Genomic DNA, 72,089 nt, shown 5'->3' on the forward strand with positions numbered 1-72,089 from the left:
CATCTGGCAGCGGGTCTGTGGGCACAACATCCCGGCCCAGGGAGAGTTAAGTTTGATATGCTTGTTGTGTTTATGCAGACCTGACCTATGTCCCTAGAACAGACAAAATGTTGCGATTTCCTACCCCATGCAGGTATTTTAAATACATCTTGGGAAAGGACACGGACTGTTGGCTAATTATTATATAATCCAAGGCTGTCACTCAAATGTTGCAACCCTAGAAGCCAGGGGAAAAGCGAAACTGATAGAAGCCCACACCCTAGAGTTTCTAGGGCCTTTGTCTCTCCTCACTTGGCCTGCTCCTCCCTTGGAGTGTCCTTTTAATAACACGTTGCTCAGCTGTACTTTCCTTTCCCTGTCCTGGAATTCTTTACTGTGGCAGCGAAAAGGACCAGGGCTTCGTTCCTTTTCCATCTAACTTTCGGTAACACTTTGAGGAATCTAAATATTTCATTCACCTCAATATTGGAAGATATTGTGAGAGGCTTACTAAGTGTCGATCTCCAAAACCAGAACTCCATGAAAGAGACATGACATCCCAGGGCTGTGAGACGAAGTGGTAAAGCAAGAAAAAGGCCAGTGAGGGTGCCAGGTCTGGGTGGGTGGCTTAGTGGCTTAGACATCCGACCCACTCTTGGTGTCGGCTCAAGTCGTGATCTCACAGTTTGTGGGTTTGAGCCCCGCATCAGGCTTTGTGCTGACTGTGCAGAGCCTGCTTGGGATTTTCTCTCACCCTCTCTCTCTACCCCTCCTCTGCTGACTTTCTCTGTCTCTCTTTCAAAATAAATAAACTTAAAAATAAATAAATAAAATTAAGAAAACCTTTGAATTCTTAAATAATGCAAAAAGTTCAGGGCCTTTTTCTTTTTGTTCTGGAGCCTGCAATACTAACCATAAGATTAATAAACACAAAATGAAAATCATGGGAGGATAATCATGCCTAACATAAGACACCTGATGAGCACATAATCTATGTGGAGAATGGTTTTGTCTTCCTCATGGCTGAGAGACGTGCACTTTTTACTTGTTAACTTCAAAAGTAAAACAGCCAAGGGTGCCTGGGTGGCTCAGTAGGTTAAGAATCCGACTTCAGCTCAGGTCACAATCTTACGGTTCACAAGTTCGAGCCCCAAATCAGGCTCTGTGCTGACAGCTCAGAGCCTGGAGCCTGCTTCGGATTCTGTGTCTCCCTCTCTCTCTGCCCCTCCCCTGCTCACGCTCGCTCTCCCTCTCTCTTTCTCTCTCAAAATTAAATAAACATTAGAAAAAAAAAAATAAAACAGCCAATTATTCAGAAAAACGGGTTTATTCAGGATTAGCAGAGAATTACAATTCAAGACATGGAAGCCACAGCAAAACCACAGGCAAGTCCAACCAACAAAGAAGAATGTTCGTTTATGGAGAAGAAGGAGGAAGTTGGGAGGGGTTGTTTTGAATAAAAGTCCATTGGAAAAAAGCAAGAGTTCAGGGTGGTGACTTGCTCATTGACTGAATTGCAGGGGTAGTTGATTTCTTATAAAAGATGCAATGTGTATCTTTTTCTGTTGGGACCTGTAATTGAAGATTCTTTCTTGTTGACCATTCTTCTGTTGGAGTCTACAATTGACAGTTCTTCCTGTAACTGACATTGAGTGGTAGGGCTCTACCTTCCAGCCTCCTGACTGGACTTTAGTGAGGCTTCCCTTCATACTTATTGGGATTTTTATGCATTTCTCATAAATAAACTTTTAAAAACTTTCAGGTGGCTTTACCTATTTACAAAATGTGTTTATTCTTAATATACGGACATTATCTTGATGACATATTTGCTCTGGAACATTCGCTTCTGGTAACATTAGTTAGTAGCTGTCGGTAGCTTTGTGTGGACAGGACAGTCCTCAGAAGATGATGCTAATGAAACGGAGCCCCGAGATCAGGATCTCCTGAAGCCAGAGAATTACAATTGACCTTTGAACAACGAGCACGTCAGGGGCACCAACATCTTGTAGAGTCAAAAACCCAAGTATACCTTTTGACCCCCCCCCCAAACTTAACTAATAGCCTACTGCTGACCAGTTGCTTTGCCAAGAACAGAAACAATTGATCAACACATATTTTATGTATCATATGTAGTATATACTGTAGTCTTACAATAAATTAAGCTAAAGGAAAGAAAATGTTATTAAGAGAATCAGAAGGAAGAGAAAATACATTTCTTAAACTGTACTACACTGTACAAAAATCTGAGTATAACCCGTGCAAGTTTCAACATGTATTATTTAAGGATCAGCTGTATTTCTTTAGACTCACTACTGCCAAAAGTGAAGCTGGTTTAAGTCCAGACAGTGCTTTAAAAAAAGAAAACACATTGTGGGATAGCATGTGACTGTCAAGCTAGGCGACCAAAGTTGCTTTTTGCAGAAAAGTCTTCTTGTTTCCAGTAGTGGAAGCTACTCCCATGTATCTTCTTGGCTACTATAACAGCTGACCTTGGAAAGTTCTATGGTCTCCCACTTCAGACTCTCAGATCCTAACATGCCCTGTAGACTTCTTGGCCTCCGTCTTGGCCCCTGTCCTGCAGCTAGTATACCTTCAAGCTTGTGCCAACAATAGGTTGTTTTCCTTGAAATACAACTTCTTGACTTCTTGCTTAAGTGCATCGTGATCTAGACTACCAATTCTGGGATTCAGAATTCTTAACCCTCAATATTCATTCATATTTCTTTAAGGAGGTTTCCTTTCACCTGCATGTTACCTACTAAAAGGAATTTATATTTTAAAATATTTTATTAAACTCTTTGTGTGCTTAATGAGGCAAAAAAAAAAACAACAACAAACAAACAACCCTACAATCACCCAATGTGATTTAATTTAATATCTGAAAAGGATGTCTCAGAAATAAGGCTTTTTTTAAAAAAAAAAAAAAAACTTCTTTCCAAGAAGAGACAATTTCCCAAGGCAGGTAAGAGGAGACAGGGGGGGCAGAGAGAATTTAGGCATACATTCCATCCAGCTCTGTTGCTTAGTAAAGCTAAGAAGTTGGACAAATTATTCAGGCTATCGGAATCTCAATGTTCCCGTCTGGAATCACGAGGTAATAGTTGAGTTTTCTCTAGGATTAAGAGAGATCATCTATATAAAGCACTTAGCACAGCGCTTGGCTGTTAGATGTTAGCTGCTGTTACAAAATGAATCCCAGGTATTATGGCCCTTATCTTGGATCCAGTAAAACCAGTCTCTAGAGGAGTAATTAAGAGCCTGTCTCCATCGCTGTGTGAGTGCGATTCCAGATTCTTCCACTTACTAGCTGTATGCTCTTAGTCAAGATACTTAACCTCTCTTGTCAGTTGGACACACACATATGCATGCACGCACACATATACACACGCAGAGGACACTCAAGAAGCTTCAGAGAATGCTTAAGAGAAAAATAATCCAACTCATAAGAGTGGTAGCGATTTGGGGCGCCTGGGTGGCTTAGTCAGTTAAGCATCGGAATCTTGATTTCTGCTCAGGTCATGATCTCACAGTTCCTGGGATCGAGCCCCGTGTGGGGCTCTGTACTGATAGCTCAGAGCCTGCTTGGGATTCTCTCTCTCTCTCTGCCCCTCCTCCCTCTTTCTCAAAATTAAATAAACATTTTTTTTTTTTAAAGAGATTAGCAAATCTGTCATTTGGTCAACTGGCCCATGAATGCTCTACAAGTTTGTTTCCCCCTTGTGGTGCCCCCCAAGATGGCCTCCTCCATGCCCTCAGAAAGCATTCATCTGAGGTCTTCCCCTTACTCTTACCCTCTGTGCCCAGTGCTTTAAATTACTTCTCTCCAGTGCATTCTCTCCTTCTTCCTTGCTAAGAGACCCTCATTTTTTTGTGTGTGGGAAAGAACAGATGAATGCCTAGCCTCATGTAATGGTTCGTTGTGATAATTGTGAGAATATTGCTCTTTATTGTCTTCAGCGTCCTTAAAGCCAGAGTGTGGCCCTATATCCCAGGTCCAGCCAAGGACACTGAAGAAGAGAGGCTCCAGGCCAAAATAAAAGCCAACACCTTAAGCCTGGTGGAAAGAAAGGAGCCTGGATGCTTTCTTACTACTAACAGTGGGAATAATGAACACAGTTTAGGATTTCTTTGCAGTTTTATTTTCGTTGTTGTTCTTAGAATATGTCCCGCTACAACTGTATTAGTCAAATACTGTGTTTTAAAGTCACATTATGTAATTTTTCCCTGTGTCCTTAAGCCACTAATTTGATATACAATTAAGATCATTTATTTTTGTTTTCAATTTTTAGGGATTTTCCCCCCCTCATTTCGATTTAAGTTTTTAATTTACATTTACATTGTTCCAAAGTCAAAAACACCAAACGAGGGACGGCGTAGGAAGCCTAAGTTGCACCTTTGATTCAATAACTCCTTTCTATCCTTCCAAACGAGGAACAATTTTTATTAGCTTTTAAAAATTGATTTTTCAAAAACACAAGCCAGACGGGCTCCTGGGTGGCTCAGTCGGGTAAGCATCCAACTCTTGATTTTAGCGCAGGTCATGATCTCACAGTCCTGAGATCCAGCCCGAGACTCTCCGCTGACATGGCGGGATTCTTGGGATTCTCTCTCTCCGTCTCTCGTCTCTCTCTGCCTCTTCTCTGCTCTCTATCCCTCTCTCAAAATAAGTAAATAAACTCGGGGCACCTGGGTGGCTCAGTCGGTTAAGCTTCCAACTTTGGCTCAGGTCATGATCTTGCGGTTCGTGAGTTCGAGGCCCGCGTCCGGCTCCGTGCTGACAGCTCGGAGCCTGGAGCCTGCTTCCGATTCTGTGTCTCCCTCTCTCTCTGCCCCCTCCCCTGCTCACGCTCTGTCTCTCTCTCTCAAACATAAATAATAAACATTAAAAAATTTTTTAAAAATAAATGAATAAACTTAAAAAATATAAAAGAAAGCCCAGTTCAGAAGGTATTCCATTTCTTAGATATAAAGAAACACACCCTCCACACTGCAGTGCAACTTGCCTTTCCATTCAGCAGTGCATGTTGGAGACTAGTCCATAGCAGTCTTCCTCGTACCCTTGACGAATACTTCATCCTGTGACTATTTGATGGCGCTCTATTGGGTTAACATACCATGTCTTTGCGCAGTTCTCTCAGGATGGATATTGGGATTGTTCCCGGTATTTCACACATAGTCTTCTAACCATAACAACAAAAAATGTAGTACCTGTATCTTCTCATATTTTGGTACAAGTATCTTTCGTTCGTGGCAAGAGTTCATTAAATGCCATTTAGTTAACATATACTGCAGTATTCGTTTCAGGAATAGAATTTAGCGATTCATCACTTGCCTACAACACTCAGTGCTCATCACAACAGGTGCCCTCCTTCATGCCCATCACCCATCTAGCCCATCCCCCCACCCATCTCCCCTCCAGCACCCCTCAGTTTGTTCTCTATTGTTAAGACACATCATTGCAAATGGCAAGATTTCATCTTTTTAATGGCTGAGTAATATTCTGTTGTATACCATTCATCACTTCTTGATCCATTCATCAGCGAACGGACATTTGGGCTCTTTCCGTAATTTGGCTGTCGTTGATAATGCTGGGGTGCATGTGTCCCTTTGAATCTATTTTTGTACCTTTTGGATAAATACTAACAGTGCAATTGCTGGATCCTAGGACAGGTCTATTTTTAACTTTTTGAGGAACCTCCATACTGTTCTCCTGAGTGGCTGCACCAGTTTGCATTCCCACCAACAGTGTAAGAGGGTTCCCCTTTCTCCACATCCTTGCCAACATTTATTGTTTCCTGTGTTGTTAATTTTAGCCATTCTGTCAGGTGTGAGGTGGTATCTCATCAGGGTTTTGATTTGTATTTCCCCGATGATGAGTGGTGTTGAGTATCTCTTCATTTGTCTGTTAGCCATCTGGATGTCTTCTCTGGAAAAAATGCGTATTCATGTCTTCTGTCCCATTTCTTAACTGGATTATTTGTTTTTTGGGTGTTGAGTTTGACAAGTTCTTTATAGATTTTGGATACTAATCCTTTATCCGATATGTCATTTGCAAACATCTTCTGCCATTCTGAAGGTAGCCTTTTGGTTATGTTGATCGGTTCCTTTGCCATGCAGAAGCTTTCTATCTTGATGAAGTCCAAATGGTTCATGTTTGCTTTTGTTTCCCTTGCCTCCGGAGACATGTCTAGTAAGAAGTTGCTGCCACCAAGATCAAAGAGGTTGCCACCTATGTTCTCCTCCAGGATTTTGATGGTTTCCTGCCTCACATTTAGGCTTTTACCCATCTTGAATTTACTTTTACACGTGGTGTAGGAAAGTGGTCTAGTTTGATTTTCTGCATGTTGCTGTCTGGTTTTCCCACACAGTGTGTTGAAGAGACTGTCTTTTTTACCGCTGGATATTCTTTCCTGCTTTGTCAAAGATTAGTTGACCATATAGTTGTTGGTCCCTTTCTGGGTTTTCTATTCTGTTCCATTGATCTATGTGCCTGTTTTTGTGATACTATCTTGATAACCACAGCTTTGTAATATAACTTGGAGTCCAGAATCGTGATGCCTCCAGCTTTTTCTTTTTCCAGATTGCTTTGGTTATTTGAGGTCTTTTGCGATTCCAGACAAATTTTAGGATTGTTTGTTCTAGCTCTGTGAAAAATGCGGGTGGTATTTTGATAGGGATTGCATTAAATGTGCAGATTGCTTTGGGTAGTATCGACATTTTAACAAGATTTGTTCTTCTGATTCATGAGCATGGAATGTTTTTCCATTTCTTTGTGTCACCTTCAATTTCTTTCATTAGTGTTCTATAGTTTTCAGAGTACAGATCTTTTACCTTTCTGGTTAGGCTTATTCAAGGGTATCTTATGGTTTTTGGTGCAGTTGTAAATGGGATCGATTCCTTAATTTCTCTTTCTGCTGCTTCATTATGGATGTGTAGAAATACAACAGATTTCTGTATAGTGATTTTATATCCTGTATATCTTACTTAATTCATGTATCAGTTCTAGCAATTTTTTGGTGAAGTCTTTCAGGTTTTCTACAGAGTATCATGTCATCTGCAAATAGTGAAAGTTTGACTTTTTCCTTGCTGATTTGGATGCCATTTATTTCTTTTTATTGTCTGATGGCTGAGACTAGGATTTCCTGTATTATGTTAAATAACAATGGTGAGACTGGACATCCCTGTCTTGCTCCTGACCGTAGAGGAAAGCTCTCAGTTTTTCCCCATTGAGGATGATATTAGCTCTGAGTCCTTTGTATATGGCCTTTATGATGCTGAGGTATGTTCCCTCTCTCCCTACTTTCTTGGGGGTTCTTATCAAGAAAGGATGCTGTACTTTGTCAAATGCATTTTCTGCATCTATTGAGAGGATCGTATGGTTCCTATCCTTTCTTTTAGTAACGTGGGGTATCACATTGGTTGATTTGTGAATACTGAACCAGCCCTGCAACCCAGGTATAAATCCCACTTGACCATGCTGAAATATTCTTTTAATGTACTGTTGGCTTCAATTTGCTAGAATTTTGTTGAGAAATTTTGCATCCATGTTCATCAGGGATATTGGCCTGTGATTCTCTGTTTTAGTGAGGTTTTTGTGTGTTTTTTGGAATGAAGGTAATGCTGGTGTTGTGGAATGAGTTTGGAAGTTTTCTTTCCATTTCTATTTTTTGGTACAGTTTGAGAAGTATAGGTATTATCTCTCCTTTAAGTGTTTGGTAAATTCCCCTGGGGAGCCATCTGGCCCTGAACTTTTGTTTGTTGGGAGATTTTTGATTCCATTTTTTTGCTGGTTATTGATTTGTTCAAGTTTTCTATTTCTTCCTGTTTCAGTTTTGGTGGTTTATATGTTCTTAGGAATTTATCCATTTCTTCCAGATTGCCCAATTTGCTGGTAACTAATTTTTCATAATATTCTCTTGTAATTATTTGTATTCCTGTGGTGTTAGCTGTCTTCTCTCCTCTTTCATTCATAATTTTATTTATTTGGGTCCTTTCTCTTTTCTTTTTGATAAGTCTGGCTAGGGGGTTATCAATTTTATTAATTCATTCAAAGAACCAGCTCCTGGTTTCATTGATCTGTTATAGTGTTATTTCCATGTCATTTTTAATTTCTTCTTTAATTTCCTGGATGACCCATTCATTCTTTAGTAGGATGTTCTTTAACTTCCATGTCTTTCCACATTTTTTCTTACGGTTGACTTCAAGTTTCATAGCGTTGTGGTGGGAAAATATGCATGATATGATCTCAGTCTTTCTGTACTTGTCAAAGTCTGATTTGTGACCTCGTATGTGATCTTCTCACATGGAGAATGGAGAATGTCCCATGTGCACTTGAAAAGAATGTATATTCTACAGCTTTAGGATGAAATATTCTGAATATACCTGTTAAGTCCATCTGGTCCAGTGTGTCATTCAAAGACATTGTTTCCTTGTCGATTTTCTGCTTAGATGATCTGTCCATTGATCTAAGTGGGGTGTTAGAGTCCCCTACTATTAACGTATTCATGAGTTCCTTTCTGTTTGTTATTAATTGTTTTATGTATTTGGGTGCTTTCATGTTGGGCACATAAATATTTATAATTATTAGATCTTCTTGTTGGATAGACCCCTTTATGATGATATAGTGCCCTTCATCATCTCTTGTTACAGTCTGGTTTAAAATCTAGTTTGTCTTTAGAAGTATGGCTGCTCCAGCTTTCTTTTGATGTCCATTATCATGATAGATGGTTCTCTATGCCCTTACTTTCAATCCGCAGGTGTTTTTAGGTCTAAAATGAGTCTCTTGTAGGCAGTATATAGGTGGGTCTTGTTTTTTTGTTGTTTATTTTTTTATCCATTCTGATACCCTATGTTTTTCGATTGGATCATTTAGTCCATTTACAGTCAGAGTAATTATTAATAATTATGAATTTAGTGTCATTTCGTTACTTGTTTTGTCATTGTTTCTAGAGATTTTCTCTGTTCCTTTCTAGTTTTTGTTGCTTTTGGTCCTTTTTTTACACTCAAAAAGTCCCTTTTCATAGTTCTTGCAGGGCTGTTTAGTGGTCATGAACTCCTTTAGTTTTTGTTTGTCTGGGAAACTCTTTATTTCTCCTTCTATTCTGAATGACCAGCCTTGCTGGATAATGTTCTTGGCTGCACATTTTCCCCATTCAGCACACTGAATATAGCATGCCACTCCCTTCTGGCCTGCCAAGTTTCTGTGGAGAGATCTGCTAATTTTATGTGTTTTCCTTTGCAGGTGAGGGATTCCTTTTCCCTTACCGTCTCCTTATCTCTGTAGTTTGCAAATTTTACTATGATATGTCTTGGTGTTTGCTTTTGTCGATTTTGATGGTAACTCTCTTTGCCTCCTGGATTTTGATGGATGTTTTCTTCCCCAGAGTAGAGAAGTTTTCAGCTATAATTTCTTCATATAAACCTTCTGCTCCCTTTTTCCTCTCCTTTTCTTCCTCTGGGACTCCTATGATATGAATGTTATTACGTTTTATGGAGTCACTGAGTTCGTAAGCCTACACTTATGACCTAGTATTTTCTTTCTCTCTTCATTTCTGCTTCATTATTTTCCATGATTTTATCTTTTATAGCACTTCTTCAGATTTCTGCTTCTTCCGTCCTTGTGGTCGTTACACCCAGTCAGTCTTGTATCTCGGTTATAGCATTTTTCATTTAGGCCTAATTTTTAGGTCTTTTACCTCTGCAGTGAGGGCCACCCTTGCGTTACTCAAGCCCAGCTAGTATCCTTATGACTGTTGCTTTAAGTTGCAGATCAGGGGCGCCTGGGTGGCTCAGTCAGTTGAGCGTCTGACTCTTTTTGACCGAGGTCATGATCCCAGGGTGGTGGGATTGAGCCCCAGGTTGGGCTCCATACTGAGCGTGGAGTGTGCTTAAGATTCTCTCTCTCTCTCTCTCTCTCTGTCTCTCTCTGTCTCCCTCTACCCCTCTCCCTGACTCATGATCTCTCTCCATCTCTTAGAAAAGTAAAAAATAAAAAACAACATAAGTTCTGGACCCCCCCACCCCCACGTTATTTATATCTGTTTTGATTAGATCCCTGGCTGCGACCTTTTCTTATTCTTTCTTTTGGGATGAACTCCTTCATCGTGGCGCTTTGTCTCCATCTCCGTCTTCTTCTCTGTGTTAGGAGAGCCCGTTACGTTCCCTGCTCCTGAGAGTAATGGCTTTATAAAGAAGAGGTCATATACCGTCCAGGGCCTGGTGCTTCAGGAAGTGTCCCCGATGTGTCCTGCGTTCACTCTGCCGCTGTGTTTTGGCCGCTCTTTCCCTCGGGTCAGTCCTCTGAAGAGTTTCTTCTTACCTACAGCAGCGGGTGTTTGGAGCTTGGCCACAGTGTGATAAGTTTTAACTGTAGGCGCTCTGGTCCGCTTGTTAAAAGAGACCTGCTGCTATTTCCACTAAAGCTGAAGCTTTGCAGCACTCTATGGTCGGTGGGCATGGTGTGTGGGGTTGGGGGCGGGTGGGGGGGCTGTTGTGCCGATCTGGGGGATGGGCCCGCTATGCTGCTTCTCAGGCACACTTGTCCCCCAAAAGCAGCACCTGAAGAACGCAGGTGGGAAGGGCTTGGCGTGAGCCGTTTAGGTCCCCACTGTTGGTGTTGTGCTGCTTACAGTTTATGCTAAGGGGCAGGGGAAACATAGTGCCAGCCCCCTCCCTTAGCCCCAGAGGGGGGCGTTCGCACCTGCTGCTGTCTGGAAAGCCCTCCCAGAAGAGCAAACGATCTCCCTCAGCGTGTCCCAGGCGTCTGTCAGATCCCTTCTCTCACCTTGTCCGGGTGGGGGCCATCTGCCCAGTTCCCCTCCTGCCCCCCCCATCCCTCCCCCCTCCAGCAGTGCCGTGCACCTGTGTTCTGGCCTAGGCAGGCTGGCTGAGTTTTAAAACTTCAAACTTTAAGGGCCTGGCGTGGCGCAGACCCACACTGGTTCTCTGGGGGAAGGTCTTGCGGCAGCGGGAGCGGGGCAAGTTTGTCCCAGAAGTGCAGCCACACCGAAGCGCAGGGGTGTGGAGTTTGGAGTAAAGCACAGCAAAGAGCCAGCGATGAGGACGAGGCTGGCCGTCCTCAGCAGGTGTCTCTCTGCCTACGCCGCCGAGGGGCAGGGGACTGTAGTGGCGCCTGCTTTCTCTTTTGTCCCCGGAGAGGCAATGCCACCTCTCCCAGATGCGCTCCAAGAAGGGGGAACCAGCTGTCCCGGTGTGTCCCAGGGGATCCTCAGATCACGCTGTCTGCTTCTAGCTCCTTCTCCACAGGAGCGCTGCTCCGAAACTTCAGTCTCTGTGCTGGCTGTAAAACTCACAATCATCTGCCCCTCTCGTTTTCCCAGTCAATGGCTTTGGAAAGTGTTTTCCTTGTGTGATCCCCTGTGTGCTCCAATCTCTCTCTCTCTCTCTCTCTCTCTCTCTCTCCCTCCCTCTGTGACCTGATCTCCCTCCTCCTCTCTGCAGCACCTGTGATCAATTTCTCCCCCAAATCACATCCCCGCACTTCTTACCTGCCGTGATGTGGCCCCTTCTCTCCCCTCTCTCCTAGAGGGAGTCACAACTCCCTCTAGTTGTGCAGCTTGCTCCGTCGGCCTTAGATCGACTTCTTGGGTGTTTGGAATGATTTGGTGTTTACCTAGCTGTGTTCCAGGGACAAGGCAAGCCTAGGGTCCTCCCACTACTCTGCCTTCTCGGCGCTTCTCCTTCGTCCAAGTACCTTGAAGGCAGATTTCTAAAATTGGAATTGTTGGGTCAGAGGGTCAGTGCATGCATAGTTTGGCAGGAGACTGCTGAATTCTTCTCGATTGCATCGAACCATCTTGCATTCTACCCACCAAAGGCCATAAGAGTCCGTTTCCCCCAAATTTTGACAACAGAGCCTGTGGGCAAACTTTTGTCTGGCCACTTGGATAAGTGAAAAATTGTATCCACGTGACGTTTGATTTTGCAAATAAAATTTTCATTTTCATTTTATGTTTGGAGGGATATTGAAAAGCTTTGTATGTGCTTAAAGTTGTTTGCGTTTTTTTCTCCATAAACTCTCTGTTTGTAACATTTACTCATTTTCTTCCCTACCAGGTTGTTGATCATTTTCTTGTCAACTTTTTGGAGCTCTTTACTTATTGGGGATATTTAGGCTTTGCCCATAGTTTAAGTTGCGGATATTTCCCCCAGTTTTTCATTTGTTTTCATTTCTACTTTGCCTATGATGGATTTTTGCAATACAGAAATTTTTATTTTCATGTGATCATATTTATCGATCTTTTCACTTGTTAGTATAGAGTTTGGGGTCATGGTTACAAAAGTTTTATACTCGACCAGTTTATAAAGCAATTAGTCATGTTTTCTCTTGGTATCTGTACAGTCTGTATATATTTTAACATTTAAATATCTGGTATATTTTAATTTATCTTGATCTGCGGTGCAGTGGCCTCAATTTTATTTTTTAAACATGCCTATTCAGTTGCTCAACATTTATTAAAAAGCCCATCTTTTCTCCATTTGTCATATGCTAAATTCCCATGTGCCACTGAATCCATTTCTAGATTTATTATTAATTTATCTATCTATCTATTCACCTTCTAATACTACAGACCTGTAACCATATTCTTGTCACATGCTTTAATGTAATATTTTTTTTAATATTGGATAGTATCTTTAACGCTCTGGAATAATTTCTAGACATGGCTAACTTCCTGACCACCTCTCATTTCTCTGCTTTTCAAGATTTCTTTTTTGGCTTTTTTTGCTTGTTATAATCAACTTACCCTGCCTTATAAGGGTATAAAATATAAAGGATATTTTATACAAATATAAGGATATTTTTGTAGTGAGTGCATTAACTTTATAAATTAATGTAGAAAGAATTCACGTACTTATAACATCGAGCTTTTCTATCTCAAACAAGGTATGGTATGCATCATTTCATTTGCCCGAGTCTATTTTTGTGTCTTTCAGTATTCTTTTAGAATTCCCTCATATAGGTATTAGACATGTCCTGTTAAGTTATGCCTAGGTATTCTGTTATTATTACTACAATTATTTTTACTACTGTAAATGAGGTCTCTGCTTCCATTTTGTTAGAAAATTATCTTATGTATTAATAAAGACTAATATTTTTCTATGTTCATTGAATTCTCTTATTTTTGTAGTTTTTTTCCCATGATTTTTTAGGCTTTACATATACTTAATAATTACATTTTCTGCAAATACAGAGAGTTATATCTCTTCTTTTCCAATACTTATGCCTGCAGCTACTTTATATTGACTAATTATGTTGATAAGTACCTTCAACATGATTAGAAAAGAGTGGAGATAGTGGGAATCCTTGGCCTGTTTTTTATTTTAAAGGGAAATCTGTTTGTAGTTCCCCATTAAGAAAGGTGGAACACAGCTATTTTTATTTTTACCGCACTAGAAGAGCACCCACCCTTCCCAGCCCGGAATTATTAACAGGCTCCTTTTCTAGTTTTAGCCCTGAGGGTGGCTAGTCTCCAGCCGGTAGGAAGATGGGTGTGGGGAAAAGTGTTCACCTCACCATCTACACTACTAGAGGTTATGGCTGAGACTGCAAACCTACCTCCCCGCCACCCCCCCCCCCAACTGGGGAGCAATAGCCCCGCACCCCCTCCCCCTTCTTAGCAGAGCCGTGCCCTTAACTGTCCCTTGATTCCTGACCCTTCCCTAACTGCCCTTCCAAAACCAAACGTTTCAAATGAACACGTTAGACTGATCTATTTTCGTACTCCTCTGCTTTGCTTTCCTTAAAATAAATTGAGCTCAGTCACACAAGAGACCGATGTCTTAGATTCTTAACACTTTTCTCTCAGTTCCTTCTGTCTGTCCTTTCAATCTGACCAGAAAGCAAGGGACACGGGAATCTCCCAAATGAAAACAATGAAAATAAACCTCTGACCTGTTTTCCCGGGAACCGAAGTACCTGAGTGGGAAGCAATGCCAAGTGTCAACGATGAGTAATACCTAATTGGATTTCCACAGCAGCGTGAAATCTAGAAGCAAGTCAATATGCTTTAGATGACCTGTTATTGGAGCTTATCGTGAAGTTTTTAATTGTGCGGCAGAAAGTTATTTTCGTCTTTGTCAAAAAGAGACTGGATTAGAAAGACGCTTCAGTAACCTAAATCAAAATGAATACCTGGCACTTCTCTCAGTGACACGTGATTGACACTCTACAGATAGTTGTTGATTGACCAAATGCGTATACCAAGTGTATTTCTAAGTGAGGGGCTTAAATTCAATGACAGTATTTCAAGTAACACTTTTCACCTGTCTGCCAGTTTTCAAATGATCCCCACGGCGTCTCTCAGCTATTAATTCCCTGATTGCCAATAGAGGGCTTTTTTCTACTATGCCAAAGTATGTTTTATGTTCGACTCTTTTGCTCTACTCTGGGGCTGCTTTGGTGGTTTTATTCTGTTGTTGCTTGTTGTACGCTGATGGTTATTTTTAATGAAGGCAGAGTACAGTTTAAGTCAGTGCTATTATAAAATGTATCTGGATAAGACTCTTTTAATTGCATTAAATAAAGCATTAATAAAGGGAGAGAGATAAGTTTGCTGGAAATGGGAAAGAAATGTTTTGGATCTATGTTCAGAAATTTGGGCCAGTAGGTGAAATTAACCCATCTGGCTGAAGGAATCTCTTCATGAAGTAGCAGCTTCCGTCAAAGAAACGCTTTTAGATGGAAGTTCAAGGACAAGGACTCAGGATGTTCCTGGTCTGCTTCACGACCAGCCTGGTTTCTTAGTTGCCGGTGGGGGGGAGGGGCGGTCATTAAACTGGTCCATATTCCGTATGTGACTTTAATTTCCTAAAATTAGGACTTTTTTTTTTTTTTGACTTTTCAGGATTCTTGGTCATAAGCTGCTTGAGTATGAGGGGGAGATTTTAAACGTACCTGGGAGGAGCACACTGCGATTTAACTACAGGAGCGCTTCCCCTGTCATTAGCATTAGGGCTGGACCTGCTTTTCATTATGGAAGCTTGGGCACTAAATGTCCGTGGCCATCACATGTCACCTGCAGCAGCAACAAACTAGTTGGTGCAAAAGTACAGGAGCTAGTGGCCAAGTGGGTTAGAGGCTGGGCTCAGGGGGGTGTGAGATGCGGGTGATGGCGTTTGAGGGCACGTCAGAGGCAGGTGGGAAGGAGGTGAAGGAACTCGCGTGCTCCCGCAGCCGAAGCCTTCTCCGCATCCATGGACTTTAACTTCCACTCTGGACTTTACTGGCCTTGAATGCACAGCTTCAGTCTGCTTTAATGAGTGGCCTTAACCCCAAGAAAAGTTGTGAGGATGATGACTGCAGCCTTGAACTCACAGAGTGAGACACAGAGGGTCTGCAGTTCTGTGGGAATATAGGTAATAAAATCCCAGTGATTCGAAACGGTCCTCTATGGGGCTAGGGATTTAAGCCAAAATCATTTTAAAGCCCTTGTGCTAAATAATTGTATTGCCTATTATCCTGTTGCACAACAGCACCTTGTGCTTATCTACACAATTACACAGTAACGCACCGTTTGAGAGGCATGGAAACATGGCAGAGGACTTAACCTCCCTAAGTTGAAATTTTTGCTTTGTAAAGTAAGACTACTGCCCACATAAAAATTCTTGTGGGAATTAAATGATGAAATGCACTTTAAAAGAGCCAGCGCTACACTGGACTGGAGGTGTGTGTGTGTGTGTGTGTGTGTGTGTGTATGTGTGTGTGTGTGTGTGTGTGTGTGTGTGTGTGTGTGTGTGTGTAAGCCTTCCAGAAATACACGGCGTGTATTTGAGAGGTGGGAGAGGCAGTAAGTAGTAGAATGAGAAGGTAGAGATCAAAAGTCAGTAACACGTGTATGTTTACAATTAATGAGAAACTGGAAATATTTGCAGGTTTGTAAAGCCTGAGGAAACACTGGCGAGAGCTGTATTACTACAGGTAGGAACAGAATCATATGAGACATGATAGCTTAATTGTATTTTGTAGGGATCAAACCACGTCTGGAGCTCTGGATTCAAATCTGGATATCTTATCAGATGAGTCTATTCACCAGTTTCAGCATACATTTTAAGTAAATCTTTTGCCACAAAAAATCCATCAGCTGTGGAGACCCACTTAGCGGTCATTCCCAGGCTGGACAAAGGACATTTTTCCCTCAGGAAGCATCGTAGAATCTCAAGGGGAGGGGACCCTTGGGGGGAAAAATCCTTTTCTCCTCTCGGGCCAAACCCCAGGTCCCCAGATGAGAATCATTATTTCAGAACATAACCGATTTCGTAGGGCGTCTCCAGAGCACCTCACTGTGAACGGTTGGGTTATTTAATTGTGTCTGGGCATCAGACTGGATGAAGATTTAAAGGCACACGTCATAGCTGTCAGGGGAGAAGCAAATTACACAACGAAAGAACATCATATATATGTATTACTATTATGTGTAGTGTATACTGTTAGATTATAGTGTAATTAAGATCAGTGGGGAGGAAGTTATATAAAGATAAGTTTTTGTTCCAGAAGAAGTGAGCTTCCAGCAACTAACTTGAACAGTGCAATAGCTTGGAGACATTGGAGACCCTTATTCAAGGCATCCCAGCAGAAGCCAGATGGTTACCTGGTGGTAATGTTACAGAAGGGATTACACAATGAGTCAACTAAATGATCCTTAATGACCCTGTGATTTGTAACTGGACTAAATATATTAAGCCTTACTTTTCTCATAGATACCAAAATACAGTATAGGAGAACTGTCTTCAAACATGTAGCTTGAACTAAATGTTCTTATCCTTGAAGAATTTAAATCCTGTCTTACATTTGAGTGAACAAAAAACTCTTCTAGCACACATGAGAAAAGTTTCTTTCGGACGGCAAGTGATAGTTCAGGTGCCTGGGCGGCTCAGTCGGTTCAGCGTCTGACTCTTGGTTTCGGCGCAGATCATGATCTCTCAGTTGAGACATCGAGCCCCCCATCGGGCTCTGAGCTGGGCATGAGCCTATAAATTACTCTCTCTTTTACGCTGCCCCTTCCCCGCTCATGTTGGCTCTCTCTCTCTCTCAAAAAAAGGGGTGGGGTGGGGTAGGGATGGGGGCAAGTAAGAGTTAATTTTATCATTTTCTTGACATAAAATAATTTCTCATTACGCCATCTTGGTATCTTGGTCTTGGTCAAGGGCCATCGCCTTATAATCACCGTGTGGCCTGACAGTGGCCCAAATAACCTTTCCTGAGAGCTCATCATCCCACTTTACGAACCACGCACACTCTTCCGAAACTGTAAAGATACGATTAAATACGAATGATGAATGGGCTCCATGAATCTTCCCCCCCTGAATTGTTTCTCTAAAAATGTTTATTTACTTATTTTGAGAGAAAGAGCACAAGCAGGAGGGGGGCAGAGAGAGAGGGAGAGAGAGAATCTATCAGTGCAGAGCCCAACGCGAGGTTCAATCTCGGGAACTGTGAGACCGTGTCCTGAGCCAAAATCAAGAGCTGGATGCTTAACCAACTGAGCCGCCCGGGCCCCCTTTTCCCTGAATTTTTAAGTACTAAGTAATAAAAGAACATCATGTTATGATGGGACAATGATGCCATCTAGAGTGACGTACGACGCATTTATCATGTAGTATAGAGCTTTTGAAATATATTAATGAAGCTATGGTTGCGGTTCAAATGGACTTTTAATTAAAAGCTAACAGGGAAAATAAGAATGTTGGGTCGAAGAAACAATCAATTAATAATGAGATTTGTTGTAGAAATATAATAAACCCTCACTCCGTGCTTGAATTGGATTGAAAACATTAACAAGCGCATTTATAATCAGTCTTGATGCCTGTTAAACCTCTCTACGTAGAATAAAAGAGGTTAGGAAAACCAGTAACATTGATCATTCATAATAGGAGACACAAATGGATGTAACTGAGTTTAGAAAGCCGTTGTAAAAGGGCCAGAATTCTAGCTACTGATATGTGAACAGCTTCAGGGACGTGGGCACAGCTGGAGGCACCACGGGCCATAAGAACCTGACAATAGGACCTGGGAAACTCTAAGTACAGTTCTTTAATGAAATGTCAGAATTCCTTATTTCACACCCTCCAAATTAGGCATCCCACTTTAGCTGAATACCTCCATGGAGAGAGTACTATTTAATCAGGGCTATCTAAATTGGAAGAGTATTAACAGGTAAAAAAAAAAAAAAGGCATTATAAACAATCATACCTGGACAATAGGCTACATTAAGACTGCTGTGGGCTGATGCATATCGTCATTGCTCCTTTAACCTCAAGGAAAGGTCCATTTCATTTCAGGTGGTTTTACCTGTGGTTCATGTTCATCCTGTCACACCTAAATGGTGTTGCCAGTATTTTACGCTTGGCATCCACTTGGATGTTTGGAGAACAAGCCACATCGGTTGTCAGATAAATGGTACATCACCATTTAGAATGTACAATCTTTTACAAAACCAAAATCTATAGCTTTAACCCATCGGTCTAGTTCTGTCTCTTGGAGCCATGCAAAGCCAATTTAATTCTCCAATCCACATTCTGCACACAAAGCATCCATTTAAATATTTGAGGATAGCTATTTGAGAATCAGTGTCAAGCCTGAAATGAAGCTTTGGACAATCTGGGACTTCCAAGGTACTGTTACAGTTTCATTAGGGAATTAAATATAAAAAGGAAAAGCAATGCTAAAGAGGTAGAAGAAAATACCAATGTATACGTATTTATTCACCCTCTAAATTGGAAAGAAATTTCTTAAGTCACCCTGGAGAAAAATAGAAGAGTCTAAAAATTTTGAATACATTAAGGTTTAAAAACCTTTGGTAGATAAAATGATGAAGAATAACAGAGTCAAAGAAACTAAAAAAGTCAACTTGACAGATATGCTGAAAGATCAACATAATGATATACAAGTCAATAAGGAAAACACGAAGAATAATTAGTTGGCCAAATTAGGTAAAAAAAAAAGAATTCATACATGTGGAAATATAAGTGATTAATAAACTTGGAAAACTGTTTAATCTCACTAAAAATCAAAGAAATGCAGATTTAAAAAATAAGACATAAGTTTTCTCCAATAGAAAATATTTTTACGTAATACCAAACACTAGAGACAGGTTGATAAAACATGAATTCTTCGCCATTTACCAGTGGGAGAAAAATATGGAAAAACCGTTTAGCATACGTACGAAGAGATTTTATGCAAGTAGACTTACTTTGATGAAATGTATTGGTAAAAGGCTTGTGCACACAAACATGCATCCCAATGATATTTATAACAGTCAAGATTTAGAAGCAATCTAAATCTTGATCAGCAAGTGAATGGCCGTGAAATGTCTTCACAGTGAGACGGTATGTGTTTTTAGGAAATGGTGTTTATGAAGACTTTAAAAACAGAGAGCAAATGCTTGCTCTCATAAATGGCAAAACCATGCAAAAATGAGAGAATTAGATAAAACGTAAGACTATCTTAAAAGATTGTGCATGGAAAATAGCCTGGAAGGATCTATATAAAAGTTACGTTACCAGGGCTTGTCTCTGGATGGTGGGACTATGGATAACATCCCCCTCCCCGCTCTGGTGATGTTGTTGTTTAAAAAGCTTATCTTAAAAAAGAATATGCGTGCACAATGAAAGCCCCTCCACGGACCCTTCTTGGGGTGTGAATAACTAACTAATTTTAGCTTCTCTTCCTATGGTTTGGTTCTGGGACCCAGCTGATCCTTTTCCAAGTGTGACGGAAACTGACTGAAATACTTCACGTTTGAGATAATGAAGACCAAGTCTTGCATTTCGGTCGTGCTGGACACTATTGCTGTCAGTGAACTTTACTGCTCGCTGTCAGTCATTTCCGGTATCGGTTTGTACTGAATAAAGCTCTCTACGTGAATGAATCTGAACAGTTTTGTTTTGTTTCCGTCTGCAATTCATGAGTGATATAACCTTGTGCACATTAATGGTAGTGGGTCACCCAAGGTTAGAGGTGGGGTCAGGGAAGGGAGTGGGTCCATCAGAAGATTAGGATGAGAAGGAAGGGAGGGCAGGTGTGCATGCTTATGAGCCTCTGGGGTGACAAAGGTCGAGCCCCTGCCCAATTCCCTTGTTCCTTTCTCCCTAACGCATACAGTTCCCAGCCTTCCTTAAAGTTGGATGGTCTTGTAATGGTTCTAACCCGTGCAGTAAGAGAGAGGGAGTGATGTTTCCCATTTGGAAGCTACACAAATATCTCCCAAACAGCATCCTTCATGGTCCTTCTCCTCCTGGGCAGCTGAAATGGATTGGGGTGGGTTTGGGGAGCCAAGGATATTGGAAGCCACCCACTGAAAATGGCAGAGCTCTGTGGAAGAGGGCCACTCTGCTCACCTTCCCGGCACTGCTTTGTAAGCAATGAATAGTCTGTTTACGTGTTAATAATTCCATAATTTGGGATCTACTTACCAGAGCACTCGGCCAACATTAGCTAATATAATATCCAGTGATGTCCTCCGGTGACCTTCGTATTTCCTTGGGTTTTTCCCTCATCTCCTCTGCACCGAAGGACAGAATTTGCCCTACGCATCCTCAAATGCTTTCGACAAGGCGTAAGAAGCCATGCTATGTGTATACTCTCCACATTATAGACTATGATAGAAGACTTCACATTTAGTATATTAATAAATTTCAACTTGTTGAATGTGTCATCAGTTGGGCTTTTCATACATCTATCTCATCTTAATTATATCATTAATTTCTGCCCTCTGGACACGTAATAAACATCCCTTCTGTATTCACAAGAAAGTTCATTCCTAAAAATTATAAACTGGTGGCATTAGTGAGAAGCTAAGCAGTTGACTCATGACATAATTTAGAAATGTCGGCATATTTACTTTCAAGCATTTCACCGGCAGAAAATGCTATTGCTTTTATCAATTAGCTTTTGCTGTGTAATAAGCCATGCCAAAACTTAGCAGCATGAAACAAAACACTTACGGTTTGCCATTGTTCTACATCTTGGCTGGACCGGCTTTCTGTCTGGTCCATCTGGGCTGCTGCTGGAGAATCCAGGCTGGCCTCACTTACGGATCTGGGACCTCACCTGAAATGGTGCAAAATCTGGAAGGCTGGAACATTTCCCTCCACCAGGAGGCTTGTTCCTCAGGCTTGTTCTCATGGGAGAAAGATGGTTCTCGGGATTGAAAGAAATGGAAAGCTCCCTAGAATCAGTGTGGGAGGCCCTACCCACGGACCTATCCACAGAGAAAAATCATGGTGGCCACTTTGCCAACAATAACCACAGTGCTCTTATCTGTTCATTTAAATGCATTTGCTGTTATATCTACACCCCAAAGTATGGAGCTGTAACATGTAAAAGAAGTACAGATCCCATATAAGACTCGGTAATGAAGTCATAGGGTTGAAAGGACTACCTACCCCAGAACCCCTGGGCTAATGGAAACTACTTTCACTGAACACAAAGCTTATCTCTGAGCTTGTTATTAGGCAGGGGAGGACAGGATAGAGTTCCTGATAAATCCCAGCTTCACAAATTCAAACCTATTATGTGACAGCAGGCAGCACCCTGTAGCAGCATGTCATGTCTTAAGTCTTTCTTTCATGTTTTCTTGACTTTGCCTCCCGTTTGCTTTCCCTGATCCTCTCTCCTTGGGCTCATCTTCAGGGGTAGTGATGTAGGAAATTAGCAAGAGAAGGCAGTGAGAGAAAGAGAGAAGGGGACCATGAAGAAGATAAAACAACATGGTGGGATAATAGGGAAAGAGGCAGTGAACAGGGTAGGCATGGGGTCCTGGAGAAAATCCATATAGAAAATCCATTTTCATCTGAAGCTCAAGCCTCCTGCAGGGTATTTATCTGTTCATGCTGTTCCCTCCCACTGGAATGCTTTTCCTGCAGACCTTAGCCTGGCTTTGTTTTTCCTGGTCCCCAGCCAGACCTATGCTCCGACATCACCTCGTCCTGGAGGCCTTCCCTGGCCTCTCCTCCCCCAGGCTCTTCTCACACTCTAATCTCTTATGCTGAGGTTCATTTTCCTCCTGGCCATACTCAGTCTCTGAATTGGTTCACTTGTTCGCTTGGTTATTTTGTGTCTCGTGCACTAGAACCCGCATAAAGGTTATGGTCTTGAGCTGGAGAACCTAGGTTTCAAATCTTGGACCCACTTCTTTCTGTTGTGTAACTTTCTCGGTGTCTTCATCTGAAAAGCAGTGATGCTCATGCTAATGAGTTGTGAGTTTGAAATGGGTCCTTGCCCGTAGAGCCCGGCATGTGGCTAAACCTTGGTAAATCTTAGTTATTGTTGACTCATTCGTTGCTGTGTCTTTAGCACCTCCAAGAGTCTTTGCCACGCGGCAAGGTGCTGAGTCAATCTTTTTAAAATAATGATCGCCAAACATTAAATAGATATACTAATAATCACAATGAACTCTTATAGAGTGCTATTTTTGCTAGGTATCATACTGTGCAACAAAACTATGAAAAAGCATTTCTTCTTCTTCTTCCTCTTTTACATCTGAGGAATCCGAGCCTTCAGTTAACTATCCAAGGTCATAAAGGTGGCGCACAGCAAAGCCAGGGCTCAAACACAGGTTTCATGTGATGCGAAATGCCTAAAACATGCAGAACATTTTAATGCTGCTTCTTAATTTACTGCATTTTAACGAAGAATACATTATAGCTGTTGTATCTTAATTCTTGGAAGAATATAATTCAAAAATACCTTCTTGATATATCCTATCCTTTGTTAATCACAAACATTTTTTTTTTTTTTTTGTCTGACGTTTTAACCTGAACTTCGAAGAAAGCGAGATAGAATGAATAGACCCGGAAGCACAAGCTGCTTTCTTTGAGAGGATGTTTTGGTCTAGCATAGCCCTTTATTCTTAGATAGAGCTCCCTGACCAGCGTTGCCCCATTGGCATATATCATGTCTCCATTTCACTGTCTACAGTAGCTGGGTTAACGTCGTGTGAGTTGTGGTTGATCTCACAGTAGTGAAATAGCTAGTCTTGTAGAGGCAACAAGTGAATCTGTTCATCATTCCTCCCCTAGGATAAAGACCAAAACCTTCAAATTTCTACGCTGTGGTACTGTACTCTTTGTTGCCTTTCTCTGACTGGTTCTTGTCGAGTTACAACAGTTAAAACAACACTGGGAATTCCTGAACAAAGAGAAATAGAGGGGAAAATTGCAATGAAGCTTGAATGAGACACCAGTGTGGCAGCTAAGCCAACTTTATTTGAAATACTTAGTTTTTTTTTTCCCCCCATCAGTGAACGTCTGCTAAACTCAAGGGTAATTTACAAGTTCTCTTGGCACTGTTAGTAAAATGGTCAATTGGTCGAGTTGTGGCTGGCGGGAAAAGGAGAGGTAAGGTGCTCTTTTCCCGTTGCCAGTACATGAAGATAGTCTAAGCAAGTTACGTGCTCAGGAAAACCCAGAAGCAATGCTTGAGCACCACTGAACACAACCCACACCCAGACCTTCACAGAAAGAGGTGTCTAATGATGTCCAGGGTGGCCCTCGCCATAAAGTGACACCTTCAAAATCATAGCATTCTGGAATATGCTGTCAGAATTTGTAAGGAATTGCTGTAATCTTGAAAGGCATTGATATTTCCTTAAAAGTAGCCAACGAGGGGCGCCTGGGTGGCGCAGTCGGTTGAGCGTCCGACTTTAGCCAGGTCACGATCTCACGGTCTGTGAGTTCGAGCCCCGCGTCAGGCTCTGGGCTGATGGCTCAGAGCCTGGAGCCTGTTTCCGATTCTGTGTCTCCCTCTTTCTCTGTCCCTCCCCCGTTCATGCTCTGTCTCTCTCTGTCCCAAAAATAAATAAACGTTGAAAAAAAAAATTAAAAAAAAAAAAAAAGTAGCCAACGATCGTCTGGTACTCACCAAGTGTTTTGAGTCTTGGGTAGGGTATTCATGACCCAGAGTTGAGATTGACCCAGTCCTCATTTTCAGAAAACTAAATAATAAACATTAAAAAAAAAATCTTTTTTAAAAAAGAATAAACAGTAGAACAAAAAAGAATACACACTAGAAAAATAACCACGCTGCCCGAATAAGTTTTTTCTTTAATAGCGTATTTTTTTTAACTATTTTTTTTTAGATTTTTTTCTATGTTTTTATTTATTTTTGAAACAGTGAGAGACAGAGCATGAGCAGGGCAGAGGCAGAGATGGAGGAAGACACAGAATTCAAAGCAGGCTCCAGGATCTGAGCTGTCAGCACAGAGCCCGACGTGGGGCTCGAACTCACAAACCATGAGATCATGACCTGAGCCGAGGTCAGACGCTTAACCCACTGAGCCACCCAGGCACCCCGCGTATTTATTTTTTAAATGAAGTGATCACTTTACCAGGTCGGGACCAAATGCTAAGTGACTGAGTGACAATGAACTTTGTCATGAAATCTGATTACTAATACCAAGTAGGATGAATTTTTTCTTATATACACATATAAACCAATTTATCTTTTTTAAGCAATTGGGAAGCAATATCTGTATGGTTACAAAGGATTCGTTATTGTTCCCCAGTTTTGCATTTCGTATGCTCTATTTCCACTAGGAAAGCGTGAAGACTGTAATTCTAAGAAGTCAGGTACTTTATTTAGCACTTCATCAGAGGGAAGCATCATCGACTGTTAACTTGTCTTCACAGTCGTTCAAAAGCTATTCGGAGCGGTCTTTGCTGAAGAGGTTAGATTAGCTGCCCGTCCCCCGCCCTCGCTCCAGGGTGTGCGTCTGGGTAAAAATGCAGCTACTTTTTCCTCAGAGGGCTATGAAGGCAATGACCTCTGGTAGGTCACAGAACTCAAAGGTCAGGAGGAGAAAAACGGTCTATTGGGAATGGCCCTGCTTTCACCATTTTAGAAGACACACTTCCATTTTTAAAGCTTGACATCTAGTCCTCGTTTACATACCAAGGACGTTGTCGCTTCTCCAGGACGAATCCCATGCGTGTCAAAATCACTGGTTGGGGGTGGGTGAGGTAGAAAGTGAAGGGGAGAGAGAAATAGTAAGTTAAACTATCGCAGTGATAAATTGGATGAGCACCCCAGATTAGGGACCATAGGCCACTTGTGACAGATGAGCTGGAGGAACACGAGAAATCAGTCACGAGGCCACTGAGTCTGAGGTAGACATTGGTTTTGTTGAGGTATTGTGAATGTGTGTAGCTACATATGAGAGCCCACAGGCACTCTCTCTAAGCACATGGGCACACAACAAAACAGAGCTCGTACAGGCCTCTCTTTCTTCCTTTCACTCTTTCTTTCTTTCTTTCTCTTTCTCTCCTTCCTTCTTTTCTTTTCCTTTTCCTTCCTTATTTCTCTCTTTCTTTCTTTCTCTCTCTTTCTTCCTCTCCCTCCCTCCCTTCCTCCCTCCCTTCCTCCCTCCCTTCCTCCCTTCCTTCCTTAATGGCCTTCACTTGCTTCGTCAATGTAAATAATCACGCATTCACCATTTCTTAATATGGCGTCAGTCTTGACATTTCCCTACTACTGGGTTTGCATCCTTATCTTTATTTTTATACAGAATTTATACAATCTTTAAAAATTAACACCCTTGGCCACTAGCTTGATGAACGGTAGTATAAACCACGCTCAGCAAATTTGCCATTCTGATGAGTAACGACCTTTACAAACCTTCAGAGGGAATACTGGGGGGAAGCTGTATGATCCTAGGAGTCAGGGGTGCTCAGTTCTATCTCGTCACTGACTGCCCATGACCCGGAAGAGTGAGATTTTGGTCTTTGAAAATGTCAATGTCCCTGCTTGAATACAAGCGTGAAGGGAACGTGAACTTGAATTTCTTTTAACTCAGCTCTCCATAGGCCAGAGGAGCAGGAAGGGGGCTAGGGAAATGGAGCCCGTGTCTGCTCAAGGCTGGGAGTCCTCAGGATTGCCCCCTCGCCACCTTGCCACCTTCCTTCTCTAGTCACCCCGCCTTCCTCCTGGCGCCCCGCTGGGTGCCCGGGGCTCTGAGCCAACCTTCTCCCTCCCCGTTTGCAGGCATCCGCCCTCATTTACACATGTGCCCTCCCCGCCACACCTACGTGGCGTGGATTCTTGGCCCGAGTTAAGTGGTTTTGATGAAGAAAACATGGGCCTGTGGAGTGAGACAGACCTGGGTCTCCTCTGCTCTACCTCCCATCATCTTGGCCTGGGTCAAGTGCCCAAGGACCCAGAGGTTGGGGCTCCCCGTCCTAATACCAGCTTAATAATGACTACAACACAGGGATGTCTTCGGTGTTAGAAGACGCCATGCAGTAACACCTCTGACCTAGCTCAGTTCTAATTCCGTCCTTTCCTTTCCCCTCTGTGGCATTTTTTTACTCCACATTAAACCTTCCTATCCTGTATTTTACATACTCCATGTCGGACGCTCCATATACACGGCTTCGTTGCCTCCGCCCCAAGCCCTTTTAAGTCACTCGATAGGACTATGATGGACAATTTTCAAAAAGGTAACACCGTGGCCTTTGGTAAAATGAGCGCCCATCAAAGATTTTGTGTAAATCGTTAATCAAGAAGGGAACTGCTAAAAGGTAAACGCGAGTGCCAATTCAGATCGAACTTGCAGAGTCTTATCTTTTCCACCAGCCGGAACTGATTTGTATCGCCCTGCGTCAGACCGGTACATAGCTCTGCAGGCACCTTATCAATTTCCTGTAAGTTAGCTTCTGTCTCTACCGAATTGTAAAACAGCCTGTCCGGGGACCGTCACGGGGACACACGCCTCTGGAATCCGATAACTTGTGACCCTCTATGGAGCAATGCCCAGCACCGACAGACAACTCAGGGATCTCCTAGGCCCGTTTCAAAGGCTTTTACACTTTCCCCGGGGCTTCAGCCTTCCCACCTGGTAGACAAGTCAGCTAAAGATGGAAATGTTAGATTGTGCGCCCGAGGTCTTGACCTAGTAGGCCTGGATGAAGCTGTAGGTCGGCCTGGCTCCTTGGCAGCGGCGACTCGGTCCCTGGGCCACACGGAGCCTGCTTTGTTCTCCGTGCTGCCTTGTCATCCAGCTCTGGCAGGGGATGTGGACACACAAAGAGAAGGAATTTTCAAGGAGGGTCTGGCAGAGGGGCCAAGCTCTGTGCTCGGCTTTCTGAGAAGCCGTGTTCCTCACATCCATGGGCCCCTCCCATGGGCGGGGGGGGGGGGTGGGGGCTCTCCCACGTCACCCTCAGTCTCTCCTGGAGGCAGAGAGCAGGTGGGCATGGGGATCCCTGTTCCTGCATGCAGGGGCCTGAGCCCAGATGTCTGTGAGGTTTCCTGAAGGCGGGTAAGTCCTCTCATCTGGCTTCTGGAGAATGAGAAGGGTCCAGGTGAGCCCGAGCCATTCTATTTTTTGGAGCATTAGAATCTGTCCTTCCTTTTCTCCACTCTCTGTGACTAATAGACCCTTCTCCTCCCAGGCTCCCCACTTCAGGCTTAGCCTGCAATCTCCCAGCTCGCACGTTCCTGGGAGGGAGATCTGGGGAAGCTGGGATGAGGGCAAACACAGGGTGAGGCCCAGAAGGCGAGAGAACAAATCTATCCCAATCTGGTGCGTCCCCGAGTGGGTTACAAGGTTGCATACGTATCTGATGGTTAGGGATGCTGAGACTACTACCTTTTTAATTAGTCCACGATGGGGGTGGGGGGTGGGGGAAGGAACGGAGAAGAATGTATCTATAGGCTTCCATCTGCTACTAGCCTCATTTACTGCCCCCAACCCACCCCTCCGGCAGTCACCAGAAAGCTGGGATGATAAAGTCCCGGCAGTGACACCCAGGGCCCTGGCCGCAGTGTGGTTGGGCAGGGGCACTCTGTTGAGAGCACACCCGGGTAAGGGCCTCAGGGAGGAGGGATTGCTGAGGTGTAGGAGGTGAGGACACGCGAAAGGTGCTAGCGGACGTGCCCACCAGTCCAGGAGGGGCAGGACTAAAGCCGTAGCAGACCGGTACGAGGGGGATATGGCGGCCTCCTGCTGGCCATGGGGCTCAGCAACCCCCACGATAATCTGGGGGATACATCTGGAGTTCACAGAATGCCCACAGGAACGGGGTTGGTACCGGGCCATCTTTACAGCATCTGGAGGGTCATGTCTAACTGGGTGCAGGGAGGCCAGCACACTGGGAGGGGAGTGGCAATGTAGGCACTCAAACTCCTGGTGGTGTCTTTGTTGGCACCCCTGCCACCAGGCTAGGCCCGGACAGAGAGCACGTGTCCATTCCACTCACCTGAGGACACCAGGGTATTTGCACTTGACATTTCTAAATTGTCTCGACTTTCTTTCTTTCTTTCTTTCTTTCTTTCTTTCCTTCTTTCTTTCTTTCTTTCTTTCTTTCTTTCTTTCTTTCTTTCCTTCTTTCTTCTTTCTTTCTTCTTTCTTTCTTTCTTTCTTTCTTTCTTCTTTCCTTCTTTCTTCTTTCTTTCTTTCTTTCTTTCTTTCCTTCTTTCTTTCTTTCTTTCCTTCTTTCTTTCTTCCTTTCCTTCTTTCTTCTTTCTTTCTTCCTTTCTTTCTTTCTTTCCTTCTTTCTTTCCTTCTTTCTTTCTTTATTTCTTCCTTCCTTCTTTCTTTCTTTCTTTCTTTCTTTCTTTCTTTCTTCTTTCCTTCTTTCTTTCCTTCTTTCTTCTTTCTTTCTTTCTTTCTTTCTTTCTTTCCTTCTTTCTTCTTTCTTTCTTTCTTTCTTTCTTTCTTTCTTTCTTTCTTTCTTTCTTTCTTTCTTTCTTGCAGGCTTCATGCCTAGCATGGAGCCCAAGGCTTAAACTCATGACCCTGAGATAAAAACCTGAGCTGAGATCGAGTCTGATGCTTAACCAATTGAGCCACCCAGGTGTCCCTAAGTTCTCCCCACTTTCTGATGGGTGGGATTTGAGGCAGGGTAAGAGAGACATTTGTGGGCCACTAGGCCTTCTGGCTCACTTATGTCGCTTACCTTTTCAACCTCAAGGGCTTTCTTATAGGGGCTTATCTGTGATGGGGAAAGTGAAATGACAACAAGGAAGTTGTGGGCTGGTTCCTCCTCCTTCCCACTTTCTCTTCTAACTGGAAACAGTTGCTTCTTCCAGCCTCCCCTGCTCTGTGGGCTCCAGTCTTCAGTGACTGGGGGCCCACTGCCGGTGGGGGGGAGCTGGCTTCCGGCACAGCCTTGTGTGTTCTCTGCCTCCTCTGCTCACAGATCTGGAATTCTCGTTTCCTTCCTCACATTCCTTCTCCCAACTGGTCCTGGAAATCCAGAATAGTTCTTGCAACATTAGTCTCGGTGCTTGCCTTGTATTTGGTTCTTCTGGGAATCTGGGTGGGAAGGGAGCCATGTGAACCTCTTGACCAGCAGGTCAGCTATCCAACATTTGTCAAGGACCAATTTCACAGCAAGGATTGGAGCAGGGGCTGAGGAATCTGACAGTGAAACAAGGTGCTTGTCCTTTAAGAGCTGGAGTTTACTAGAAGAAATACTACCTGCAAATAAAAAGGTGCACCAATCTCAGTGAGAGGGTACCTGAGCACACAAAGGAGAGTGTGGCCAGTTTTACCTGGGCAGTGGGGTGAAATGGGGGACCCTGAACTGAGCATGGTCACACGAGCAAGTGTTTTGCAGGATGAGGGAAAGGAAGACGCGATGGGCTGGGGAGGATTTTTTTTTTTTTCCTTCCTGAAGAAAAAAATGGCGGGTCCTGGATGTCCCATCGCCCTGGGGTAACTGTGAGTCCTTCATGGATAAACTGTTCACTCTTCACGTGGATAATTGTTCAGTCGGCTTTCTGCCAAAGAGAGAGGTGCACAGCTCTGAGATGGGTGGCGTCCCTCACATCGGACCTAAAGTGTTCTATTAATTTCTACTGCCTCTCAAAAAATGCATGCTTTATATAAGCTTGTATTTTACTGTCATAGTCTTCAGACTTATTTGAAGTTCTTCCTTTCTAGTGCACAGCCCTGACTCCCGAACTCTTTCTGGAGCCTAATGTGGCCTCGATGAGGGCTCTGAAGTCCTTGCTGGTAGCCGCCCATCTTCGAGACTTCCAAGGTGGAGGCCCTTCACCAGTTCGAGCAAGGCTGCCCGGGTCTGCTCTCCACTCCTCCTAAAAGACTCTCAGCAATTGAGGGTTTCAACACCTCTGGAGGACCGATTAAACACTAATCTCGACTTACGCGTTTTAGGAGCTCCGTTGGTTGAGGCTGCCTGAAATGTCTACTCGGGCACGATGTGAGACGCCCCCAAACTGGACAGCCCCCTCTCAGGTGACAGCGCAGGGATTCCGGCCCCTCCAGGGTAAGTCTCCTTCCCTGTAGGGATGTGCAGCCCATTGACAGTCGTGAGGATGCCTGTCTGGCGACCAGGACAATGATGGGATCTGGGATGTGATCCAAGGCTCCCAGACAAGGTCGTCATAGCGTGACCAGAGGTTGGCTTTCTCATCTGTAGCCATGGGTCTCACCCTATACTCCCCTCAAAGCGTGCGCGTTAGAGACAAATACGTATTTTACAAGAGAAATTGACACCACCTCTGCTGGTGCACCCTCCGACCTCTGCACTTCTAGCTCTCCTCCTCGTCCCTGTCTATGGGACACACTCTTTTAGACATACCTCCAAACGTGACAATCTCCTGGCTCCCACCTTCACACCTGTACACCTCTACCCTCTGAGCACCGAGGAAGCAAAGACCCCTCTGGTTACCAGGACCCAGAATGATAAAGAAAGACAGCATGATGCTCGTTCCGGCCGTGAAGGCTCCTCCCATTGCCCAAGACTCACTGGCCGGGCCGACCACACTCAGGTTGCCCAGTGTCTGTGCTCACTCAAAGCCTGGTCCATGGGCGTTCCCGACCCCCGAGGGCTTGCTGGACTTCACCCCCCTTGGATGCCCTCTTCTATTCTGCGTGTCCTTGAAGTGTGTTTCTGAGCTTGATTGGGATCTGTGTTCTTCTCAGGCTCTGTGCTCACCTTGAGCCAAGTCTCCTACATCTCTGGTGGCAGCTGCATCCGTATTCTGGGTCTTGGCATCCTGGTCTGGACATCCCATAGTTACCTCAAATCTTGACATGTCCAAAATGGAATCAGTCCCCTTTTGCCAAAGTCTGCTCTTCTCCTGCTTTCCTGCTTTCACTTACCTATGGCCACTGACATAACAGGCACACAGGCCCCCAGCCCAGACACGGGCTCATCACAGATACTTCCTTCTCCTTCACCTCCAACCTCCAGTAAGTCACTCATCTTAATGATATTTCTACCGTATCTCTTCTGCACCCTCCCTTCCATTTCTTCTGCCCTTGATTGGTTCCGGATGGCATCGCTTTTTGCTTGCATTATTGCGATTGCTTCTGAGCTGGTCTCCTTATAAAAGCAACTCCCCCCATGGGGCACCTGGGTGGCTCAGTCGGTTAAGTGTCTGACTTCGGCTCAGGTCACGATCTCATGGTTTGTGAGTCAGAGCCCCGTGTCGGACTCTGTGCTGACAGCTCGCGGAGCCTGGAGCCTGCTTCGGATTCTGTGTCTCCTCCTCTCTTTGCCCCTCCCCCCACTTGTGCTCTGTCTCTCAAAAAGAAATAAATGTAAAAAAAAAAAATTAAAAAAAAAGCAACTCCCCCCTCCCCATCAAGTGGATATCCATGAGTAAGTGTCCCACTTAGTAGATTGTAAGCTTTGTGGAGACAGGGAGCTTATTTGCTGACCAGCAAAATAAGGATAATGCCTCCCTCCAGGGTAAAAGCTGGGTAAACTTGCTTATAGCCCTGTAAAAATTGGGGGATCTTTAAGCTCAGGGTTTCTCAGCTGTGGTGCACACCTGCTGCGTCCTCAGCATTCACAAGTGCCAGTCGGTTTTGTCCTTGCGGGGCACGTGAGAGGCAAGTGAAAACCACGGGAGCGTGAAGCCCGGACGGCTTGCTGTGCCTTGAGTAATGGGCTCCATTGTCTCTGATCCAGGCATCTCATGTCATCCGGCAGTATCCACAATACTGTGGTAGGCTTACTTGCTAGCTTGCAAGTGAGATAAAAACTCAGGCTCTTAAGCCACGCTTGACATAAGACTGACATGAATGTAGAAAAGCACATTCATTTAATTGCTGGGTTCTGTATTGTTTAGATTCCCCCTAGTATATGGCGAACTAAGTCAACAGGACATTCAGGTTTAAATTCTCCGGGCACTGCACTCTGCAGTTCCAGTTTCTTATGCTGCCTTTCAGAATCGTTGGTACGTGGGGAGCCCAGGTGACTCAGTCAGTTAAGCCCCGGACTTCGGCTCAAGTCATGATCTGACGGTTCATGGGTTCAGGCCCAGCATTGGGCTCTGTGCTGACAGCTCGGAGCCTGCTTCGGATTCTGTGTCTCCCTCTCTCTCTGCCCTTCCCCTGCTCTCTCTCTCTCTCTCAAAAATAAATAAACATTTAAAAAAAAAAAAAAAAAGAACTGTCAGTATGTGATTCTGACCTGCAGAACAGAACCCAGGGAAGAGGTCAAACACTTTTGCTTTGAAATGTCATCTCAAATGTAGGACTGAACTGCAGAATATATTTAGAATACTCTTATCTGGCGAACTTATGTGTTTATACATTTGCCGGAGGGCAGAGTCCAAGGCAGGTGAGCTGTTTTGCAAAGAAAGGGACTATGTTGTACTTGAAGCACAGTAGGATATGTGGCCAGGATGGTGAAGGCCTCACCAATCCTGTAGTGTAGGGAACAGTGGAAGGGACTGGGGAAGTCAGTGTAGGAGCTGTATAGACGATCTCATTGAATATTCCAAGATCTGTCAAAGGTGAGAGGTATCAGATTTGGCTCCTGAGTATGGAACCTGATCCAAAGAATGTGAGCACCAAAAAGATCTTTTTTTCAGTTCGGTCAATGGGATAGCCTCAAATTGAAATTGGTTGTCTCAACGAACGGTGCTTTCCTTACCACGGGAAGGGGCAGAACGACTTAAGGAGCCAGATGGTTGCACTGGTTACATTCTAAGATGTCCTAGGAGTTGAAGAGAGCTTAATGCAAAGTAATTGTTTTTGTGGACTTAATACCTATAATATCTCTGTCCATATAACTGATATATTTTACCCACTGCCTCGATAAACAGAAGAGGTTCTTTCTGTTGGAATTTGCTTAATCCACTGACAGATGGTTTTGTTGACAATGACTGTTGCTTGTCTCTGACACTATTTCTACATGGTATAACCATGCAGCCATGGTGTCTGCCCCAGCCACAAACCAGAAGGCTCTCGTTGCTCTGCTCACTCCCCAGTGAGACAACAATCGTTACTCATGGACAATGTTATTGACCATTTTGCGCATACCAGGCACTGAGCTATGTATTTTTTTATGCTGGGCCCCATTTACTTGTCACAATACCCCGTAAGGTGGGTGTAGCATGAGTCCCTTCGTGTGGTTGACTCAAAGTCATGCAACTTAAGGACCAGAGGGGAGTTTGGGCCCCGGACAGTCTGAGCTCCAAGCCAGTGCTCTTACCAGCTACACATTGAAAATTTAGGCAAAATCAGACGTGGAGAGCAAAAATCTTGCAAGTTGTTAAAACGGCATGAAACGTGGTAGTTTCCCTAAGGTGTTGGAGGAGAAGATTCACGGGCTTTTCCTTGGATATGAAAAGAACCCAAGCGCTGTTTGTTCATTCCTCTCAATGATGATGTTAATGCTGCGACTTTGCAGGTTATTTTAGGAGATGAAGTATTTCACCACATGGACAGTATGGGAACATTTTTTTTTAAATTGTTTTTTTTGGCTGACACTCTTTTGAACTTGGCTGCTCAGTGGGGAATAAGTAAGTTTGAAAAAGCTAAAGATTTCTAAATACAGTTAAAAACATGTACACTTGACGCCTGGGGAAAATCTTTTTCATGGTATTTAAAGGTTTTCAGTCATATAATGCGATTATGCTACAGTTACGTAATATTTTAGGACTCTTCAAAGCTAGATGTGTTGCAGTTCTGTCTCTGGACCGGGGACTCCAGGGTCAAATTAAAAGTGGGCCTTTAAAAACAATTGCAATGCTACGTTTTCAATGTGAAAAAGTCATTAAATAAAGTTGGCTTTAAAAGGGGAATAGCCTTCCATGAACTTAACGATATTTTTGAAACCGTTGAAAACCATTCTGCCCAGATGGTTTATCCTTGGGGTTGACAAACGAGGGCCAGATAGTAAATAATTCAGGCATTGTCTTTGGGCATACAGCCTTTGTCGTAACCATTTAATTCTGTCATCGTAGAGTGAAAGTGGCCATAGACAGTTCAGAAACAAATGAGTGTGGTTATGTTCTGACAAAACTCTACGTATGGGCAATGAACATAAATTTCATATATTTTCCCGTGTCACAAAACATGGTTCTTTCCTTTGACTTTTGTCAACCATTTAAACATAAAACTCACCCTTCGCACACAGGCCATACAAAAACAGGCGGAGGGCTGGGCGTGAACTTTGGGCTGTGGTTTGCTGATCCTAGCTTAACCTGCCTTCAGCCTGGCTGCAACACGTAGAACGAGAATAGCTCTTGAGAGCCAGCAAGTGAGGCTGGTGACATTGGTGTTGGCACATTCCCACCTCTACTTTCCGCATCCCGTCTCCATTCCTGTACCTCCCAAAGATTACTTGCCTCCAGTCCGGAGAGTTTAATACACGCAGCACACGCACCAACTGCTTTAGTGACTACAGCTACCCATACACCCCTGTTGGTACCGAGACAAGTGTCATTACCTTTTCTCTAACTCTGTCAGTTGTCTTCACAGGAAACAATTCCGGGATTGCTATTGAGTTTTCCTCAAGGCGGGCTTAGTTCAACCTGCAAGGCTTTAATGGCAAAAACAAACTGTTCTGTTTTTCCATCTGTTCAGAGATGCTGTTCACTATTGACACAAAGCCTAGTAAGATGGATATTCCATTACTTCTTCTTGGAAGATAGAATTCCCCGCCCCCCCCCCCCCATTTCGGCCAATGGAATGCAGACAAAAGCAATGTATGCAGTATGCATGTCTGACTCTTAAAACATCCCAAGCTATCTTTCATATCCTCTTCTTCCCTCTTTCGTCCACCCAGCCAAAAGCTAAGATGGGAGAGATGCTGAAGCCCCTCAATACGAGGAGTCACAAAAGAGAGAGGAAGCCGCTCAGTAGGGCGACGTGATCAACAATGGATATTGATTAAGAAACGAACTGTTACTGTTTCGAGCTACTGATTGTGGGGTTGTTTGTTAGAGCAGCTATCACTAATTATCCTGATGAATGTCGTTTCGCTGTATCGCCCAAAGCTTTCATTCAACTTCTCTTTGTCTTTGATGGAGTTTATTGACAACCTCCTGTATTGCAACAAATGCACATTTGCAGCTCCTGATTATAACAGCAAGGAGATTGTTATGAAAGTTCACAAAACCCACCAATCACACGCCTGGGAATTTGTCTCGGAAAAATAAACATTTATATGCAGGTAAACACCTGTATAGGATTGTTCATAAGTAGCTTTACTTGTGATAGCTCCAAACAGGAAACAACGGAAATATCCCTCCATAGATGAATGGTTTAAAAAAAACGGTACTTTCATACCAGAGAATGCTACTCAGGAATTAAAGAAAACAAACTATTGGATTCAAGACCTAAATGCGAGACCTGAAATCATAAAACTCCAGAAAGGAAACATAGATAGTGATCCCTTGGAAGTCACCCTTAGTAACATATTTATGGGTATGTCCCTTTAGGCAAGGAGAACAAAAACAAAAATAAACTATTGGGACTACACCAAAATAAAAAGATTGTGCAGAGGGGTGGCTCAGTTAGTTGATCATCCAATTCTTGATTTCGGCTCAGGTCATGATCCCGGGGTTATGGGATTAAGTGCCATGTCAGACTCTGTGCTGAGCATGGAACCTGTTTAAGATTCTCTCTCTCTCCCTCTGCCCCTCTTCTCTGCTTGTGCTCTCTTTATCTAAAATGAAAAAAAAAAAGAAAAAGATTTTGCATAGAGAAGGAAATCATTGACAAAATGAAGAGACAACCTACTGAATGGGAGATGATATTTGCAAATGATAAATCCAACAAGGAGTAAATATACAAAATATTTTTAGTAAACAATTATAAGTACAAAACTTATACAGCTCAACACCAACCCCCCAATAATCTAATTAAAAATGGACAGAGGATCTGAATAGACATTTTCCCAAAGGCATACAGATGGCCAATAGACATATGCAAAGTTGTTCAATATCACTAATCATCAGGGAAATGCAAATCAAAACCAAAATGAGATCTCAGTACACACCTGTCAGAATGACTAGAATAATAAAAAAAATAAATAAATAACAGGTGTTGATGAGGATGTGGAGAAAAGGAAACCCTCATGCACTATTGGTGGGAATGTAAGTTGGCACAACCACTGTGGAAAACAGTATGGAGGTCTCTCAAAAAATTAAAAATAGAAATACCATATAATTCAGTAATTCCACTACTGGGTACCTATCCAAAGAAAATAAAAACACGAATTCAAAATGATGCATCTTTATGTTCATTGCAACATTATTTATAATAGCCAGGATATGGGAGCAACCCTGTGTCCAGTGACAGATGACTAGATAAAGAAGATGTGAGTATATAGTACTCAGCCACAAAAAAAGAATGAGATCTTGCCATTTGCAAAAACACTGATGGACCTAGAGGATATTATACTAAGTGAAAGACGTCAGACAGAGAAAGACAAATACTACGTGATTGCATTTTGATGTGGAATCTAAGGATCAAAACAAATGAGCGAACAAGGAAACAAAGCAGAGACAGACTCAAATACAGAAACAAACTGGTGGTTGCCAGAGGGGAGCAGTGGGGAGATGGGCAAAATATGTGAAGGGGCTGAAGAGGTACAAACTTGCAGTTATAAATAATTAAGTCATGGAGATGAAAAGTACAGACTAGGGAATGTAGTCAATAATATTGTAATAAGGTATGGTGATAGATAGTAACTACACTTACCATGGTGAGCTTTGCATGACGTATTCAGAAAAATACGCCAAAACATACTGATACATGCCATGGCTTGGATAGATCTCAAGGGCATTGTGCAGAGTGAAAAAAAACAAAAACGATTTCAGAAGGTCACATACTGTGTTACTCCATTTGCATAAAGTGTTTGTGTAATGAAAAAATTACAGAGATGGAAAACAGATTGCTAGTGGTTGACAGAGGACAGAGAGGGTGAGGGCTGGGGTGAGAGGGTGTGTGACTTCCTGACTAGAGTGTGGGAGCCCTTGGACGTGATGGGATCGTTTTGTATCTTGATCGTGGTGGTGATTGTATGAATCCCCACAAGTGATAAAATCCACAGATCTACACACATACGTTGTACCGATGTCCATTCCCTATCAAATTATGGAAGATGAAGTCGCTGAAGGAAACCAGGTTTTCAGGCTCTTATTGCAACTTTTTATGAATCTGTAATTATTGCAAAACTACCATTGATGAAGCCCTTACTCTATGTTGGGGTCCAGGCATTTTTCCTGTGCCATCTCAGTCCTCATAACATTAGGGGGTGGGTATTTTTATCCTCATTTTACAGATCTGGAAACTAAGGAATTAACAGATGAAATAACATGAAGAAGCCCACACAACGACACTAATTTAGGAACGAGGAAGGCAAGTTCGTTTATGTGCACCCACAAACCCCGTTCCTCACACCTACTCGTACATCTACTCCACGTTTTCTCGAGAGTAGCGCCCTATCACTTTAGTGCCACTTGGTAAATGGCCATTATTTTGATAAGAAAGCAGAAGAAAGATACTGGACCTTGAAATGTTTTCCTGGCAGGTAGCCAGGTTAGATGACACCTAAGTCTATAAAAATGAGTGGCCAAAAAGCATCAGATCCCGAATGTCCCCATGACTAAAACATCCTTGAAGGAAAACCGGACACAACTGCTTACCCAGATCTAGCAATGTTTGTTAAGTACTTACGGCCCAGCTTCCCTGTGGGTCTGTACGTTCTGAATTTCCTACCCTGGCATGGAAACAATTTTATTTTTGTTTTATTTTGCTGGTTACCTTTTACATCCAGGAAAGCATATAAATCCATTTCCCCCATAACGTTACATGGAAAGATTCTGGGACTTCAAAACAATTTCGTCTATTTCCTTACTCTGCTTTTGGCACGCTGACCTTGCAATTCCTCAAGTGTGCCAAACTCAGTATTGCCACAGGCTCTTTGCACTTCCTGTTCTCCCTGGGGCACTCTTCCAATGGATCATCACACGGCAATTTCTCTGGATTTAATGGGGCCCCACCTCAAATTTCTTCTTCCCAGAGAAGTTGTTCCTCAAATATAATAAATGTATTTATTTTTTAAATTTCTGTTTATTTATTTTGAGACAGAGAGAGAGAGAGAGCATGCACAAGTGAGAGTGGGGGAGGGGCAGAGGGCGAAGGAGAGAGAGAATCCCAAGCAGGCTTCATGCTGTCAGCACAGAGCCTGATGCGGGGCTTGAACCCACAAACCGTGCGATCATGACCTGAGTTGAAATTAAGAATCAAACGCTTAACCAATGAGCCACCCAGCCGCCCCTGTGACAAATGTATTTAAAGTAGCCTCTTTACTATTATCTCTGTCCTCTGGTTCTTATACAGTTTTTTTTTTTGTTGTTGTTGTTGTTAACACTTATCACTATTTGTAATTACACTCTGCATTATTTGTCACTTGTTTATTATCTCTCTCAATAAAATATAAATTCCTCACAGGGCAATCATCTGTTTTCATTCACTGCTGTATCCTCAGCATCTAGAATATTTTCTGGCCCATCGTAAGCTCTGTGTTTTACCTGAATGAACAAATGAATAAGTGCTGTGCCCAACAGAACTTGTCCCTTCATTCCAGCCAGGGGATTACACTTCTCTTTACCCACCAGCCCCAGGCTCAATGTGTTCGAGATTTGGTTATTGTCTTTATAAGAGACCCGTGTAGACTTCTGAGCTAGATATGGTTTATTTTCCAGGTTGTCCTTTTACTTAGTGTCCTGTGTGCTTCCTGAGTCGTCTCTGTGGGTTCTCGGCCTCAGGTTTCATTCGGGTCTTTTCTGCCTATTCTATTTCTCCAGGTTTAGGTCCTTTGCTGCTAATTCTGACCCTTCAAGACCGGCTAATGGCTGGTCTCCGGACCAAGGCTGGCAGTGACCTTTAGGACCGGAAGAAATCCTCTCCCTCGGCTCTGTGTACCTGTTGACAGTTTAGTGTGGTCCTGTCCACCATCTTGAACCCCCAGCTTTCATTCAAATGCTCAGCCCAGCTTTTCCTTCCAGGTCTACCCTGCCCACCCCTCGGGGGACTCTCCCCTCCCATCTTGACACTGCCCCGTGCTGGAGGAAAACTCTCAGAGGGGCTTTATTGGAATGGGATTTGGGCTGTAAGCCAGAAAACCTAGTATCAGAGCAGTAGAAACACTGCACACAAAAATAATGACTTTATCACCTATCATCGTCTCTCAAATTTCCTTCTGCTGTTTGAAACTGAACCCATTACTAGGCCGGTAGAGACTTAGCCTGTCACATGTCAAATGCAATCGTTCCAAGTAACCGAGGCGGGAAATGTACCTGAGGAATACTTAGATGATGACATCCAGATCTGAACACCAGCCCCACCCTTCAAGCCTCCTGCACTCACCAGCCTTCACAATTCACTGCCTCGAAACCAAAAATCTCGAGCCTTCCAAGCCCAGGCTTCTTACGTTGAAATGTTCCTCGGAACATTTCCAGCAACCCGAGGCTTCCTTCTTGGGGTGTGCGTGTCAATGGAAGCACTGTGCTGGGCTGGCACACTGTGGCATTATGGGTACCTCGGACAACCGTAGGGCATTATAATGATGGGACATAGAAATAAAATTAGGCCAATGAAATAAAAATACAAGGATGGTGATATGGACCCCCCTCTTGTCATTACACAAGAAAAGCAAGTGGGTGAAACGTGCCAGACACATGTTGATCTCCCACACCTTCCCCGCAGCTCTTTCCAGGGCTTTCCAGGCCTCACGGACCGGCTTGCGTTTGCTCTTGGTCACAAAGGTAAATCCCGATGTAGTTATTCTTACTGTTGGAGCATTCTGTCCACCTTGACAATATAGAAGTTAAAGCTGTCACGATGAAATAAAGGAACACAAACAACGACGGGGTGAAATTATTGTACCTCTCGTGCAGGCAGTTTGTGAAGCGCCTGGCTATCAGCTGGTTTGCCCGAACTGGGCTTTTAAAATCCGAAGTGGTGAAAGCTTAACATGCTTCTACCTTAAATTAGATAATTAAAAGTTAGATAATACTGCCTGCTTACGTGCCTTAAAACATAAAATTGCTGTGGAGTTGTGGCAGTCTCTGAGTCTCAGCTCCCATTTCCGTGAACGCTATCGCAGCAAATAAGTGTCCGCGTGTTTCAAAGAAGCAACGAGGGAAAAATCCTTGCCATTTTTGCTACTTTTCTTCACACCTACCACAGGATTTTATCTGACGTCCAGCTCTTCCTGGTATCAGGGGGAAAACTCACAGGAAAATCGCAATCCATTTTGTAGTATTTATTTCTTTACCTACTTGATGTTTATTTTTGAGTCAGAGAGAGAGAGAGACAGAGAATGAGCGAGGTAGGGGCAGAGAGAGAGGGAGACACCGAATCCGAAGCAGGCTCCGGGCTCCGAGCTGTCAGCGTGGAGCCCGATGCGGGGCTCGAACTCGTCAACTGCGAGATCGTGACCTGAGCCGAAGTCGGATGCTTAACTGACGGAACCACCCAGGCGACCCTGTAATTTATATTTTTAAAGGTGATTTTCATTTCATACTGCAGGGCATTTATCTATCTATCTATCTATCTATCTACCTATTTATTTATTTACTTACTTATTTACCTTAATCTGTACAGTGAATATGGAGGAATGAGTAGGTGAAAGGTATAAGAAGTAGGAGTCTATATGTCATAAGTTAGGCGTTTATCAGGCATAACAGATGAACCAAAATACGAGTTTTTATTAGGTAGTATTGAATGGTCAAAGGAACAGAATGGAAGAAGAAAAAAAAAATGGTACAACTTCTGCTTCCAGGAAAGTGGAGTAAATGACTTTTTCCCTGCTCTCCTTCTAATTCAGCCAACACCCAGGACATTAGATATAAAATAGGCGTGCTCAGGTCCTGAAATGTGGAGAACAGGCGGCAGATCAGGAAGGGTCCTCAGGACTGAGGAACCACACAGGGGTGAGTGCCTGTGTTTGTTTTGTGCTGTTATACATCCCAGACTGAGAAGGGAAGATGAAACCTGGCATGGCCAACAGGCAGACAAAAAAAGCCTCTAGACGAGCCTGCTCTCTGGAGCCAAAGGAGAAGGAAAGGAGTTGCTTAGCAAAACAGAAAACTTTTAGAAAATAGCAAGACTCCTTAAGCCAACTCCCTTTGCCTCACCCCCCACAAAGACTGAGTATGGGGTATAAACCTCCACCCTGGCTGTGACAGGGCACAGAGGCCCCTCCTCCATCAGGGTCCTGTCATAGAAGGAGCCGGGTGACAAGGAACCCACCCACTGTGGTCTCAGTGAGCCCCCCTCTCCAGGGAACCTGGTCTTCCACCCCCATTGTAGTAATAAGGCCAAGAAGACTACCCTTCGCCCCACACGGTGTCAGTGGGACTGCCCCTCCTCCCTTCAGCAAGGGGAAATTAGTAGGAGGCCACCTGGGGAGACTGAACTCTCTCTCTCAGCTCAGCGTTAATCAAGATTCTCCCCCTACCCCAGCTACTACCATAATGGAGGCCCAACTGGGAAACTGGACTTTCACCTGTGGTTGGCTTTAATGAGGTAGAGTGGTATCAGAGGAAGTCTCATGGAATACAAAATCTAAATGAGATCCATAGCCTTATAATATTCAAAATGACCATGTTTCAAGAAAAAAAAAATCACTTGTTATACCAAGGACCAGGGTGATGTCAATCCGAATGAGACAAGTCAATCAACAAATGCCAACACAGATTTGACACAGACTGGCTAAACAAAGCTCAACAAACAAACAGACAAACAAACAAACAAACAAATGGTTTTAAAAAAGGGCTCTTGAAATATTAAGAAGGGAGAGAAGGCAAAAACACAAAAGTGCGGATAAATACAAATAGATCCTGCTTCTTGTGAGTATTCTTATGTTTGATTAGCTGAAGCAGAACCTATAACCATGAATATGGTTCTCAATGGCTGTAGTAGAAAGCAAGGCAGTTGTAAATGGGGGAGGGTAGTGGGTTAGAAAAGGAAGTAAGGTTTCAATAGTTCACTTAAATGGGTAAAATTCCTATATCACTAGACTTTAATAAGCTATATGTATTTAATGCATACCTAGAGCAACCCCTAAGAATGCCACACAAAGAGATACACTTGAAAACACTGTAGATAAATCTGAATGGAATTCTAAAAAATGTCCAATCATGCCAAAGAAGGCAGGAGAAAGAAAATAGGCAAACAAAAATCAGACAACACAAGCGAAACAAAGAATAAAATGGCAGAATTAAGCTTTAACATATCCATAATTAATAACGGCAAATAGTCTGAATACACCAATTAAAAAAACAGGGGTTGGCTGAAGGGATCAAAATATGACCTAGCTATACGCTGTTGGCTGAAGGGATCAAAATATGACCTAGCTATACGCTGTCTACAAGAAACAGTTCAAGTATAATGATACACGTAAGTTGAATTGGAAGGATGAAAAATGATACAGTGTGCAAAAATTTAATCGAAAGAAAGCAGGAGTAGTCATATTAGTGTCAGATAAAATGACTGCCAAGCAATACCCAGGACAGAAAGGGACATGACATAATAAAATGATCAATCCCCCAGAAAGATACAGCGATTGTAATGTGCACAACTAAAACCAGACCTGCAAACCATGTGAAAGAAAATCTCATAGAACTGAAAGGAGAAACAGAAAATCTACAATTATAGCTGGAGAGCTCGGCATCCCTCTCTCAATAGGTGATAACACAATGACCAGAAAATCAAGGATAGAGAAGAACATAGCAATACCATCAACAAACAATAGACATTTATACAATGTTCCACCTAACAACAGGAGAATACACATTCTTTTCAATAGGGCAGGGACCATATACCAAGATAGTTTATATCCTGCCATTATACAAACCTTGACAAATTTGAAAGCATTGAAGTCATACAGGGTATATTTTCTGTCAATATTGAAATCAAACTAGAAATTAATAATAGAAACATTACAGAAAAATCTCCAAACACTTGGAGTCAAAGAGAATGGGTCAAAGATAATATATGAAGAGAAAACAAACAAACAAACATGCACACAGACATTGAACGAAATTTATAAAGTTAAAACTTAAATTTATAGATTTAAATTTAAATCTAATGTTCTAGAAACTAGAACACAATAAACACAAAGCTGAAGGAAGGAAATGATAAACATAAGAGTAAAAATCAATGCAACTGAAAAGAGAAAAACAGTGAAGAAAAAAAATTTGTTCTTGGTAAAGTTCAATAAAATTGACAAAGTTCTAACAGAACTGGCCGAAGAAAGAGAGAAAGAAACCACTAATCAATCTCAGAGGAATTATGAATGAAAAAGGAGGTATTGCTACAAACCCCACCAAAATGAAGATACGTAAGGGGATAATAGTCCAAGCAATTCTACACCCATAAATTTGCCAACCTAGATGAAATGGGACCAATTCCTTGAAAAATATAATCTATAACTAACCTAATATGAAACATTATTTGGTTATTCCTATAACTATTAAAGAAGTTGAAGTTATAATTAAAAATCTCCCAAAAAATAATTCTCCAGTGCCATATGGTTTTCTGGAGAATTCCTCCAAATATATGACAACCTTATACGAATCTTATACAATCTCTTCCAGAAAACAGAAGAACCAGACAGAGACAATATAAAGCGAGAAAAAATTACAAATCTGTATCACTCATGAATACACACGCAAAAATTCTAAGCAAATAATTAACAAAATTCAGCAATATGTGAAAGGAATTATACACCCTGACCTAATGGAGTTTATTACACGGATGCAAGATTTCAGTTTTGAAAAGCAATCAATATTACCTACCTTATTATCAGGCTAAAGAAGAAAGATCATATAACCCTCTCAATTGAAGTAGAAAAAGCATTTGACAAAATTCAACCTCAATTACTGATTGCAACTCTCAAGAAAACATGAATAGAGGGGAACTTCCCCAACTTGATAAAAGAGTGTTTATAAAAAGCTTACAGCTGACGTCATACTTAATGGTGAAAGACCGAATGCCTTCCATCTGGGATTGGAAAGAAGACAAGCATGTTTGATCTCACCACTGCTATGCAACATTACAATAGAAATTTGAGCAAGCATAATAAGACAAGAAAAAAAAAAAAGGCCTATAGGTCAGAAAGGAAGAAATAAAGCTGTAGCTATTTGCGGAAAAGATGATAGTCTATGTAGACGATCGCAAGGATTCTACAAGGCTCAATTTAATTCGGTAAGGTCACAGACTACAAGGTCAATATATAAAAGGTCACTAAATTTTTATATCATAGCAATAAACACATGGAAACTGAAGTACTACAACACCATTTAAAATTGCTCAAAAGAAATGGAAAGCTTGGGTATAAATGAACAAAACATGTATAGGACTTGTATGCTCACAGCTACAGAATGCTGGTAGGAGAAATCAAAGATCTAAATAAACGGAAGGATGTTCTGTGTTTAGGGATTAGAAGACTCAACATAGCAAGACATATGAATTCTCCCCAAACTAGTATACATGTGGCAATTCCTATAAAAATATATCAACAAGGATTTTTTTAAATATCCCTTTTTTGTTGTTGATATAGTTGGTATTATTTCAAAATATATATACACAGAAAGGCAAAGGAACTAGAATAGCTGAAAGAACTTTGAAAAAAAGAAGTGCAAAGAATGACTTCGATTTCAACACTTGGCAGTGATCGGAACAATATGGTCATAAGGTATTGGCGAAGGGATACAGACATAGACCCACGGAACAGAACAGGGAATCCAGAAATAGTCACATGCGAGTATCATCAACTAATTCTTTGGTTTTGTTTTGTTTGTTTAAAATAATGCGAAAACAATTCAGTGGAAGAACAATCTTTTCAGGGCGCCCGGGGGACTCTGTCTGTTAAGCGCCCAGCTTTTGATTTTGGCTCAGGTCATGATCTCCTGGGTTTGAGCCCCATGTCAGGCTCCATGCTGAGCACCGAGCCTGCATGGGATTCTGTCTCTCCCTCTCTCCCTGTCCCTCCCCGGCATGCACGCTCGCATGTGTGCGCGCTCTCTCTCTCTCTCTCTCTCTCTCAAAATAAATAAATAAACTTAAAAAAAAGAATAGTCTTCTCAGCAAGTTGTGTGAGAGAATTATACATGCGTATCTAAAAATAAACACAAAGCTAATTTTTAAAATTTAAATTCTAATTCGTTAACATGCGGCACAATATTCGTTTCCGAAGCTGAATTCAGTGATTCATCACTTACACACAACACTCAACAAAAACCTTTTTTTAATTTAAAAAGTTAACCCCGACCTAAACTTCACCTGTTGTACAAAGGTTAACCTCAAACCGATTATAGATTCTTCCTGCCATCCCCATGGGTATGCTGGGAGCACTGCAAGAAGGAGCCTTTTCTCAATTAAGTGACCCCTCAGGCTTCCCTCCTTCTCTTCTTTCCAATCTTGGTTGATTTCTGCCAACAAGCAGAAGGAACATAATAAGGTTAAATAGGAATAGTCTTAATGGGAGAGAATTGCTATAACCATGGATGATATGTGAGCTGATTTAACACCACAAGAATCAAAGGACTTGTAACTGATGCCCCAGTGAAGAGGAAGGAAACGTTGTTCATGTCATACTTCCTGCTAAAGGCCACCTCCTGCCAAAGAGCCCGCAGGGGTATGACCCAGGACAGCCTGGGGAAAGCCAGACCCTTGTCCAATACAGAGACCCTATTCTTGAGGAACCAGCGCCTTGCAGACTTTATACAACACTGAAGGAGCACAGCTTTTGAAATTCTAGCCCCTCATGATTTGGACAGTATTTTGAGACGTAAAAATTAAGTTGAGGGGCAACTGGGTGGCTCAGTGCATTGAACGTCTGACCCTTGGTTCTGGGTCAGGTCACGATCTTGCAGTTTGTGAGTCTGAGCCTGAGTTGGCCTGTGTGCTGACTGTGTAGAACCTGCTTGGGATTCCCTCTCCCCCCCTCTCTCCCTCTGCCCCTCCCCTGCTTGTTTGTTGCCTCTCTCTCAAAATAAATAAATAAACTTAAAAAAAAAAATTAGTTGAAAGTCCCCAGTCCTTAAAGTCTAAACTCTGAATAATTCTAAATTGAAAGGCAAAAAAATTACTTGAAATTAGTAGCAGAAATAGATCATGATTAGAACTGCCATCTACTGAGCACTCCACCAAAAACGTTATGGAATTGGTCCAATGATTATTGCTATCTTATGGATAAAACTGAATAACTTGCCCCAGGTCAGAGGGGAGTAAGTAGAGAAGCAGGATTTGAACTTAGGGTCACCTCTTCTCCTCACCACTGATGGGGACCGCCAGAAGCAACCTTTCCCCGTGCAGAACTATGTGGGCAGTGAATGGAGGCAGACCTAGAAACCCTAAGAACTATATTTCTCAGATTTTGTATTTCATACACCAACATTAAAAAAAAAGAAAAAAGAAAAAAGAAAGGGGAAACCAATATAGAGTTGCTAGTATTTATTGTGCCAAGAAAAAATATTTTTAAAAACCGCCATTTATTTTCACCATTATTTCATAAAAGAAAGGATATTTTAATGTCAAAATGTGTGAGAAGGTTATAATTTTAGAATAAAAGAGTCCTTTAAGTTGAAGAAACTTAGTTTTGTGAAAACCTTATTGCAATATTTTAATTTTTCTTTTTCTCTCTATCTTTTTTTGAATTTGACTAAAATCGGTAAAAATGAGGGCGCCTGGGTGGCTCAGTCGGTTAAGCGTCCGACTTCGGCTTAGGTCACGATCTTGCGGTTTGTGAGTTTGAGGCCCGCGTCGGGCTCTGTGCTGACAGCTTGGAACCTGGAGCTGCTTCGGATTCTGTGCCTCCCTGCCTCTCTGCTCTCCCCCCACTTGTGCCCTGTCTCTGTCTATCAAAAATAAATAAATGTAAAAAAAATTAAATCAGTAAAAATGTTGTCACAGATCATCACAGGTCTACTGACTGCATTTGGAAAAAAGCAGTTCAAAGATAATGGCGAAATTCACGATGAAAGATACAGAGAATCTGATCAAGACAAGGATAGAAACAACTCAGCAGTTTTGTCTAGTTAAGAGTTGGCCCAGTTCTTCTCTTTGGAGCCATAGAAGATAATATCTCTCTAGCCTGTAGAATCTTTTCACATTATCCCTTGAAGCATCTTATCTTGACCATCGGGAATACTCTGGGCACAGAAAAACAGGAAACGTTTCACCTTGTTCCTATTCATGGACTTAATTCCGAACTGGACGCTTTAACTTTTTCAAACCAAATTCATCTTGCTCTTTATTTTCACAGTCTCTAATTTTTGCTCATTTTCCTGTTTCATGTTGTTCTTTAGAATTCAATGGCCAGGTCTTCCCATCTAGGGAAGGTCCTTCCCATCTAGGACCTTGACTCCCTCTCCACCATAATTCAGATTTCCCTACAGGCTCGAATGTTGTAGATTGCTCTGGGTACACCATGCCTCCCAGCTTGACTATTCTAGGAATCCTTTTCCTAGGACCACACCCTTGACAGGCAGCTTCTCCACCTGTTTGACTTCTGTTTCACAAGAAGGAAACAGACAATAACACAAACTTATCCATATCTTATACAAATACTGTGTAATGTATAGTTTAACATAAAAGTATGCGTAGGGGACATCTACTGTTTTTCCTTGCAAAGCATTCCTCACTCCTCCTTTTGAGAGCAGCACTCCAATTTTACTCTGACAGATAATCCACATTCCCCTGAAAATAAACTGGGAGGACCTGTCATTCAAGAGGCTTGTTACCCCCATCCCACATGTCGAGAGGTTGGCACAAAACCCATGTGAAGCTAATCAGATTCTCTACTGGGGACTTAGAATTCGAATATCTGACCTAGTGGCACGGGACAGAATAATCATTACTGTTGAACCATTCTAATCATGGCACCTTGAAGAGATTGCATTTTATTTATGAAATGTCAGTTCTCAGAGCTGCCCTGTTTCCTATTTTTTTCTTCGTTTCGTCTTTTTTTTCTGTTCTCTGCTGTTTTATAATCTTCCAGTTAGGCCACCCCCTTCTCCTCTGACCCTTTTCTTCTTTCTTAAGTTAATCGGGATCTTACAATCAGTTGCTAGCAATCAAGTAGCCCAGCAGATACACTTTGCTTATTCCTCAAAATATTCATAATAAAACTTGCTAAGGTTTATGGAGGCCTTACCAGACAGGCATTGTGCTAAGTGTTTTGTATGCTTCTTGCTCTCCACAATGACCTCGGGAGATGACAACGAATATCCTTGACATTTTACTGGTGAGTAAATTAAGGTTTGGAGAGAAGAAGTAGGTTACCTGCGATTGCAACACTATGATGTAGAGGAGATGGGGTTGAACCCCGGGTCTGTCTGACCTCTCACTGCCTCTAATCGTGACAAGTAAAGTGTGCTTCGTGTTGATTTTAGGGCGTAAGCACGGATCTTCTCAGCAAAAGGTATAAAGCTTGGAGTTAATACCAACCTTTCTGATCTTTTAAAGGGTAGCATTCTGAATAGTTGAAGTCTCAAGGTTTGAGACCCACACTGAGAATATAAAGTATGGAGGATCTCTTTCAAACATTGCCTTATTATTAAAGTTCCCCCCCTCCTCTAGATACATTGCATCAAGAACACATCTAGGCATGTACAGCATGCTGCAATGCTGCATGTTAGGCCAGAGGAGGGTGTAGGAGGAAAAAGGTACAGGGGAGGGTCCTGATTCTACGCAATAAACAAATGTTAATTGAGCACTTATCCTGTACCGTGCGTACGCTAGGCACTAGAAGTATAGAGCAGAAAAATATCCAGCTCTTTGCAGCCCAAAGAGCTCATGGTCAAGTGGGTTAGGAGATAAATAAACAAACTAGAAGAAGATTTAATTTTCCACACTGAAAATAGTAAATACTTCAATTTAATTACAAATCTTGATTTACATAGGTATACCATAACGTACGCTTCGTGCATAAAATATTCAAATAAACACGTCACAGTATTATATCAGCGCACAGAAAAAAATCATTCAAACTGCAATAATCCTTCGACAGTGGCCAGAAATGGACACTACGCCCAATGTGCAGACTATACTAGAATAGTTGTCTTACATGTTGCCAAACATAGTTTTATCAAGACAATAAAGTTGTGTTTAGTGGACAAGTATCTAACACAGCTGCAGTTTTAAGATATAAATTAAAATTTAAATTAACTAACATTAAAAATTCCTTTCCTCAGTTGCATGAGCCATATTTCAAGGGTACAGTAACCACAAAGGAAATGCTTGCTAAATAGCCAAATATTTCAGTGTGCTTTACATTTTCTGATATCCCACTATATATGAATGAGCTAAATTTGAAGCCCTAAGGAAGGGGAAGCTTATGTAGCTAGGAGAATTTATGTTGAAATGGAAACTTTCTATAATACAAACCAAACTAATGCTTTAACAGAATTTTTAAGACAATGTAACATGCAGATGATTTTAATTATAATTGACAGAGTTCTCTAAATTGACTACAAGGGCTACAGGAATAGTTTGAAGACTGCTTTGTTGATATTGGTAGATGTAGAGCTACTTTTAAAGCTTATGCAACTCTCTTTAGAATTTTCTGTCATTACTGGGGGAATTTACTAAACTGGGGCAGTTGTTATGCTTCTGTTTCCAAGTGAAATCCATTCTGTAAATATGATGAACCAGTTTTGCCAATGTGGATGGAAATAGGAAACAACGATTTTGGCACTCATTTAATTTTATTGGAAAACTCAAGTATGTTTGGAACATTTTGAGTTTCTACATCTACTTTCTTTACTGCAAATTTTATGAAATTTAAAGACAGATAAAATATTTTGATGAAATTTAGCATGTGAGTTGAGATGTGTTATATAAAAGACTGTGATATTGACTTAACTAAAAGTCTAGCTTTTATTATAAGCTAGACTTATAATAAGTCTAGCTTTCCTGGCGCATGGCTCCTAAAACCTTTGTAATTTTCTAAGTGATGAGAACTATAGGGGAATCTTTTGTTTCTAGGTCCTAAAAAAATTCTAGAAGGGAAAAGGTGAAGTTGTTATTCATGAGAAGCTCCTTTCCACCACACCTGAGTTTATGCTAATGAGGTGGCTTCTGGAAAGCCCCTGAGGATGGGAGCTGGTTGTCAGGGAAACCAACCATGATTAGAGGGTTGGAGTTTTCAGTCCTACTGAAGTCTGGGAGAGGGGTTAGAAGTTGGCTGGTCACCAAAAACCACTGATGTATGTAATCAGTCATGTCAGCATAATGAAGACTCCAAAAAAACTCAAAAGGATAGATTTCAGAGGCATTCCAGGTTGGTAAATACACGGAGGTGCTGGGGAAGTGCACACCTAGAGAACAACTCCACGGCCCTTCCCACATACCTTGTTCTATGAATCTCTTCCATCTGAGCATCCCTGAGTGAGAGCCCTTTACGATAACCTGGTAATCTAGCAACTAAATGTCTTCCTGAAGTCTGCGAGCTGCTCTAACAAATTAATCAAATCCAAGGAGGGGATTGTGGGAACCTCTGATTTATAGCTAATTGGTCAGAAGCACAGGTGACAAACTGGACTCAGGATTGGCGTCTGAAGTGGGGAGGGGCAGTCCTGTGGGACCGAGCCCTTAACCTATGGAATCGGATGCTATCTCTAGGTGGATAGTGTCAAAATTGAGTTAAATTATAGGGCACCCAGCTGATGCCGCAGAATTGTTTGACGTGTGGGAAACTCACACATCTGGTGTCAGAAGTGGAATAGTTTTGCAGCAGAGTATTGAGAGTAGACACTTAGGAGGAGTGTTTTTTTTTCCTTTACAAATACACACTAAATTTTGAGGATTTTATTTAAAAAAACCTAAAATATAGTCACGAATAACTTTCATTTTGATTATACCATGAATGATAACACTTCGGATAGAGTGGATTAAATAATATGTATTACTAAAACTAATGTCATCTGTCTATTTTTACCTTTTATACTTGGCTACTAGAAAACGTAAAATTACATGTGCGGCTGGCATTATATTTCTGTTGGGCAAAGCTGCTCTAGAGTATGGAACAGGGTTAGAAACAACTTGTTAAAAATGTACTGAACAATAAGAGCTTATAAAATGGGAAACTAGATAAGGAAAGAGGCTGGAAATAAGGAGGGAGAGTTACCTGCAAGGAAAACATCTCAGGGAGGAAGCAGTGAAAATATTAAATACCGTGGAGAGGTTAATTAAGATGTAATGGAGAGGCAAAAAGAATATTCCCAAGTGCTTTACAAGGAGGACTTGCTTTTCTTAAATGGAGATCTCCTAGTTTTTCCAGGCTTGCTAAGCTTGATTAGGTGGTCCTGTGTAGTGTTTGGGAGGGCTTGAGAGGTGAATTACTTCACCTAACAGAAGGTAAGAATTTGGTGTCTCTGTGGGGGAAACTGGGAGGGCCAGGAGAAATGTAGGAAAGGGATAAAAGAGAGAGATCGGAGGGCAAGGAAGAGAGAAGAGCCAGTGAAATGTCTTGACACTAAATACCACTATCTCAGTGATAGGGACGCTGAAGAGCTCCTCAAAAGAAGAATGACTAACGTGAAATTTGATGTTGTTTGGTTTGGCTCAGTGTAATCTATCTCCCGTGTTTTTGCCAAACGATCAATGCATTCTAATGCCCACATACGGACCTGTATGAGTGTATTTTGTATAAATAATCGAAAAGGGTTAAGTTGCAAGTATGGATTGTTGTAATGTAGAACAACATACATGGGTTGTAAAATGCCCCATAGAGCTAGCTGAATGGGGCCATGAATCCAGGATCACAGTGAGCATGGAAAGATTGGGGAGTGCTTTCTGTTCTGGAGAATGGAAATACCCAACTCCAGCCTGCTCTAGCCATCCTGTTCCAGTTAAGGCAGGGTGTGTGTGTGTAGGGGAACGGAGAAACATTTGTGAACTTCACAGTCCAGAGACGTACATGCCCTAAATATTGAAACCTAATCACAGGACTATAAATCGCTTCTCCAACTCCACACCCTACCACCAAATTACTAAAGAATTATTTATAGAAGTACCTTTTATTCAACACATCACATCTGGCTGTCAAGGAAAAAAAAAAATCGGTGTATTTACCAAAAGACCAAAAACACAATTTGAAAAGACAGAGCAAACATTGGAACGAGACATAGCAGAGATGTTGGAATTATCACACTGGGAATTTAAAACAAGTATGATTAATATGCTAAGGGATCTAATGGATACAGTAGACAGCATGCAAGAACAAATAGGCAATATAAGCAGAGAGATGGAAATCCTAAGAAAGAAACCAAAAAGAAATACACAAGATAAAGACACTGTAATAGAAATGATGAATGTCTTCGACGGGCCCATTTGTAGACTGAACACAGCTGAGGAAAGAATCTCCGAGCTGGTGGATGTATCAATAGAATCCCTGAAGACTAAAACGCAAAGAGAACAAAGACTTAAACAAATAAAGAGACAGGAGTGCCCGTGTGGCTCAGTCGGTTAAGTGTCCAACTTTGGCTCTGGCCATGATCTCATGGTTCACGGGTTTGAACCCTGCATCGGGCTCACTGCTGTCAGCCCAGAGCCCGCTTCAGATTCTCTGTCTCCCTCTCTCTCTGCCCCTTCCTGACTTGTTCTTATGCTCGCTCTCTCTCTCTCTCTCAAACATAAATAAACGTGGGGGGAGAAAAAAAAGCAGAACAGAACATCCAAGGACTGTGGGACAGCTACAAAAGGTGTAGCACACATGAAATGGGATGGCAGGAGAAGAAAGCAAGAGAGGAACAGAAATATTGGAGACATGAAAATAGAAAATATTTTGAACTGAATGATAAAAAAACAACATGCCAACATTTATTTGATGAAACTAAGGCAGAAAATTAATAGCTTTAAGTGATTATATTAGAAAAGAAAAAAAAGCAGCTCCTGGGTGGTGCAGTCGGTTAAGCCTCTGACTTTTGATCTCAGCTCAGGTCATGATCTCACAACTTGTGATTTTGAGCCCTGCACCGGCTCTATGCTAATGGCGCGGAGCCTGCTTGGGATTCTGTCTCTCCTTCTCTCTGCCCCTCCCCTGCTTGTGTTCTCTCTCTCTCTCTCTCTTCAAAGTGAATAAATACACTTAAAAAAAAAGACAAAGTTTCTCAAATCAATGACATAAGGTAGAGAGAAAAAGAACAATTTAAATCCCCTAAAGGAGAAGCCAAGAAACAATAATGTCTAAAATCAATCGTAATAGAAAACGGACAAACAAGAGAGAACACTAATGAAACAAAAAGCTGGTTATTTTAAAAGCTCAATAAAATTGATACATTTCTGGTTAGACTAATAAAGCAAGCAAGAAAGGAGACAGAAAGTAGCAATATCAGACATCTAATCACTGCAAACTTGCAAATATGAAAAGTATGGTGTTATGAGCAATTATGTGCCACTAAATTCGATAGCTTAGATGAAAGGAAGGAATTCCAATACACGTATTGACCAAAATGCAGAAAAGGAAAATTAGAAAATCTGAATAATCTTATATCTATGACAATTTTGATTTCTTAGTTGAAAATATTCAAAGAACAACCCAGGTTTCGTTTGTGAATGGTACTAATCCTCCACAAACTGTTTCACGTACGACAAGAGTTTTGACTACCTCTCTACTCATTCTTTGAGACCCAATTTGTCTTAATTGCAAAACTAGACAAAGACACTGCAGTCTAAGGATGTAAAAAATCTTTAACAAGATGCTAACAAATGGAATCCAGGAATATGCAAAAAAAGATAATAAATCATCAATAGACTTTATCTCCAGGATATAAAGTTGGCTTACCATTTGAAAATAACCAATACAATTCACCATTTTAGCAGACTAAAAGGGAGGAATATATTAATATTTTCGATGGAAATTAAAACACAGTGAAATACCAGCATATCACCAATCATAATTGCTACAATTAAAAACAAAATGTTAAGTCTTAGCAGGAATGTGGCACAACTGGGCAGTCCTTTATCAGAGGGAATGTACGTGTTACAATTACTTTGGAAAACTATACGGTCATTTCTTATGAAATTAAACATATCTCACCATACCACTGAACAAATGGTCTCTTAGATGTTCATATTTACACAAATGACATCAAAATATGCCCACACAAAATTGTGTAGAAATGTTATTCATAATAGCTTCAAAGTGAAAACAACTGATAGGTATATCAGATGTGAATTCATAGCAGAAACTGCTGGACAGCTGCACCATAGATTACTACTCAGCAAGAAAATATAATGAACTGTCGGTTACATGCAACAATGGAGATAAATTTCAAAAAATTAGTTGAACAAAAGAAATCAGACTCAAAAAGCATGTGTTGTAGGATTCTATTTGCATATTATTTTAGAACAGGCAAAATGAAAGTCTAAATATAGAAAGTCCATCAGGAGATGCCTGGGGGCTGTAGTTAGGGAGGGAAGTTGAATGCAAAGGATCATGGGAAAATTGGGGGGGTAATATATCCTAAATCTTGAGTCTGGCTGTGGTTACACGGGGGTATTTCATACAGTTGTTTTGTATTTATACATTTGAAATGAGTGTAATAAATCAATAAAGTGCATTTAAAAATTTGAAGAAAGTGTGGTGAAAACAGTAGCTGACAAATATCCAGAAGGAACTTTCTCCGGGAACCTTCCAAGGAAATAAGAGCTCAACTCACCTTTCTGGTTTACCTCTGCCCACACAAATGTAAGCTCAGAAACTTCCAGGGCTGATTTAATAGCTTAATAAATACAAATATCACAAGATCATCAGCAGCTTGTCCTGTGTTGTTCTTAGACCTCATTTTCACTTTGTTGGTCTCTTTTCCATTTACAGTATTAGAAGTTACATCTCACTTCAATTAGTGACATAAGTTGTTCCAAACATAGAAAGGGGTACTATGTAAAATATTCATATGGCAAACCTCCACTGTAAAATATAGCTTTGTATTTATAAAAGCAATACATATTTATTGGAAAAAATTTAGGAAACACACACAAAAATGTCATTTACTTCACTTATTGTTAAATAGAGTAAATCCTTGCCTTTGTGAGCATACTTCGTTCCAGAAACATGTGTGTAATCCAAAGCCCTTGGATATCAAAGCGAATTTCCCCATAAGAAATAACGGAAACTCAGATGATTTGTTCCACAACCCAAAAATATTCATATAAAGATGATTACAATACTGTAATATAATATACAATAATAAAGAAAATACAAAGTAGAAAGAAAAAAAAAACCAAATTAACCTGCACTTACCCTTGAAAGCCTTTGTGGCTGGTGTGAGGGAGACAAGAGAGAGGAGGGTCATCGTGTAGGACGACCTTCACTATCCCAGAGTCACTGCTATCTATTGGCTCAATGGAACCTTTTTTCTGCACGGGGGCCATTGCATATGCTCGCACGGATGTTGACTGCAGTACAGTCTTAATAAACTCTTGTCATATCCTGTATTTTTTTTTTAATGTTTATTTATTTTTGAGACAGAGAGAGACAGAGCATGAACGGGGGAGGGTCAGAGAGAGGGAGACACAGAATCTGAAACAGGCTCCAGGCTCTGAGCGGTCAGCACAGAGCCCGACGCAGGGCTCGAACTCACGGACCGCGAGATCATGACCTGAGCCGAAGTCGGCCGCTTAACCGACTGAGCCACCCAGGCGCCCCTCATATCCTGTATTTAATGTAAGTGGCAATAAGGCAGCAGAGGAAAGGGTCTATATCGGCAGGCAGCCTGACCTAGAATGACGCAAAGCATTCCTAAGCTTACTCTTGTCTGGAAAAGCAAAGGACTGCCCATAGGTGCTTTCAAGTGACAAAAAATACACTAACGCCAGTTGTGGGCACCTTGCAATGTCCTGAAAAATCACTGATTTCTGCCAAACGCCTCGGCCTGAGACTGGGCATTCGAGCGTGGGAGCTGATCACCCACAATCCCATTGGCTCAGTCGTGATCATGTGGCATTCAGTGTCACATACTATTTGTATTGCAAGACATCACTGGTTTATCAAGTTAAAATTTATTAGAAAGCTTTGCTTATCTTGTGGCATACTCATAGAACAAGTACTCACAGTGCAAGGTTTCTCCTAATTAGCCCACACAAACAAATGTATATCCCAAGCAGTGTTACGAAAAGATCATTTTGAGAAGCTTTCCTCAACTGTCTCAACCAATCAAGTTCTCTGTGATTTAATCTGGGAAATACAAATGCAGAAAAATAACAGTCTGAACCAGGTACGACTGTTAACGTTAATGCTGATTGTACAGAACTTGCTGTTGATTGTTCTGGGCAGGTGTTTTTAGGCTAAGTCTGTTTCTTAGGAAACACGTAGAGGTGCTCCTTTCTCATTCAGTTTATGTAATCTTTGACATTAATGGGATATTATGTAAAGATCAAGTACACAAAATATCAGGTAATAAGCTGATAGCAGGAGAAACAACAATTTACACAAACAGAATTTACATGAATTCTCTCTGCCACATTTCCAACAAATAGAGCTATCAAGTACTCAATTGCTGACGGGATCGAACTCATGACACGAAAGCAGATTACCATAAAGGGCACTGTTTTCTTCTCAACCTCTTTTGACAATTCCTTTTGAGATCGAAAGGGGCTTTATAACACTTTCAACGAAGGAAGTGCTTCTTTTTAAAAGCTGTTTATCTTTAAATGTAAGAAACAAGGCATTTTTTTTTTCAGATTGTAAAAGGCATCCCGAAGATCACAATATGTTCAGAAGTAAAATGTTCAGCTCATCATCAGAAACTCAGGAGTGCTAAGAGATGGTCGTCAGTGTGCTAGAAAAACTGTCTCATACAGGTTTCCTTTGTACAAAGTTTCCTAATCCCCCTTCCCATAATCCATACCATTTTTTTTTTTTTTTTTTTTTTTACAAATCTAAAATGAGAGGCTTATAGGCATGGACAAATACCAACCTCCCGTAAATCCACAAAGATCCTTGTATTCTGACAATGGCCATCTACTCACTGCAGAAAAACTGGAAAGAATTATAGAAAAATACAATTTTTCTTTAATGGCATTCAACACTGTCACTATATTCATTTGACTAGATCTCCATGACTATATTTCTCTAATTTTAGATCTTCTTAGCCTGGCCATTGCTGGTAATAATCACTTCAACAGCAATAATAATTTCTGTATTAAATCTGTTATAACTTAAGGTATTTTAGACTGGGGTCTGTTAGACATATATCTCTCCTCTGTTCATCATTATTTTTCAGCTATAGATTGTATATATTCGAAAGCTGAGTTAATTTACTATGTTTATGTTAGACTTCGTATGATATACTGTGACATTTAAAGATAGAATCCTAACAATTCCCCTAACAGGGTAAATTAGACCTTGTAGTCATATAATGCGGAAGAATTCAAAGTGTTTAACCCATTTGATTTACTCTCTTTACTCATCTTCAAAGAATGAATGCAATTGTGAGACCTGCCTATTGTATATTCTGAGTGTCCTTGGTTGGGACATCGGTTCCTGACTGCATCCAAGTCCAAGTTTGTGTCAGTTGGGATACTTTGCTTTCACGAAAAAGAACACTGAATTAAAAGTGACTTTAACAATAGAGGTTCATTAATAAAACGAAAGCAACCAAAATCCCAGGGCCGGGTTTTCAGCAGGTTAGCAAGGCAGAGCGCGAGGTTGGCCCGAGGGCGCTTGTCTGAGATTCCACTCAGCACTGTATAAGGTGGGCATCACGGCACCACAGACACCCCCCCCTCCCCCAACTCATCCCAACTCAAAGCCTAGAAGCCATCAGCAGGGTTTCTTTTGTGGGCATCTCACTCTCATTAAGGAAGAAAAACATTTGATCCTATCACCCTACCCCCAAAATGCATTTCTCCCCAGGTCTCCTTGGCCAGAACAGGGTCACAGGCAAACCCTCACCTGAAAAGGAAATCGGAAAGTTTCTACAACTTCAGCCTCCATGGCGGGAGGCAAGCTCAGGACTCCAAAGGAAGAAGAGCTGGAGAAAAGTTGTTGGTCAGGCCGCCACGACATTTTCTGAGTAAAGAGAAAAATGCAATGATCTCACTAGTGTTTCTTATTATTTTGGGGTTTTGAGAGAGGCTGCAGAGATAGAGAATAAGGCATTTCTGAAGTCAATTTACTTTCTCGCTGTGTGAGACAACTATTTCCTAACTTCCTCTTTCCTCAGACTTCTAGAAGCCCCCTTCCCTACCATCATCCCCCGTCTGTGGCCTTCGTCCTTGTTTCGGTTACAAACGAGAAGGATTCTGAAGAGGACGTCCACGCGTCCTTATCATCCAAGCTGCTATCCCCCTGGGACCTGAACACAGGACCGCCTGCATTCCTGATACGGTCGATAGACTCTCTTTTGCTGCCGGTCCCCAAACTTACCCAGAGGATACCATCTTTTCTCATTTTCAAGGTCATCTCTCTCCTGTACAGTCAGTAATTCTATTCTCTGTTGGAGTCATCTTGTCAATATGCCAATATGCTGTAATTGCTTTCTTCTTAATAGAGTAAAACAAACACAACCCATCCGGGGCTCTTAATATCCCTCTAAGAATCGCAGTTTTTACCAGTCCACGTCTATAGTAAAACACTTTGAAAGAGTTGACCCCACCACCTTATTTTCTCCTCAACTTATTCCAATCCGTCTTTGAACCCACAACTTCAGTAAAACCAGCGTTTAGTATTAGTACTTACTGTGACGAAGCTCACAAACCTGGATCTTCTCGACAAGCAGCTGTTGAGATGGCCGAACAACCCCTTCCCCTCGAAACAACTTCTTCCAGGGCATTGCATTTGTCTTGTATTCTTCCCACCCACTCGTGGCTTCTTTTGCCCTCTCAACAGGGACGCAGCCTACTGTCCTGCTTTCGGTTGCGTTCATTTTTTAAGTTCTCTACTCAGGCCCTGGGGGTCGTCCTCCGAGCTCATGGGTTTAAATTCCCTGACCTCCCCACCAGCTTTCACGTGTCTACCTATCTGCCTACTTGACATACCCTCTAATAGGCAACTCTTCCAAAGTAGAACTCTTTTGTCCCCCATAACCAGCTTCTTCCTGGGTCTTCAGTCAATGTCATCTCTATTCATCCAGTTGTACAGGCCAGAAACTTAGCACTTATTCTTGATTCTTCCCTTTCCATCATCTTCCACCGCTAACTCACTAGCAAGTTCTGCCATCTTGGTTTTCTAAATATATCCCAACATTTTATATATATATATATACACATGTATATATATATATGCATATATATGTATATATATATATGTGTATATATATATATGCATATATATATGTATATATATGTGTATATATATATGTTGTAAATAGCTAGTCTCCCTACTTCCATTCTTATTTACCTATAATGTGGTGTCCACATGACTCCTTACTTCACTCAATTAAATCCAAAATTATGCTTTGACCCATAAGACCGGCGTGATTGGGGCCCTCCCTGACTCTGCACTTATCTCCTATAGGCTTCTTTTTACCTAGTGCATTCCAGACCCCATGTCTCCTAAGCGTCGTTCACATGAGTCATGCTTATTTTGTTCCGAAAGGTTTTCCAGGTGCTGTTCACTCTGCCGGGGATAATGCTCTTCGGGCAGACCCTCTCGCGCCTTGCGCCCCCACTGAGTTCACATTTGTATTCAGGTGCTGTGTCGACAAGCTTTCAATGCTCATCCTATCTTAAATAGCATCTCTTGGGGTGCCAGGGTGGCTCAGTCAATTAAGCACCGGATTTCGGCTCAGGTCACTGTCTTGTGGTTCATGAGTTCGAGCCCTGTCTACTGTCAGCCCAGAGCCTGCTTGGGATTCTCTCTCTCCCTCTCTCTCTGCCCTTCCCCTGCTTGTACTCTCTTTCTCTCTCAAAAATAAATAAATAAATAAATAACTTTATTTAAAAAAATTTTTTTTAAACGTTTATTTATTTTTGAGACAGAGAGAGACAGAGCATGAACGGGGGAGGGTCAGAGAGAGGGAGACACAGAATCTGAAACAGGCTCCAGGCTCTGAGCTGTCAGCACAGAGCCCAATGCGGGCTCGAACTCACGGAACGTGAGATCATGACCTGAGCCGAAGTCAGACGCTTAACCGACTGAGCCACCCAGACGCCCCATTAATAAACAAACTTTAAATAGCACCCCTCGCTGTTGTTCCCACATCAGTTTCTATTTCCTTACTCTGCTGTATGTTTTTTCATATCACTTATCTCTGACATTATATTAAATGTTTATTTGTTATATGCATATTATAGGTACTTGTGTACTAGAATGGAAGTTCTCTAAGGACAGTCATTTTTATTGCTATATCCCCATCACAGAAAATAGTGCTTACACATAGTAATCAGTGCTCGATATTTGTTGAAAGAATGAAGGAAGGAAGGAAGGAAGGAAGGAAGGAAGGAAGGAAGGAATGAAAATAGTGGAATCTCTTTTTAACATTGTGGGGGAGAAGAGAATGGCTTCTAAGAGTACAAAAACCCTGCCTTACATGAGATCTTTTATTTTAAAGTTTATTTATTTTGAGGGAGAGAGAGAGCAAGAGAGAGAGGGAGAGAGAGAGACAGAGGGAGCATGTGAGCAGGAGAGGGGAAGAGAGAGAGAGGGAGACAGAGAATCCCAAACAGGCTCCACACTCTGTCCTGGGGCTCGAACTCATGAACCACGAGATCATGACCTGAGCCGAAATCAACAGTCAGATGCCTAACTGACTGGGCCCCCCAGGTGCCCCATGAGATCTTTTATTTTTAACCAGTAATTTAATGTAGTGATATAATAGGACCGGAGCTGTGGTGGTGTCATGGCGACTGTTGTATTCGGCGTGTCTACATGATTGGCAGTGTGCACACACAGATTCTGCTCATAAACTTCGAGGGGAACAGGCATTGTATGTCTTTTATTCAATTTGCCTAGCCACTGAAGAACTAACTATGTCGCAGGGTCTCAGGACCACTGCGAGAAGGGCATCATTATTATATGTTTGATCACCAGATATTTCTAGCATATTTTTTTAAAGGTTTTTCCTGATAAAGCCATCCTGAAAAGAAATCAGGAAATACACATATCTGGGTGTAAATGCAGAGATTACATTGCTTTGTTTTAAAAGCTCATGACGTGGGGCGCCAGGGTGGCTCAGTCGGTTAAGCCTCCAATTTCAGCTCAGGTGGTGATCTTGCAGGTTCGGGAGTTCGAGCCCCGCGTCGGGCTCTGTGCTGACAGCTCAGATCCTGGAGCCTGCTTCGGATTCTGTGTCTCCCTCTGTCTCTGCCCCTCTCCCCTGCTCATGCTGTGCCTCTCAAAAAAAAAAAAAATTAAAGAATTAAAAAAAAATAAGAGCTCATAGCAAATCCAACTCTTGAACTCCACCATAATCATAATGATCTAAGGAATGTCTTATTGCTCTCATCCTGGGCTCCACAGCATCTCAGCTCATATGACTCTATAGCATCTAGTAAATAGGAACAGCTTCTGAACATCCCTAGATGCTTTTTCACTAAGCCCTGTGGTCCTTTGAAAGGCATGTGACCCTAACCACGGTGCTTAGCATAGGAATAGGGGGTCTTTATTGCAGCCCCTCACTAACTCAGGCCCTTGACCTCTTGTAGGCTGCAGTCATTCCTTCAGTCGCAAAGTTTCTGAGATCCTGCCAACCCCTTGGACAGTTCAAGTCATTTCAAAAGCAAAAATTCCTAATTCTACCCTAGGATAGACTCAAAGCCAACACACTTGATTCTTTCAAATTCTTTTATAGCAGGAAGGAGAGTTCACCAGTCCACAAATTACTATCTCCATCAACTTTCCACTCCCACGGACAAAATGTGCGGACTCTCCTCTAGAGCAAACACATCTGTTGTCAGATATATTGCATAGAGTCCTGGGGCACCAACATTCTATAATGACCGAGGCATTGATGATAGCATGAAAAGATGACTCAGTGACGGGAAAGGACAATGATGTGACTGTTACCATTGTTACCAAGTAATAAAGCTGTAATTATTGTATACTGCAACTTCGTAAATGTGTCTAATACGTTTAAAGTATCGACCATGATTTAATTGTGAAGTTGCACGTTGTCCGTTAATATGAACACAGGTCAGAAGACAAAGTCATCCTTTCAATAAAGTAAATGGATTTGATCAAATGGTTATTGAACACTTACACACAGTAGGTCTGTGTCAGTGGCTGAGGATATAAAAATGAGCAAGACATAGTCCCTGCTCTGAGGGATCACAGCTTAGGACAATACAGCTTTGACAGGAAGTGTGATAGTTTACACGTTGCGTTTTGCTCTCCTTGAAATACTTGGCGTTACTTTCGTCAAAGAAACATCAATTATCTGTCATCCTTACTTTTCTAGGGCATTAGCAAAGAAATAGTTTATAACATTTGATTCTGTTAATAAGGAAATGGTAGGGAAAACAGCCACAACAACATACCACGCTATTTCAGTTACGGATTTTTTTTTTAAGTTTATTTATTTCTTTTGAGAGAGAAAGCACAAACTAGGGAGGAGCAGAGAGAGAAGGAGACAGCGAATCCCAAGCAGGCTCCGTGCTGTCGTTGCAGAGCCCAACCCGGGGCTCGAACTCACCAACCAGGAGATCATGACCTGAGTCAAAATCAAGAGCCAAACACTTAACTTACTGAGCCACCCAGGCGCCCCCTAGTGATGGATCTTTAGAAAGCAATTATAATCTTCCACATTGTTAGAATCTAAATTTCCATCTAAAGTCAAAATTAATGTAATGGTTATAGATATTCTTACTCCTGAAGCTTGGATTTTGTGACAGAAATGGAAAGAAACTTCCAAAATATCTTCTCGGGGGATACGCCTATCTAACTATAATTATTAGCAAATGATTCCTTGTATGGGTTTCCCATGAAAGTTCTTGTTTTATGTACCCTGCTGAGCGAGAAAAAGGGCCAGATAAATAAGTTTTTTGGTTTTGTTTTTGCTTTTTGGAGCCACAGTCGTTTTGGTAGTTGGAGTTTGTATGGTAGCTAATGATAAGCAAACTTTAGAGATGCAAAATGTGCAGGTTCTATCTAATTTCATGGAACCTGCCAGAAGCTTGCAACTGAGCAAGTAAAGGGGATTCATCTCTAACAACTGGGTTAAGGAGATGTTTTCATACTCATCAGATTGAACACAAGTTACTGCAAAGCTATTTTAAATATGTACAAATAGAGACACATATATTTTTAGATTGTGTACGCTTTTAGACTGGCAAGTTTGTTCCATATGAGACACACAATGTCTGAATTCTTATGTAGTGTTGTTACTAATTTCTAACATGGAAGGATAGAATGTGGGAACACCAGAAATACCACGTAAATATTTACATCTGAGTGAGAATTCAGGAAAAAAAGTAGAACACTTCACCTTGTTATTCCATAGAAGTCATTTTGGAAAAACGCCAAGTACAACGTTTGGTTGTGTTTGGGGGAAGGCAGTGCCGAGAGTAAGAGGAATGTGGGTCAACTGAGTCACAGAGTACCGTGCTTCAAATTCTCTTCTGTAGAAGTACGTAGAGATATGTCTGGAGTTGCTGCGGAAGGTGGAGGTCTCTGATTCAGCCAGCTCATGCCTTTTCTTCTCTCTAAGCGTTGACATTCCACATATAATTCGGTGCTGTTTTTAAAAAATGAAATAAAATCACTATTTTCACGGAAATACTTATGACTTGGTTAAGTGAAACTCTGGTAGAATGGAGTGGAAAAGATACAGTGTTTTAGGTACTCTTTTTTTTTTTTTTTTTTTTTAGTGTTTTATTTATTTTTGAGAGAGAGAGAGAGAGAGAGAGAGACTGAGTGTGAGCGGGGGAGGGACAGAGAGAGGGAGTCACAGAATCCGAAGCAGGCTCCAGGCTCCGAGCTGTCAGCACAGAGCCCCACTCGGGGCTTGAACTCACGAACTGTGAGATCATGACCTGAGCCGAAGTCAGATTCTTAACCGACTGAGCCGCCCAAGCGCCCCTAAGTGCTTGTTTTCTTATGAATTAAGTGCAAGGATGTTTATACCAGCATTTACTCCTTGATTTACAAATACTTACTGAGGGGCTCCTGGATGGCTCAGGTGATGAAGCCTCCAACTCTTGATTTTGGCTCATGTCATGATCTCACAGTTGGTGAGTTCGAGCCCTGTGTCAGGCTCTGCACTGACAGCACAGAGCCTACTTTGGATCCTCTGCCTCCCCCCCCCCCCCCGCCCCTGCTCTGCTCGTTCTCTCTCAAAAATAAAATAAACATTAAAAAAAAAAAATCTAAATGTCTGTCAACGCCGGGCCAGTTGAATAAATTGGGACCTATCCAGTCTCTGGAAAACTATAGAGCGTTTACAAATTATAACTTGGATTGCTTGGTGTTCATTTAAACACATGTTCAAAATATGTTGCTCAATGAAAAACAAGTTATACAGAATATGTGTATATTATATGCATATGTATGTATTATACATTATAGGGAATATGATCCCATTTTTGTAAGCAAAGGGTAAAACCCCCTTTTTTTTTTAACGTTTATTTATTTTTGAGACAGAGAGAGACAGAGCATGAATGGGGGAGGTTCAGAGAGAGAGGGAGACACAGAATCTGAAACAGGCTCCAGGCTCTGAGCAGTCAGCACAGAGCCCAACGCGGGGCTCGAACTCACGGACCGCGAGATCATGACCTGAGCTGAAGTCGGACGCTTAACCCACTGAGCCACCCAGGCTCCCCAAAAAACCCTTTTTAATATAAATGGATGTTTGGATGTGTTTAAGTGAACAAAGAGGGGGTGCGGCAGAATACGTAGCAAGTACTTTACGTTGTTTTTCTCAAGGTTTCGTGCTGACGATCAGGGAGAGAGGGTTGGGCATACACATGGGATGGTTTGGGCCATTCATTTTTGTGTACATTTCTGTATCGTTTGGCTTGTAAGGATGAGTACATATTACTCCATTAAGTCCATAATAATAATTTGAATCTGGTGTAGTCAAAAAACATTGCCTGTTTGATTTCAGTTATTTTAAATTTAGTGAAAGTTATCTTTCTTTCTTCATTATTTCAATGTTTCCCTTTAAGGATCTCAGTATAGTTTGAATAGCTTTTTAAACACCTTAGTCAGTGATTCCATCATTGCTGTCATTCTTGGTCCAATTCCATTGCTGAATTTTCTCCTCCTTACACATTACACCTTCCTGTTTCTTCACATGACTAGTGGTTTTAATAGGATGTGTATTATTACTATTAATATTAGATTGTTGCATGTCTTGTCTTGCTACCTTCCTTCAAAGACCGACGTTTTGCTCTGACGGGGAGTTAATTTGGTTGCAGATGAGGCTGATCCCTTCGAAACTCATTCTGCAACTTTGTTGGCTCAGTTTGGAACGGTCTTTAAAGCTAAGCACAGTAAAGCTATGGTTTCCGAGCCTAACTCATTCCTGAAACATGCTTGGGATCCACAGCACTTGCATATCAAAGAGAATTTCAAGAACCATTGGCTCAGTTGCGATCATGTGACGTTGGGCGTCACGTACGACTCGTATTGCAAGACGTGGCTCGGTTATCAAGTACAAATTGACTCCAAGTGTTTGCTCCTCTTGTGGAACGCCCACAGAACAAGTTACTCGCAATCCGAGGTTTTACTGTAATGACATGTCTCTGGTCATGTCTGCATGTTCTAGCTGGTCAGTGAGCTTGCTTTATACTGGGTGGTTGGAACCCAGGGATCTCAGCACCCTGTACATCATTAACGTTTCCTTTCTCACTTCCTTGGACACTCACACTACACATGCGAAACTTAGTCATCAAAAGAGACGATGCAGATACTTGGAACCGGTTTCCGCACTGTCCCCTTTACTTTGGGACTCTGCAAATTGCTGTCACTTAGTGCCTCCTTGAGTTTGTGCCCAGTCGTTGATGCAATCATTTGCCTCACCCCAGCCCGACCCTGTTCCTGCTTCACAGCCCCCCAGTGCCAGGATCCAGAGGCAGAAAACACAGATGAAGGTAGGACTTACTTCGTTCGTTTCCTTTCTTTTGGGGCCACTGTCCTGAGCTCCCCATTGGTCAATGCCTGAAAAGTATTGTTTTCATACATTTTATCCAGAGATTTTTAGTTGTGTAAGGCAGGAATGTGAATCTAGTTTCTGTTCTATGCCCAGAGTGAAAATCTCTAAATCTTCTTAGAAATCGAAATAAATGACTTATGGATTTGTCACGTGATGTTTGAAAAATCTCTAAAGACAAAATGCAAAAAAATTAACAAAAAACCGACCAATCATTAAACAAGGTAAATTGCTCGCACTCATCCTCGTTCAGTAATACATGAATCTCTGTCTTAAATCTAAAGTACATTTAAACGTATATTTAGATTTTTAGCCCGGGGAAACCGATTTTAGATTTCTGCCTTTTACAATTGTCAGGAAATATGTGTTGCTTTAAGCATAAAATATATATGTGTATGTACATAAATAGCAGAGACATAATTCTATATGGTTTATAATGTTATTTAACGTAGATGTTAGACTAGCAATAACTAATATTTTTACATTCTTTCACAATTTCCGTCACAACTCACGTACGTTGTTTCTTTCAATTCCGATATAAAACCTGTGGGGTATCTGGGGGGAATCGCTAGACCAGGAAGATCGGTATTTTAATTCCAAATCGTTATTAGACGAACTAAATGCAGTCTATTTAAATAGCTCTCCAGTCCTTCCGGCTAATGTAAGTTACTACATATTGTAGAAGCTGCAAATAAATAATAATGAAGACCTATTAGGCTCAAAGAGGAAACTGAGAGTTTGCATTTTAATAATAGTCCGGTAATGCAGCGCAAGAAAGTAGATGAGGTTTTATAGGGAAAAGAAAAGGTAGTTGTCCACCCCCTCGATTTACCTTTTCCAATATATCTAGGCCAGAAAAACTTAATAAAGATAGCAAAAATAGTGATGGTTTTTAATTAGATACTTACTATATATCAGCCCTGTGCTAAATGCCTATTACGGAATGTAAGCCTCGCATCAGTGCATGTGGTGGGTACAATTATTAACCACTTTTACAGCTGCACAAAGCAAAGCCTAGGGAAATTAAGAACCTAACTCAAGTGTATGTAGTTAATAAACGGCTGAGGCTGCATGTGATCCAACTTGAAATCCTGACTTTGAAGCTCACACTCTTAATCATAATTATATCACTGCCTCTTAAAAACAAAAAACCAAAAAAAAAAAAAAAACAAAACAAACAAACCAAAAAAGACAACCGTTTATGCCCTCAGCGTGTTGGGACAAAGGTTCTTAACTCTACTTCGCCACATTCCTGTTTATTTCAATTCTCAAAGGCTTTATTGCAAAACGTATATATTACCCAAGCAATGTTGACTTTCAAATTATCTCATGTAAAACCTGGCAAAGCATTAAGGAAGAGTAGCCAAATCAAATACGTAAAGATGTATATCAAAGATTTGAAAAGATTAAAGTGACTTGGTTCCAGTAATTTCTAAGACTATGCCAATTCCCAAACCCTCATGTCTTAAAGCCTGTACAATGTTGAATAACATGCAATAACTTTTAATGTATATCTGCAAGGCGGGGGGGGGGGGGGGGGGAGGGTGTTAAGGGAAATACCCAGGTGCCAGAAATGAAAAGCAATAAACTAGATTATAGATTTCTTGATTTTTATCAAGATCTCAAATAAACATGGGCTGCTGGCTCTCTCCTCCAAAGTCAAAACTGAAGAGAAGAAAGAAAGAAAGAAAGAAAGAAAGAAGAAAGAAAGGAAGGAAGGAAGGAAGGAAGAAAGAAAGAAAGAAAGAAAAAGGAAGGAAGGGAGGAAGGAAGGAAGGGAGGGAGGGAGGAAGAGAAGGGAAGAGTATTTGCGGAATTAAAGAAAAGAAAAAGGCTCAGGTCAGTTAGGATTCGTGTGGAGAACAGCAGCTATACCCTGGGCATAGGCTTGCCAGGGGCAGCGTGAGAGGAAAATTTGGAAGAAAGCTTTAAACAATACTCTGGCCTCTTCCTGAGTTGTCTTGGAGCGATCATTGCTTCAGCCCTTCCGGACAGAATTATCGATGAAGCACAAGGCTGTTGTGCACAGAGTAATACCAGGGCAGTGCAAAGTCCCGGCATCCGTAACCAGCCACATCAGGCATTTACTCCTCCAACCTCCCTCTCCAAACCCCCAAGACAGACAAGAGCCTGGAGCCTGCTTCAGATTCTGTGTCTCCCTCTCTCTCTGCCCCTCCCAGGCTCACGCTCTGTCTCTCTCTGTCTCAGAAATAAACATTAAACACATTTTTAAATAGACTTATTAATATTAATTAGGCTATGCAGTTGATAAAATTACCCAAAATAGAGCCCAGGGATTTATTAGGATAAAAATGAGACAGAAGGTCGGAAACATAAAGGAAGAATATGCGTGTAAATAAAGATATGGGAGAACAGACTCAAAATGATTGAGGAGAATAATACATTTGAAGATAGAATGACAAATAAATAATTTTCAAAAATTACTGGGAAAAATCCTTAGATTCAAGAAACACAAGCAGTCTTATGATTTGAAAACGTACACATTCAGAATATGATTAAAAAAAAAATAGGGGCGCCCGGGGGGCTCCGATGGACAAGGGTTCAACCCTTGGTTTTGGCTCAGGTCGTGACCTCACAGTTCACGAGTTCAAGTCCTGTGTGGGACTCTTCACTGACCACTCTTCACTGATCACATGAATTCTGTCTCCCTCTCTCTCTGCCCCTCCCCTGCTCACTGTCTATCTTTCTCTCAAAAAGCATTTTTTTAAACTTTATTTTAATTTTATTTATTTTTAAAGAGAGAGAGACAGAGGGAGTGTGCAAGAAGTGGAGGGACAGAAAGAGAGAGAGAGGGAGAGAGAGAGAATCCCAAGCAGGCTCTGCACTGTCAGCGTGGAGCCCGATGTGGGGTTCGAACTCACCAACCGTGAGATCATGACCAGAGCGGAAACCAAGAGTCGGCCACTTAACCGACTGAGCCAGCCAGGCACTCCAAAATGAATAAACGTTTTCAAAAAATATTAAAGAATGGGGCGCCTGGGTGGCTCAGTCAGTTAAGCGTCCAACTTCGGCTCAGGTCATGATCTCTCAGTCTGTGAGTTCGAGCCCCGCGTCGGGCTCTGTGCTGACAGCTCAGAGCCTGGAGCCTGTTTCAGATTCTGTGTCTCCCTCTCTCTGACCCTCCCCCGTTCATGCTCTGTCAATCTCTGTCTCAAAAATAAATAAACGTTAAAAAAAAATTAAAAAAAAATATTAAAGAAGCCGAAGGGAAAAAGACAGAAACAACTACAGTTGACCCTGGAACAACACAGATTTGAAATGCATGAGTGCATTTATATACGTGTTTTTTTTTTTTCCTGATAAATACAGTACAGTGCAGTCAATGCATTTTCCTTATGCTATTCCTAATAACATTTTCTTTTCTCTAGCTTACTTTATTATAAGAATACAGTATACAATACACATACAAGATACGTGTTAATTGACTTTATGTTGTTGGGAATGCTTCTGGCCAACACTAGACTATTAGTAGTTAAGTTTTGGGGGGGGGATCTTCAAGCTGCTGAGGGACAATATCTCATAGGTAGATGATCAACAATTTTTTGAAGTGTTTATTCATTTGAGAGAGAGAGGTGGGGGGGAAGTGGGGGAGGGGCAGAGGGGGAGCGCAGCAGATCCGAAGCAGGCTCTGAGCCGACATCAGTGAGCCAGATGCGGGACTCGAACTCACAACCCGTGAGATCGTGACCTGACCTGAAGTCAGAAGCTTACCCGACTGAGCACCCCTGGGCGCCCCCAAGAGATCAACAATGTGAAAGGAGAAGGGGTGTCAGAAAGGAGTTCTTTATCCCTCCGTGCCTTTCACTCCATGCGGTAGGTGAAGAATTCTCAATCCCCTCCCTCTGGCACGCATGAGAAACATCTGGGCATCTGTGAAAATGCAAATTTGAATCCAGAAGGTCTGCATTGCTAAGAAGCTCTCAGGTGACACCAGAGTGGCTGTGGCTGGTCTCTGGCCCACGCTTTGAATGAAAAGCCTTTAAAAAAATTTTTTTTTTAATCAAGCCACCAGGGATTTCTTTGCTATTGTGGTATTCTGTTTCAAATATTATAAAGTGCTTTACTTTAGGAACCTAGTTATGAATGTTATATTTGACAAATCGACATTTCTGCGCTGTTTGTTTGATAAAATTGTGCCTGTCAACCTTCCTCTGTCTAACTGAATTAACACGATCCGTGTCACTTAACTAAGTTGACATTTTCTGCAAATGATACTGTTGGCGAACACAGAGGAAATGATAGTTTTTGCTTCAGAGAACATTGCATTGGCCTATTTATAATGCGGGTCCATGCTAGAACAAGCATTTCAATAGTAGGATGAAACCAGAAGATTGTCAGACAGGTGCCAAAACCCTGGAAAGAAAAAAGATTGTTTTGCAAAAATTATGTGTTTTTTTTTCCCCCCAATCGTTCTTGTCGTTTCTCAACAGCTTCTGTTCTAGCCTCTTCCCTATCTCTCCCTCTAGAACGTTCTGGGAAGGAAATGCAGTCTCTCTCATTCTTGTTTAAATTGTTACTCACTTATGACCGTATGGCTGTACTGAACCAGAACGTTTAAGTCCTCCTTGCCTCTATGTTCAGAATAGTCTAGAATTATCTTTTCCCTACACATTTTCCATTATTTTCTTCCAGACCAAACCAGCTAGCTATTTAGCAGACACCTAATAACAAATTTTGCTCATGGCTCAATTTTTTAACTCAAAGCTTAGTCTGTGTATTCCACTGTATGGAAGGTTAAAAGTTATAGAAAAAGATGCTTTCACAAGTAAGCTAAGAAGGAACTAATCAAATTGGAAAGGGCCAGTTTCCATCAGGAGGAATAGGTCTTCCACAAAGAGTTCTAAATTTGGTTCTTTCTGTGTTTCTCTAGGTCAACTATATATATATATAGAGAGAGAGATAGAGATAGATATAGATGTGTGTGTGTGTGTGTGTGTGTATCACAAAAAGTGTCATATGTATAACGCATACATAGGAATAAAAGGCAAAGACGGACCAAGAAAGGGAATATGTGATGAAGTTAAAAGTTGCTCCAGCAAAAAGAAATGAAAGAATTGAACAATGTGTGTCTCACCTAGGGAAGCGTTGAGATTGATGCAGGTCAATGCAAGAGAATTGATGAAACATATTGACGCTAGTTTATAACAACTCATAGATAATGAAGACTTTAAAAAGTAAATTTTGGGGGCATCTGGATGGCTCAGTTGGGGAAGCGTCCGACTCTTGATTTCGGCTCAAGTCATGATCTCAGGGTGCGGGGATCCAAACCCCTGTCAAGCACTCCACTCTGGGTGCACTCTCTCTCTCTCTCTCTCTCTCTCTCTCCCCCCTTCTGCCCCTCCCCCGCTCTTGCGGGTGTGCTTTCTCTCAAAATAAATAAAGAAATAAAACATAACAGAAAAAGAAAACTTTAATTTTCAACCCAGTTAAGGTGCTGTATATAACAGGTCAGTGCAGAAGAAAGCAAGATTAAATATTTTAATCTTAATGATTAAAAAGCAAAAAAAAAAAAAAAAATCACTCTTTGTAGCTTTCATTAAGTGAGATAATTTTTCTTAAGCTCCTAACTCAGGTCTAGGTATAAAGTAAGTGCTCAATAAATATTAGCTATTTTTTATAACCAGCTAAATGGTTTTCTTCCTTATTTTTCCCTACTCAGAATTTGATGTTTTAAGATACATTTTTATTTAGAAATTAATCTCAAAATTGTTAATATTTAAGAGGCATTGATGGAATCGGACCAGACAATTCCCAAGAGTCTTAGATTTCTATACACAAACTTCTCATCTGTCTTTAAAAAAATCCCATTAATCAC

At 41.8% G+C, this 72,089-nt stretch overlaps 1 long non-coding RNA gene across 1 annotated transcript; it reads left to right on the forward strand.

The window, feature by feature from the left end:
* The first annotated feature begins 26,562 nt into the window (after positions 1-26,562).
* Positions 26,563-32,011, forward strand: LOC109250291 (uncharacterized). Its single transcript, XR_002072972.2, has 3 exons — positions 26,563-27,294; positions 29,880-30,016; positions 30,114-32,011. It is a non-coding gene; the product is annotated as an uncharacterized LOC109250291 (long non-coding RNA).
* The last annotated feature ends 40,078 nt before the right edge of the window (positions 32,012-72,089 follow it).

This window comes from Panthera pardus, unplaced genomic scaffold (assembly GCF_024362965.1).
Source record: "Panthera pardus isolate Hobbes unplaced genomic scaffold, ASM2436296v1 HiC_scaffold_7, whole genome shotgun sequence".
In the NCBI taxonomy this organism is placed as follows: Eukaryota; Metazoa; Chordata; class Mammalia; order Carnivora; family Felidae; genus Panthera; species Panthera pardus.